The sequence below is a fragment of the Triticum urartu genome, chromosome 1 (genome assembly GCF_003073215.2).
Source record: "Triticum urartu cultivar G1812 chromosome 1, Tu2.1, whole genome shotgun sequence".
In the NCBI taxonomy this organism is placed as follows: domain Eukaryota; kingdom Viridiplantae; phylum Streptophyta; class Magnoliopsida; order Poales; family Poaceae; genus Triticum; species Triticum urartu.
The window spans coordinates 130,588,841-130,660,929 of record NC_053022.1 but is presented as its reverse complement, the minus strand read 5'-3'; positions in this window follow the sequence as shown (position 1 = coordinate 130,660,929).

Genomic DNA, 72,089 nt, shown 5'->3' with positions numbered 1-72,089 from the left:
ACGTCAAGTGACTAGTTCCGATTATGCCAGGATGAAGAAGCCCTGTCTATATTCTCATGACAAGGAGCAGTTGAAGGATGGTTACATTACTCCCCACAAGACCAACCTAACTTCAGCTCAGAAGGACTGACAATTCTCCATTTTCTTGGTGTGATGCGTGAGTACAATGTTTTTCTAGGATTCTTTCCGGTGAGTTCCATTTTTCTAAAAGTGTGCTCTACATGGATCATGTAGGTGCCTGTTTAAACTGTCAATTCATAGTACAGTTCGCTTTATACTAATCACTTTTTTGTATTTCTGCAAACAGGGGTGCTCAGCTTGATTTCAATGGGAACTGCACAAAATGTTCATGAATACATTGAATCATTCATTTCCACCACAAGAAAGGAGGTGCCAATAATTTCAAGGCGTTGCAACATATAAGGGCAAAATCATACAAGCTACGCGCGAATTTGGTTGATTTTGGTGGAACTGCACAAAAAGAACAGCTGGTTTATTTAGCACGAGGTGCCATGTCAATGTCCGAACTGATGGCAAACCCTGCCCATTCCACAATCGTAGGCATTTGATATTTTGGAATGGGACAACCTTGTCAAATTTTGCTCATTGATTTTAGCAAGAAGACATGCGTTTGATATTTTCGAATGGGACGCCCTTTGCTGTCAGCAGCGTCGATCCATTTTTTCTTTATTCTTTAGTTGTGAAGTAAATATTGGCTAAAAAGCTGCTCAAACTCTTTGTACTCATTCTGTTCCTTTTTACTTCGCACATTGTGAAAGTGCATAAATTTTTCTATAAGATTGGTCAAAGTACAGATACTTTGACTGCAGACAAAACTTGTATGCAAACTAGAAAGGACCGGAGGGAGCACATGTGAAACTGCTGCAAACGAGGTGATCACCCTGGGAATAATGCCAATACGTATTGTTTTGCATGTTCATCCAATGCCAGTGATACAAGATTTCGAACTAATCGAAATAAATTCATTCATACACGGTCGGATTTCATATAAACATGTCGGATTTCATTACATTTCATACATTCTTCAACTAAAAAGGCGTCCTTCTCCAACATAGCTCTCTGACTCCACGTCGCCGCCAAGAAGCTAACCGACCGTCAGTGGTCAACACGCCTAGCTTGCCTTCAACCGGAGGGTAGCAACGGTGGCCTTACTTGGACCCGAGCGGCGGCGACCTACCGTGTTCTACTCTTCCTCGTTTTCTGTGTGGCGCGGCCCCGTTGGCAGTGGGCAGGGCCTCGGCGGAGCCAGCGATGTCCTCTGTCTCGTTGCCGGCCGGCGGCACCTCGGCAGAGCGGGGGAAATCCTACCCCTCGTTTCCGGAAGGTTGGGGCTTCGGCGGAGCCGGCGATGTCCTCTACCTCGTCCTCGGTCTCGCCAAACAGCACCTCTCCCACTTCATCGCCCTCTTCGTAGGTGGCCGCAGCCTCCGCCACCCGCATGCGGTACCACCAGCGCTCGAGGCAGCCCTCAAGGGCGGAGCGGTACAAATCGAGTAGCGCCTCCTGCTCCGCCCGCTCCGTGGCGATCTGCTCCTCCGCCTGCAGGTGCTCCTAGAGGAGATGGTGGTTGTAGGCGGCATCGGCCCGCGCCTCCCGGAACTGCTCCTCACACTTCTGCCTCACTATGTCCATATATTGGGCACGGGCCTCGTTGATTGTCATGGTGCAATGCACCAGTGAGGATGGCGCGGAGGAGGGGGTTGCCGCCGGATCGTCGACTACCATGTTCTCCATTGGGACGTCATCGTCCTCCGGCTGCCTGCCGGCCAGCCAGTCAGCAGCAATGGCTTCCATCTCCTTGTGGTATGTCATACGCCCACCCCGAAGAGCGCGAGGAAGCCATGGTGGGAAGTAGTGGTGTGGACAGGTGAAAGGGTACGTATGCGGATGACTGCGGCTATGGCCGGTGCAGCAGTTTATATAGCAATGGTGGGTGGTGGAGGGACGGACGTGTGCCACCGGAGTAGCCGCCTCAGCAACCGCGTATCATTAATGTGGGGCGCAGAAGGACGGACGGACGACACTTGTGTCGTTTGAAGGCGGAGCAATCACCTGCACCGGGAAGCAGGGCGGGCGGCGCTGACCGTTTCCGGCGGAAAGCGCGCGGGGGCGAGGTAGGCGGTCTAGGTGGGCCAGGGCAGTCAGACTCGTGCTTGGCAGTGGGTCGTTCAAGTAGCCGGACATGCTGGCTCGCCAGCTAGCTTGCCGAGCTGAGCGACGACAATCAGACGATGGACGTAGCTTCCGACCAGGAGCCGGCGCCACTGTCCAAGCCGGTTCATGCCATGTTCACCATATAGCAGGTGCGGCCGCACTTCGACGCCCTAATGGAGGAAGAGCTACCGGCGCAGGAGGACCTGTGCTGCAACCTCCGTCTCCTCAACGAGCACCGGTGAACAAACGAACGACAATGCCGTCGCGGACATGTGGCCCTATGACCCTGGCTTCCCAAATGAGCAGTGGGCACTGTATCAGACCATCCGTAGGGCCCGCGAGGCCCTCTCCGTCGTCCTTCGAGTTGTTGCGCTCACCGTGGCGCCTCCGTCTCGAGTTGTCAACATGGTCAACGGACATGAGGATGAGGAGATGACTTTACTTGGAGAGGATGACAGTGGGGACCCACCAGGGCCATAGCCGCACGTATGCAGGTGCCTCCTTATTAGTATATAAAACTATAATTTTTTTTGCTTCCTCATGGTTTCCTGACATCACGGTCCCACCCCATTGTCAACCAATGTAGTCAATAAATGAGAGAATTGCACAAGAAGCGGCCGACAGCTGGGACCAACCAGCTCGAGTAGTATTTGTGTTTTTGAGGTGTGAGCACTGCAGAGTTTTTCTTGAGCGATATTTAGCCCAGATATTAATTTTTCTCCTTTGAACAACAACGAAAACATCACTGCAGGTATTAACTGGGCGGGTTGTGGCCCTTCTAGCCCGGGCCAGATATCCAGCCCAGATATTAATTTATTTCAAGCTGAAAATGGCTAGCCCAGCTATACTTTTTTTTAGGAATACCCAGGCAAGGTCAAGTTGTTATCCTCCACCCCGCTGGGCTGCAAATCTTTCCTAGGAGGGATGCATTAGGCTTAACAAGAAAATGGGCTTCAAGAAATAATAAATGGGATGTAATTATAAAAACTGGGCAGTAACTATAAAAAAATGCACCAAACACGTAATTAATTTATAAATATTATTTTTGGATATTGAAAATTTTAATTTCATTAATTGTTGCAAGCGCAATGTTTCGTTGGATTTTTACGTAATACAAATTTATATTGAAATTGTATTTAATATGACTAGAAATTTCGGGATAAAAATATTTCGGATCTCGTCAAAATATGGGAAATTCTATTGAATTTTGTTTTGAACGGTTGGTTGAAATGGGCTGTACTTTTAACAAACTGTAAATGGGCTGTAGTAAATTCCATTAGAATTCAAAAATTGGTTGCACATTTTTACAAATCTCAAATGGGCTATAAGTTCTCTGCCACACACTTGTGGCCTTACTAAGTTGACGCGTCGCCTAAAAAAAAGAGTTGACGCGTATGCAAGGCTTTGTTAACTTATAGTCAACACACAGTTCAAGCAACAGTGGCCGTTGGATGTCCATCCAACGGATGCCGTGCTTCTTCTTCAATCTCGGTTATTCTAGCTTCACCCGCCCAAAAAATGATTCCTCCCCCTAACATCTGGGGCGCACCGTTTCAGAAGCTGGCCTGTGGGCCTACTAAGTTGACGCGTACCAAGGGCTTTGTCAACTTAGTCAATATGCACGATTCTAGCTGCAGGGACCGTACGATGAACATCCAACGGCCGTCGTGCTTCTTCAACTTCTGGTCTTCTTGCTCCAGCCGCCCAAAGCAGCGCCGGTCATGCTGCCTGCTCCTGCCTCTCGTGGTCGGCTGTGCTGTCACGGAGGCCTCACCGCCCCGTACTACTCCCACCGCTGGCCAGGCCATCCCTCCACTCACCCACACCCCATGTTATTCTGCGGCGACGACAGCCTCACACCGCAGCCGAACCAGTGAACCCTCGTACTCCTCTCCGCGTGGGCATCCACTACCACGTCTTCCAGGGCTCTGCGTCGTCCCCTTCCTAGGCCTCGCCGACGTCCACCGCCCTGGTGCTCTCGGTGCAGCGAGGTCAACGTGGTCAAGGAATGGCTTCCATCGGACATGGACTGTACGTGGAGAGGCCGACATCTGGGTCCATGGTCGCAGCAAGGAAGTGCCTCCTTATTATGTGCAAAATAATTATTCCTCCACCTAACAGCGGGGACCCACCGGATGGGCCACCGTATTTTGCGAAAAAAATGTTCCCCCCTGACTGCTGGGACCCACCAGTTACATCTTCGCATGCAAGGAAGTCCGTCTGGGCAAAAAAACCATTCGCCCCCCTGACTGCTAGGACCCACCAGCTAGATCTTCGCACGCAAGGAAGTGCCTGACAGTCGGGACCCACCTGGTCGAAGCGTACGTCGCGTTGTCATTCTGGTCGCGAATATGTACGTACATACTGGTCGATGTAGAGGCGCGCACGTGTCATAGTAGAGGCGCGCACGTAGCATGTACACGTACAGTGGCCAGTGTGCAAGAAAGAAAATACGGCCATGTACGTACATACGGGTGGGGTCTCGAACGCCTACTCGCGCATACGTACGGCCAGGGCTCGTGTACATGGCTGGGTCAGAATGGAGAAACTACGCCATCATCGTGTTCATGGGGAGCCAACCAGCTGGGTCGGAACAGAATGCGTCGTCGTGTTCATCGAGAGGGCTTGGATGGAACAGACGATGGAAATGAGGCCTGGTGTACCGCAGAACGAAGGAAACAGCCTTGTGTTCGACCGGTCACATTCGTAACGGCATCCTGTTCATCGAGAGGGGTCTGGCGTACCGCAAAACGGAGGAAACGGACCTCCTACGGTCGAAATGGGGTCCTGTTGATCGAGAGGGGTGTGGCGTACCACAAAACGAAGGAAACAGACTTGTGTTGGAGCGCTACAGTCGAAACGGGGGTCCTCTTCATCGGGAGGGGTGTGGTGTACCGCAAAACGGGACTCCACGTGATACTGTTCATCTCCACAATCGACCCCCTCCAGCCTCCACAGGCTACTGTTCATCCACCGTCGACCTCCTCCAGCCTCCACCTGCGACCGTTCATCCACGGGCTCCTGTTCATCCAGCCTCCACCGCGTGCTACTCCATCGGCTACTGTTCAACCAGCCCTCTCCAGGGGCTCCTGTTCAACCACCCCTCCACGGGCTACTGTTCATCCAGCCCTCCACCTTCTACTGTTCATCCAGCCCTCCACCTTCTACTGTTCATCCAGCCCTCCACGGGGTCCTATTCATCCAGCCCCAACCGGCTCGATCGATCGGGGTCCTGTTCATCCAGAGGCAACACCACGGGGTCCTGTTCATCCACCCCCACCGGGAACTGTTCATCCAACCCCCCCAGCAACGCTCACTGTTCATCCAGAGGCAACATCGATCAGCTTCAGTTGGCATTAGTAGTGAAGGAATCGCTCGACCAGGTTCAGTTAACAGCCATCGATCGATCGCTTGGGTTCAGTAACGCGTAGCCTACAGTGCAATCGCTCGAGTTCAGTAGGCGAACGCCTCGCTCGGGTTCAGTTAGAGCCCAATGCCTCGCACCCATGCGCGTGCATGTACGAGAGAAATGCGCAAACCTCCATGCATCGCTCGTGCCCGACCACCCACCATAACCGGGAACACCCCGATATTTTCCTCGCCCTCGCTTCTACCATGATTTTTTCTGTCATGGACGGCCCAAAGAATGTCATGCAGCTGCATCTCCGGCCCTCCCAGGACGAAAAGCCCATTTTCTGTCATGATTTTTTGTCATAGAAGTAGGAGCCCACCACATCTATGATGATACCGGGTTTTGTCACAATTATCGTCATAGAAGTGTCATAAGTATGACAGAAAAAAATTCATTCGGCCCAAAATGTCATGAATGTGTCTTTTTTTTAGTGTTGACCACTTCCTTCTTGGTACTTGAAGCATTTCTGGCAGAACGTCTGGCTGCCTGCATGGTAGACTGCCGAGTAGAAGGTGAAGCTTGGACGGACTGCTTAGCAGACGGTTTATCTATGCCGGACCGCTAATCTGGCGGTGTTGCTGTGACAGACTGCTGGGCTGTAGGAGCAGAGGCATCGGACTGCTGACCATGTCTTGAAGCTATGTCGGGTTTCTACGAAGGTGGTGCCAACTTGTCGGTGTGCTGAGGAGGCTGTACCAACGCGTTGGTTTGCTGAGCACGAAGTGCTGACGCATTGGTATGCTGATCACGCGCCTGCAGACCGACAAACTGATGAGCAGTCGGTTCTGGACCTACAAACTTCTTAGCAGGCGGTTCCAAAGCATCAGACTGCTTAGCAGTCTGTTCCACCAGGTTGGTCTCCTGAGCATGTGCTGCAGCTGGGTCTCCCCCTGCACTGCTTCAGCGGACGGCATCTGAACCGGTGGTGCGTCATCAGCAGTTGTAGGCCTTGCCACAGGCTGCTTTGGGGCGGAGGATGACATGGCCTGTACGCCACATAGTCGGTCCGGCTGATCACAGGTTGATGCATCAGCCCGCGAGAGCTGCTCTGGCAAGGAGAGCGTCACCGGTTGAGGGGCGTGATAACCCACAAGTATAGGGGATCGCAACAGTTTTCAAGGGTAGAGTATTCAACCCAAATTTATTGATTCGACACAAGGGGAGCCAAAGAATATTCTCAAGTATTAACAGTTGAGTTGTCAATTCAACCGCACCTGAAAGACTTAATATCTGCAGCAAAGTATTTAGTAGCAAAGTAATATGATAGTAGCGGTAACGGTGGCCAATGTAACAGTAGCAGTTTTGTAGTGATTGTAACCGTGGCAACGGAAAAGTAACTAAGCAAAGATCAATATGTGAAAAGCTCGTAGGAAATGGATCAGTGATGGATAATTATGTCGGATGTGATTCCTAATGCAACAGTTATAACATCGGGTGACACAGAACTAGCTCCAGCTCATCAATGTAATGTAGGCATGTATTCCGAATATAGTCATACGTGCTTATGGAAAAGAACTTGCATGACATCTTTTGTCCTACCCTCCTGTGGCAGCGGGGTCCTATTGGAAACTAAGGGACATTAAGGCCTCCTTTTAATAGAGTACCAGACCAAAGCATTAACACTTAGTGAATACATGAACTCCTCAAACTATGGTCATCACCGGTAAGTATCCCGATTATTGTCACTTCGGGGTTAACGGATCATAACACATAATAGGTGACTATAGACTTGCAAGATATGATAAAGAACTCACATATATTCATGGAAACATAATGTGTTCAGATATGAAATCATGGCACTCGGGCCCTAGTGACAAGCATTAAGCATAGCAAAGCCATAACAACATCAATCTCAGAACATAATGGATACTAGGGATCAAACCCTAACAAATCTAACTCGATTCCATGATAAATCTCATCCAACCCATCACCGTCTAGCAAGGCTGCGATGGAATTACTCATGCACGGCAGTGAGCATCATGAAATTGGTGATGGAGGAAGGTTGATGATGACGATGGCGACGGATTCCCCTCTCCGGAGCCCCGAATGGACTCCAGATCGTCCCTCCCGAGAGAGATTAGGGCTTGGTGGCGGCTCCGTATCATAAAACACGATGAATCCTTCTCTCTGATTTTTTTCTCCCCGAACGTGAATATATAGAGTTGGAGTTGAGGTCGGTGGAGCACCAGGGGGGCCACGAGGCAGGGGGCGCGCCCAGGGGGGTAGGCGCGCCCCCACCCTCATGGACAGGGTGTGGGCCCCTTGGCCTATATTCTTTCGTCAGTATTTTTTATATATTCCAAAAATATTCTCCATTGATTTTCAGGTCATTCCGAGAACTTTTATTTCTGCACAAAAATAACACCATGGCAATTCTGCTGAAAACAACGTTAGTCCGGGTTAGTTCCGTTCAAATCATGCAAGTTAGAGTCCAAAACAAGGGCAAAAGTGTTTGGAAAAGTAGATACGATGGAGACGTATCAACTCCCCCAAGCTTATACCTTTGCTTGTCCTCAAGCAATTCAGTTGATAAACTGAAAGTGATAAAGAAGAACTTTTACAAACTCTGTTTGCTCTTGTTGTTGTAAATATGTAAAGCCAGCATTCAAGTTTTTAGCAAAGATTATGAACTAACCATATTCACAATAACATTTAGGTCTCATGTTTACTCATATCAATGACATAATCAACTAGCGAGCAATAATAATAAATCTCGGATGACAACACTTTCTCAAAACAATCATAATATGATATAACAAGATGGTATCATGCTAGCCCTTTCTAAGACCGCAAAACATAAATGCAGAGCACCTCTGAAGATCAAGGGCTGACTAGAAATTGTAATTCATGATAAAAGAGATCCAGTCGTACTCAATGTAAACTAATAATAATACATGCAAATGGCAGCGGTGCTCTTTGAGGGATGTGTATCAACAAGAGACAGTAAAAAAGGTTTATGAAGGGTCTTAATCTAAAAAGAATCCTTGGAGCGGGTCCCTGCTGCACGTCTGCGCTTGTGTCTCCGTTGTGCCGTATCCTGGACGGGTGTAGCATGATGATCATCTGTAAAAGAGGGGAACTTAGGTGAAAAAGTTGTCGTGCAAAAAGATAGTTTTTAAAGAAACCATGTATAACTAAAAATGAGTAGAAATTGCCACTTGTTTGCGCGCGTTGAGCCCCTTGTATTTGTAATAGGGGTGTGGCCATCAATCCGATACAAATTACATATAGCAGTGCCGGACTCGTCTAACCGTGTTCGTGGTCTTGACGACCTATCAAATGCTTTAGTTGGTGAGGCCGCTTTTAGTGTGCGGCTGCCAAGGCAGTCGCATTCTCTTCGGCGCGCAAAGATCGCTTAATATTTCCGTTCACTTTAATGATGCCACGTGGACCGGGCATCTTGAGCGTGAGGGAAGCGTAATGCGGTATTGCATTAAAGCGAGCAAAAGCTTCACGTCCAAGTAGTGCTTGATAACCGCTTTGGAACGGAGCAATGTGGAAGGTTAAATGTTCGCTACGGGAGTTATCGGGGAAGCCGAATATAACCTTTAGTAGCAGGGAGCCCGTGCAGTGAGCCCCTGGGCCTGGCGTTACTCTTTTAAAGGTAGTGTTGCTATGGAAAATTTTCGTTGGGTGTATCCCCATTTCGCGGATTGTATCTTGGTATATCAGGTTTAAACTGCTGCCACCGTCCATCAGGACTCGTGTAAAGTGGTATCTGTCAATTATTGGGTCTAATACCAAGGCAGCCCATCCTGCACGCCAGATACTTGCTGAGTAATCCCGATGGTCAAAAGTGATTGGTTGAAACGACCAGTGGCAGGACTCCACAGTGACAGGCCCTTGGGCATATTTATCTAGGAGTGCCGCTTTGTTTCTCTCCTTTATCACGTGTAACACGTTTACTGTTTTGACTTCTGGTGGAAATTTCTTTTGTTCCCCAATGTCTTGCTCGAGAGGCTGATCCTCGTCTTCGCTTGGTGTATCCTCCCCCTTGTGTACGGCGTTGAGCTTGCCGGACTGCTTGAAGACCCAACATTCTCTATGGGTATGATTAGCAGGTTTACCGGGGGTGCTATGGATCTGACATACTTGGTCCAGAATTTTGTTTAGGCTGGACAGTTCGTCTCTGGCGCCTTTAGAGGGAGGCTTTTGCTGACTTGGCCGGGAGCTTTTGAATCTGGCGTTTACTGTCGTGCTCTTCGTGATGTCTTCTTTATTCCGGCATTTGTTATTGTTGTTGTGCCGTGATTTCCCGTTTCCATCTCTAACTTTGGATGTACTGGGGTCGCTGGTGCTGCATCTGGCTAGCCAGCTATCCTCACCCATGCAAAAGCGGGTCATGAGGCTTGTTAATGCTGCCATTGTTCTCGGCTTTTCTTGGCGGAGGTGTCTGGCAAGCCATTCGTCACGGACGCTATGCTTAAAAGCTGCCAAGGCTTCGGCATCCGGACAGTCGACTATTTGGTTCTTTTTAGTAAGAAACATGTTCCAAAGCTTTCGGGCTGACTCTCCGGGTTGTTGAGTTATATGACTCAAATTGTCCACGTCCGGAGGTCGGACATAAGTCCCTTGAAAATTTTCCCGAAAAGTGTCTTCAAGCTCTTCCCAGCTTCCAATGGAGTTTTCGGGGAGGCTTTTAAGCCAGTGCCGAGCTGGCCCTTTGAGTTTGAGGGGTAAGTATTTAATGGCGTGGAGATCGTCTCCTCGAGCCATATGGATGTGGTGGATATAGTCCTCAATCCAGACCCCAGGGTCTATTGTTCCGTCGTATGCCTCTATGTTTACGGGTTTGAGTCCCTCTAGAAATTCATGGTCCAGTACCTCATCGGTGAAACATAGGGGGTGTGCGGCACCCCTGTATCTGGGCGTATCGTGGTGTTCGGATGTTTGGTGTGTTGCATCGTGTGCTGGAGTGCGCTTGCGCGGTCCATAGATGGATCTAGTTGCTCCGTCCTTTTGATGCGAGCACTTGCGTGGATCGCGTATTGGCTTCTGTGCGGCATTGCTTGCCGCTCCATGTTGGCCGTGAGGTCGTCTATCCGGCCGGGTGGCCAGTTTAATTTTTGGTTTCGGGGGATCTAAGGCCTCCTCATCGAATTCAGGCGGCAACTTCCGCTTCGGGTAGCTCTTGGTGAGGCGATTACCGCCATACTTCGCTGCTGTGTTGAGTACTTTACTCCATCTGATTTGGAGTGTGTCTTGCGCCGCCTTGAGCCTTTTCTTCTGCCTTTTTAGACTCCTCGTGGTGGCAACAAGCCTTTGATGGGCATTTTGTTGCTCCGGGCGTCTGTCCGGTGTTATGTCCTCCGGACTATTATCCTTGACAGAGTTGGTTTGTTTGGTTTGATTCTCCACGTTGCCATGGTCCGGTAGTGGTTTGCCCTGCTCTAATGCTGGGTCTATATGATCGTTATTTCTGTCAAGGAGGGATTTGGGGCGGCGCTTACGCCGCCGCTTTGACTGCTTCTCAAGGAGACAGTCCTTCGTTGCGTCCTTCTGTTCCTCGTCGTCGTTTTCCTTTGGTGTGTCCACCATGTATACGTCATGTGATGAGGTGGACGTCCAGTACCCTATGGGCAGTGGTTCCTCTTTGTCTCTCGCATCGTCGTCCATACCGTCGATGTTTTCAGAGTCGAAGTCGAGCATGTCAGTTAAGTCATCGACAGTGGCTACTAAGTGGGTGGTGGGTGGGTCGCGAATTTCTTCATCGTCCGCATCCCAGTCCTGCCGGACATAGTTCGGACAGGATCCTCCTAATAAGGAGAGAGACCTTAAGGAGTTCAGTATGTCGCCAAAGGGTGAGTGCTGAAAAATATCCACAGAGGTAAATTCCATGATGGCGCCCAATCAGATTCGATAGGAACGGGCGCAGGCGGTTCGGAGTCCGTGGCCGGAGAAGGATCCGGCAGTTTAACAACACGACTCTCGTGCAAGGTAAGGTCGATGTTTGGCTTGATCGCCGCTGAGGGTAAGGCCTCCGTGGCGGGGTCCATCCACCCATCCGAGGAAGGCACAACTGGCTCCGAATTGAGGGTCGGAGCGGCTGCCGGTGCGATCTCCTTAACACTGTCCAATGGGAGAGCTAAGTCATACTCATCGTGACCGCATGGCGCACGAGGCAGAGGCTCGAATCCGTTGAAGATCAAGTCTCCACGGATATCGGCCGTGTAGTTTAAGCTTCCAAACCTGACCTGATGGCCAGGGGCGTAACTTTCAATCTGCTCCAGATGGCCAAGCGAATTGGCCCGCAGTGCAAAGCCGCCGAACACGAAGATCTGTCCGGGGAGAAAAGTCTCACCCTGGACTGCATCGCCATCGATGATAGTAGGAGCCATCAAGCCTAATGGCGACGACACAGAGGAACTCTCAATGAAAGCACCAATGTCGGTGTCAAAACCGGCGGATCTCGGGTAGGGGGTCCCGAACTGTGCGTCTAGGCTGGATGGTAACAGGAGGCAGGGGACACAATGTTTTACCCAGGTTCGGGCCCTCTTGATGGAGGTAAAACCCTACGTCCTGCTTGATTAATATTGATGATATGGGTAGTACAAGATTAGATCTACCACGAGATCAGAGAGGCTAAACCCTAGAAGCTAGCCTATGGTATGATTGTATGTTGTAGTTGTTGTGTCCTACGGACTAAAACTCTCCGGTTTATATAGACACTGGAGAGGGTTAGGGTTACACAAGGTCGGTTACAAAGGAGGAGATATCCATATCCGTATTGCCTAGCTTGCCTTCCACGCCAAGTAGAGTCCCATCCGGACACGAGACGAAGTCTTCAATCTTGTATCTTCATAGTCTAACAGTCTGGCCAATGGAGATAGTCCGGCTGTCCGGAGACCAACTAATCCAGGACTCCCTCACCCGGGGTAGTCAAAATATTGGCGACCCTTTTGTCCATCGGTGCCTTTGCCACCGATGAACGAGGAATGGCTCGGGTGCTCATGCTATCATGCATCCTCCAGTGCGCACGCTGGGGATGAGCTCGCACGAGCTGTGTTTTTTTGTCCCACAACGCCGCTCGAGCCACCCGCAGACCGGCCGGCAACCTGCAAATTACACCATCCAACTGTAGCCGCACACATTATGACAGCAACTCAACCAACCGGACGAAATTCAAGCAAACACGTAGACAAACTGATATTTCATATAAACAACGATGGAAATCATATAAAATACCGGATTTTCATACAAACATGACGGATTTCATTACATTCAAATGAACTACGCGGTGCTAGTTCTGGGCAACACAGGTATATAATACCTGGCCTAAATGGTCGCCCGTCGATCGATTTGTGTTCCTCATGTCCGGCAGTACGATCACCGGACTGTCAGGAGCCCCGGAGGTATATGCTTCAGCGCAAAGGATGGCTCGCTTCCCCATTGCCCAACTGACATCATTGGCTGTTGCCGAAGATGATGGTGGCCGGCACCGGTTCAAGTTCATCACCGGCCACTACTTCGCTATGGCTGGCACCCGCTCGAGTTCATCCTAACATTCCCCTCTTCCATGGAGCCCATGCGGGGTCGACGAAGGTCCTCGCAACAAAAGGATCCGGCAAGACACCTGCTGTGTACGCCGGCGTCGCCTCCGCGGTTGCCTTCATGGGTCCCAAGCGGCAGTGGCCTCTCGTGTTCTACTTCTCCTCGATGATGGCGGTGGACGCGGAGGCGCTGGCCACCGACTCGTCGCTCTCCGCGCACCCGGCTTCTGTCGCTGCTTGCATGGCGCGGCCGCCGGCATGGGAGTCCCGGCCACAGAAACGAGAGACGCGGTACGAGGCGGCGGCGTGGACGGCAGCAACGACGCCCGTGCGCCGCTCCTCGTCGAGCTGGCCTGGAGCGGCGAGTTGCTGAACCACGCACCGGCTTGGGGCGGCAACTAGCTCCGTCGGGCGAGCGGAGGGAGGTGGATCAGCGAGCTGCATAGCTCGTATCCAATGGGCTACCCAGCCGTCTTGGATGCGGAATAACTACTCTTCGTAAGCCATTGTAAGAGTGGACAAAATGGTGGAGGAGATAGGGGAGCGGCGGAGGTGTGCGATTCTTGGCCGGCATTTGGCCTCGTTTAAATAGGAGATTAAATAGACGGCGGACGCGAGGAGCTCGGCTGGCGTTGCGTTTAACGCCGGCCCGATCATGAACGGACGTGTGACCGGAGTGGGTTTCTCGGCTTCCACACGGGCGGGTTTCATGGAGGCATTTGAATGCGGCACGGAGGCGTGTTCAGCCGCACGTGCCGCGAGTGGCGCCCTCGACTCTAACCTAGGACACCCCGCCATTCTTCCACTGACGTGTGGGCTCTTTGGGTGCATGGCCTGCATGTCAGTGACCCAACGCAGGCAGCGCACAGCAGAGGAACCTTTGGTGGGCCAGGGCGGTCAGAAGCGGGCATTTCATAAACCGATGATTGTTCATTGAGTGTGACGTCATCTTTTTCATGTAGATAAGCCTACTATGTTGATAGCCCGTTTGATACATTGTGATTCATAAAGACCGTTGCAAACATCAATGTTCTACTTATCACAGATAAGATTGATTAATACCCGTAACAATCCATGTCCTTAACAAAGGGTGCATGCACATATAGGTTGAGCGTGTGTCTTGCGTCGTGTGCTGTGTGCATGCAGGCGTGCGAGTGTTGCGTGCGTGCAAGGGTACGTTTCAGTGTTGCATGCATGGGTGCGTACGTGCGTGTGTTCGTGAGTGCATGTGTACGTGTCAGTGTTGCACGCCAGCATGCGTGCGTGTGTATGTGTCAGTGTTGCACGCCTACATGCGTGCGTGTCTTGCGTGCGTGCATTTGTACGTGCGGGGTGAGGCTACACGTCAGTCGACTGACTTTTTCATCTCTGGTCATTAGATTTTCCAGCCGTTGGATATGAAATCAAGGGCCTCCAGTTTATCATCAAACTCCACCCCACTGAGCCGCCAGCCACCACCGGCCGAACCGCCATCCCCCGCCGCCCGCGGCCGTCGCGCCCTCCCCGAAACCACTCCCCACCGCCGGTCCGCCGCCGCACCGGCCCATCCCTCTACCCCCCCCCCCCCCCCCCCCCCCCCCCCCGCCGAGCTTTTTCTCCGGGGATCCCCACCCCACCGCCCAATGAATGCCCCCCAACCGCCGGTGACTGCCAACCAGAGGTCTCACGACTTCGAATACCCACCGACCACTAATTTATTACCATTTTTGTCCTTCATATACGCGCTGACGGGTGGGCCCTATGGTAATGTGCGCTGCTGAATGTGGACCGTTTGACTGGTCAATTGATCGTGTTATCAACAAATTACGGAGCTGTATGGTGAGCCAGTGACCGTATGATCACCCTAAAATGTACTCCTATTTTATTAACACAGTACAGACTCAAACTACCATTTCTTTGTTTCATATACAGGCTGACAGGTGGGCCCCATGGTTACGTGCCCCGATGGTGCAACACTAGTTGCGCCGCGTGGAATGTTTGACTCGTCAATTGATTGTGTCATCAACAAAATACAGAGTTGTACGGGTGAACTAGTGACCGTATAATCATGATATGTATTTGTTTAACACGGTACAGACGCAAGGGCTCATATATACGCGCAAGCACTCACCGCTATAAGCGCACACACGCGAACCCTATCCCTATGAGCACCTTCAAGAGAGTGGGCCAGCATATATGATCTTGAGATTTTACGAAGTCACCATAGGTGCCTCGTAGTCGAGTGGAACGTTTCCTCCCACTGAACGTACATCGCCGGAAAATACTGAAATTAACACAAGATAAATGCGAGCACCGGGACTTTAACCTTGGTGGGCTCGAGAAACCACTGTCCTCTAACCATCCAACCACATGTTGGTTAGCACGACAAAATGTATGTGGTGACTGTGATGAGCTTATTCTGAAGTCCAGTGACCATATCGTGCTTTCTCTTCAAATACAATGACCGTAAGTGTCGTCAACAAAATACGGAGCACACGTCAAATGCAAAGTCCGTCAGTGTCATCAACAAAATATGGAGACGTATCATGAGCTAGATACCGTTGTACTATTGTATATGCTTATTTTCTTAGTGGCCGATTGCGTGTGTGGTGTGGTGGGCACATCATTTCTAGTTGTGGTGGGTCAACATGAAGACTCATGGGTCGGTTCCATCCTGCGCCACATATAGGTTGGATCGAGACGTGTTATACGAAGACCCATGTGGAGGACTCGGCGTACAACATGAAGCTACCAGAGTCGCGGAGGACTCTATCCCCACTGGTGATAAGCCGACGATATATGATTTGTAACCCTAGGCCCTTAGTATGTTATACAAGCTTGGGGGCTAGTTCGTCGATAGTATACACACACGGACAATGCCTGGTATTCACGTGTACTTTGTACACACCCCTATCACTAATATACAGTACCAGGAGTAGGCTCTTTCTTCAACTCCAAGGGTCCGATCCGAACTAGGGTAAAACTTTGCCTCGTATTACCATCTAGCCTACCAGCCAGGGATATCCTACCGAATGATATGATGAAATCATATCTACCAACTACTAAGAGAGAGGTGTGTCGCGGGGCAATGTGTGCGAGAGAGGCCTAAAGATAATGTGCGTGCGGGAGACACGTAGGCACATATATGTACGTATAGAGGGCTAGTAGAGACCGTGCATGTGTATATATGCATGTGAGAGAAATAGTGTTTTCCAACTGAGATTAGTGAAAAGAGTGGTACATAGTAGTCAGAGAGAGAGAGAGAAACAGAGAGAGCATGTGCGTGAGACACCCCGACACCCTGAGAGAGATTGTGAGCATGTGTGAAAGAGAAATGCCTATGCATATAAAGTGTGTGCACTTATGCGTTAGATAGAGAGATATATAACACGTTTGTGAGAACGGGGCGAGGCATAGTGCATCTACGTGTAAAAGGCGGTTCTACGCATTAAATTAAAATATAAATGGCATTATTATTTTTGGATGAGATCATGAATTTTGCAAATTGCGTATGGACAAAAATTGGTCTATCAGACACCCATACTCTATTGAATTCTAGCATGTGCATGTGTTTATTTCATATTATCGATCCATAGAGTGAGAGCAGTTTGAAATACAGGCAATGGATGCTTTTGCAATTCATATATAAACATTAATTAGTGCACTCCATGTTGTTAGTGTGAAACACTTTATACATTTATCACTTGCATGGATACATTCCAAATTGCTAGCTATGAAATAGAATACATGTTGAATTCAACATAAAGGGGGTTTCGAAGATTCGAATTCATAGGAAGTGCATTCATCTATTTGAACCCGAGATAATGGCATTTGTAAATCAGATGTAAAAGGGGGCATCAATCTTTGTTGTGAGTTTGAACATGCTATATATATTCATATGCATATCTAACTTTTTTTTGCCACCAAGGAGATTATATCTGAAACCATGCATGAACTGAGGTAACTTGCATATTTTTTAATATATACTCGTGTACAATGTATATTCAAATGTACCCCCTCCATTCCAAAATAATCGTAGCTTTAGGATTTTCAAGAGTTAAGATTTGTGAAGTTTGACAAATCCTGAAAGTTCAATTCAAGAGAACCGAAAATGTTAATGCTTCTGCTCCCAAATATTGAACGAAGCGCCAAATAGGCCTCTGGTCACCCGAAACCGCGCAAGACTAATGTTTTGGTGGTAGGAAATTACTGTCCTAACTCTGGCCCGTGTAGCTTATCGGCCCGATGTCCAAAGGTCTAAACCGGGGTAGGTTTGTAACTTCACCAAGATGCCAGTATCAACCGCCTCCGAGAAGCATTCATACGCCGTGGGCGAAAACCCATGCGCTCGGCCGAAATCTATCCCGCCCACATTTGGGACACCTGACATGACTGTCCTACCCCCAACCCGCAATATGTCCGAAATTTTAGATGGGGGCAAAGTTTGTAACTTTCCCCAAATTTCAAACAAGCATGTCTCAAACCAAAACATTGTTCCCCCTTAGTTCCCCGCCTCCCTCCGTTTCCCCATTCATACTCCGTGGGCGCGAAAACGCCCTCTCCACCAGCCGCGAAACCCCAGCCTCCTCCGTCCTCCACCCCATAGCGGCCAATACACAGCCGCCCTCCTCCATCACGCCGGAGCCGGTACCCCGACGTCATCGTCCAACACAACCGCAACCGCAACGCCCTCAAGGACTTAGCGGCTGAAGCCGAGGCAGAGCTGCCTCCACGACGCCGACGCCGACGTGCACCGTAATAGAACCATTCCGACCACGCCATCCTGCGCCTCACTGTTGCGGCTCCACTGTCGCAACCGTCCACCGCACCAGAGCTGTTCCCGCTACGCCGTCGTTCACCGCCTCGGATCTGCTTCCCCGCTGCCGACAGACGGCCACCGCACCACACTCAACAACTTGGCCATGGGTTCATCCAAGGCTGCACCATCCTCCACAACTTCTGGTTTCCGGCGAACAACAAGAAGATCGTCGGAAAAACAGAAGGAGGACACAGCACTGCCAGCAGAAAGAGGTACTCATCTTCCCTTATTCGTGCAAATCTTACGTCTCCGCTCACACCGTATTCATCCCACGAAAGAAACTAGTTGAGCGCTTCTTAATGCATCTTCTTCGTGATACTAAATGCACAAGGTTTCCTCGCTTTTACTATTTCACCTTTGCTAGAGGTCAGTAGCCCACCTGGATTTCAATATTGGGTCAGTCGAACCACAATTAAAATAAGCAGCACCCGCTTAGGCACGCGGAGCACCTAGTCCACCTGTTCCCCGGGGAAGCGGCGCATCGGTGTCTATCATAGGGGTGTGGGGCGCAGGAGCTGCTTGCGCCCGATCTGGAGGTCGGCGGGGCTTGAATGGATGGCCGGGGGGCGGTGCCAAGCATGGCGGTGCGGTGAGGTCGAGGGGAGGGCGCAGGCAGGGGTGGAATACTGGGCCGGTGGTCGCTGGCGTTTCGAGGAAGATCGTCAACACTGACTGGCTGGAGGTAGATGAAGGCGATCTGCCCGTTCTTCGTACATCGGACGGTGCAGAAAAAATGGACTGACCTATTTGCTTTCAGTCGACTATTATTTTCATAGAATCCTATAGTAATTTAGTGTGCCATGCATGTTGTAGAGCTATCATATGTCTCCCGTCATTTATTTCTCACCAACCTGCTATCTGCTACCTTTACACTATACTAATTGTGCACACACTTCACCCATACTCACACTATTGTTTTTTATGCATGGGTATTTCAGACTCTGACGCAGTGTTGATGAATGCAGAAAAGAAAAGATAGAAGTCGTTCTAGTGTAATTCAAAGATAAGCACTAAGCGTTCCAGCGCTCTAATGGGTGCAGTGTCAGCAGTTGGAGACAGTAAATGTAGCTCTGCAGTTGATGATCTCAATTGCCACACACAACCATCCCAGGTGCTTGCTTTTTTACTTCGCGCTGTCAAATGTGGTTGCATGTTGCATATGGTGTCTAGCTTGTATTGCTTCCAATTTGGTTAAATTGCATCTGCTTACTTTACACATTATACCTTTGATAATGACATGCCTTCCTGTTTTTGATACATACTACATATGTCTATTAACCATGTTCGTACATCAAACTAATGCTCTTTTGTATCCCTCGTCAATCACTTATGATGAGACAGTCACCCGAGTGGGTTACTGTGAGACGCCCTACTCATTTAAAGAGTGTAGTGTCATCCTCCCCACATGATTCTCAAGAAACAGCAAGGCTAAATGAAGATAGTCAACGTAGCTCTCTAGTTGATCACAGCAATTCCCCCACACCACCATCGCAGGTGCTTGCTCTTACTTGGCAGTGTGATATGTGGTTGCATGTTGCATATGGTGTCTACCTTGTAATACTTCTAATTAGGGTAAATTGCATCTGCTTAGTTAACACATTATACCTGTGAATATGACATGCCTTCTTGTTTTTGGTACATACTACGTCTTTCTATTAACCATGTTCTTACATCAAACTACTTTTCTTGTGTATCCCTCATCAATGCTCCTAGTTTGTTAAATTGTGTCTCCTTAGCTTACACATCATACATGTGAATATGACACGCCTTCCTGTTTTTGGTACATACTACATCTGCCTATCACACCATGTTCTTACATCAAACTACTGTTCTTGTGTATCCTGCGTCTATCGCTTATGATGAGACAGTCACGCGCGTGGGTTAATATGAGACGCAATACTCTTATAAAGAATGCAATTTCATCCTCTCCACATGATTCTCAAGAAATAGCAAGCCTAAATGAAGATATTGAACGTAGCTCTGTACCTGAAGACCGCACTTCCCCTACACCACCATCACAAGTGCTTGCTCTAACTTCGCAGTGTGATATGTGGTTGCATGTTGCATACGGTGTCTAGCTTGTAATGCTTCTAATTAGGGTATATTGCATCTGCTTAGTTTACACACTATACCTGTGAATATGACATGCCTTCCTATTTTTGGTACACACTACATCTATGTGTTAACCTTGTTCTTACATGAAACTGCCTCTCTTCTATATCCTACATCAATCACTTACGATGAGTCACCTTTATTCGTTGCATATTGCATATTATTTCTAGCATGTTGCCATGTATTGCTTCTAATTTGGTCAAATACATTTGTTAGGGCACCCTTTTAATTTGGCAGAGTGATATTGGTTTCATCTTTCATATGGTTTCTAGCTTGCATCGATTCTAACAAGTTCAAGCACCTTGTGCTTAGTTTACAATTTATACATCATACATGTCAATATGTCACGCCGTCCTATTTTTCATACATATTCCATCCTCCTATCATGCGGCTGCCTTACATGAGAGTAGTGTTCGTCAGTATCATGCATCAATGAGTTCTGAAGAGCAAATTTTATTCCTTTTTCTTGTGGGTTTGACTTGACAAGGCAAAATCAAGAAAGAGGAAGGAAAAGAGTAAGGAAGGCAATGATGGTGGTCCTCTGCAGCAACGTAAATGGAGCATCTGTACTGATTCTCCTTGTACTGATAGTGCATTACAAGGTCCAAGTCTCCGCTCCTCTACTCCACCATCCAAGGTGCTTGCTCTAACTTGGCAGTGTGATATCTGGTTGCATGTTGCATATGGTGTCTAGCTCGTATTGCTCCTAATTAGTGTAAACTGCATCTGCTTATCTTACACATGATACATGTGAATATGACACGCTTTCTTGTTTTTTGGTACATACTATATCTGTCTATCACACCATGTTCTTACATGAAACTACTCTTCTTGTGTATCCTGCATCAGTCACTTATGATGGGACACCTTTAAGTTGGCAGTGTGATATTGGTTTGCGTCTTGAATATGATTTCTAGCATGTATTGCTTCTAGTTTGATGAACGCCACCTATGACGAGACAGTTTTAACTTGGCAGAGTGATATTGATTGCACCTTCCATATGGTGTCTTGCAGTGTTTCTAATTTGTTGAAGTGCCTTCTGCTTAGTTACCACATCATAGGTGTGAATATGTCAAGCCGTCCATTTTTTCGTACATATTCCATCCTCGTATCATGACTTTGCCTTTCATCAGAGTAGTGTTCGTCAGTATCATGCATGAATGAGTTCTGAAGAGCGAATGATATTCCTTTTCCTTGTTGGTATGACCTCACAATGCAAAATCAATAAAACTGAAGGAAATTGGCAAGGCATTGGATGATGGTGGTCCTTCCGAGCAACTGAAATGGAGGTTCTCTGCAGATTCTACTCCGCCATCCTCCCAACAAGATTCGCAAGACAACGCAAGGCTAGACAGTCAATGTAGCTGTGTAGATGATGAGCACATCTCCCCTACTCCACCATCATAGGTGCTTGCTCTAACTTGGCACTATTATATGTGGTTGCATGTTGCATATGATGTCTAGCTTGTATTGCTTCTAACTTTGTTCAATTGCAACTGCTTACTTTACACATAATGCCTGTGAATATGACATGTGTTCCTGTTTCTACATCAGACTACTATGCTTGCATATCCCGCATCAGTCACTTATGATAAGGCACCTTTAATTCGCCACTGTGATATTGGTTGTGTCTTGCATATGACTAGCATGTACTGCTTCTAATTTTTTGAAACGCCATACAGTTTGAACTTGGCAGAGTGATATTGGTTGCATCTTTCATATGGTGTCTAGCTTGCAGTGCTTCTAATTTGTTGAAGTGCCTTCTGCTTAGTTACCACATCATAGGTGTGAATATATCACAGCATCCTGCTTTTCATACATATTCCATCCTCGCATCATGTGTTTGCCTTTCATCCGAGTAGTGTTCGTCAGTATCATGCATGAATGAGTTCTGAAGAGCGAATTTTATTCCTTTTTCTTATCGGTTTGACTTCACAATGCAAAATCATTACAGCTGAAGGAAATTAGTCCGGCAGTGGATGATGGTGGTCCTTCGGAGCAACTCAAACAGGGGGTCTCTACAGATTCTACTCCGCCATCCTCCCAACAAGATTCGCAAGACAACACAAGGCTGGACAGTCAACGTAGCTGTGTAGATGATGAGCACATCTCCCCTACTCCACCATCACAGGTGCTTGCTCTAACTTGACACTATTATATGTGGTTGCATGTTGCGTATGATGTCTAGCTTGTATTGCTTCTAACTTGAATTGCATCTGCTTACTTTACACATAATGCATGTGAATATGACACGCGTTCCTGTTTCTAGAACATGCGTGTACATGATGAGCACATCTCCCCTACTCCACAATCACAGGTGCTTGCTCTTACTTGGAACTATTATACGTGGTTGCGTTTTTCATATGATGTCTAGTTTGTATTGCTTCTGATTATGTTGAATTGCATCTGCGTAGCTTACAACTTATACCTGCAACGATCACTTACCCATAAGACACATTTAACTTGGGACTGTGATGTAGGTTGCATCTTGCATTGTCTTCTAGCTTGTACTGCTTCTAATTTCTTGAAATGGCACTTACGATGAGACACTTTTTACCTGATAGAGTGATATTGGTTGCATGTTCATATGGTGCCTAGCTTTCATTTATTCTAATTTTGTTGAAATGCCTTCCGCTTACTGTTTTTTCATACATATTCCATCCTCCTATCGTACGTGTGAATATGAAACGCTGTCTTTTTTGTATATATTCCATCCTCCTATCATGCGCTTGCCTTACATCAAAGTGGTGTTCGTCTGTATCATGCATCAACCAGTTATGCAGAGCTAATTTTATTCATCTTCTTGTGGTTTTGACTTCATAAGGCAATATCAGAAAATAGGAAGGAAAAGAGTAAGTTAGGGGATGTTGGTGGTCCTCCGCACCAACACAAACAGAGACTCTCTAGATTTGCCATTGCTACTGCTAATGAAGTTGAAGTCCCAAGTCTACATGATATGTTCATCTCCCATACTCCACCATCGCAGGTGCTTGCTCTAAGTTGACAGTGTGATAATTGGTTTCATGTTGCATATGTTGTCTAGCCTGTATTTCTTCTATTTTGATTAAATTGCACCTGTTGAGTTTATACGTTATACCTGTGCATATGACATGGCTTTCTGTGTCTAGAATACACTGCATCTATCTATCATACCATGTTCTTACATCAAAGTACTGCTGTTGTGTATCCCGCATCAGTCACTCATGATTGGACGCTTTTAACATGGCAGTTTGATAGTGGTAGCATCTTGCATTGATTTCTACGTTGTACTACTTCTAATTTTTTGAATTGCCACTTATGACAAGACACTTTTAACTTGGCAGAGTAATATTGGTTGCATCTTTCATTGTAACATCCCAAATTTTCAATTCGGAATGTTATACACTAGATCATCATTGCATATCATATTTTATTTGCATTTTGGTTGATCCTAGAAAATTCTACGCAACTCAAGGACACTTGGAGAGAGTTGGGGATTTCGTTATTTTCATATTTGAGTTTTCTCAAATTTTGAAAATAGGATCATTTGATTTTATTTATTTTATCTTCAATTATTTCTATTACAAAAATATGAGAGAGGGAATAAAATGACTTTCCCAAAATAAAGAAATATTGAGGATTTAATAAAAAATCAAATAAGATTTTATTTTGGTTTTATTTGCTATTTTATTTGAATTAGGGAAAATGCACGTTTTTCAAAATTGCATTTAGGCCCGAAATAAACGTTCATCCTGTGGGGCTTGATTTTAGAAGCCGGGGAAATTTATTTCGGGATTTTTGGAGTCCGTTTAGTATTCCTTTTGTTTTTTTCTGAGCGTAATTATTTAAAAAAAAAGAGTCTGGACCGACCTTGGGCCGTAACCGGCCAGGACTCCGCCTGGCCGGGCCTTCAAATAGCGCCGCCGAGGCCCGAGCCCAGCCCAGCCGTGCCCCGCCCCCGAAACCCTAACCCTAGGCCGCCGCCGCGCCGCCTCGCCGGACCGCCGGAGGTAGTTTTTTCGCCGCCGGTTTTTTTTAGAAAACCGATCGTTTTTCCGTCGGTTTTGTTCGGTTTTTTTAGTTTCGGTTTTCTTTTAATAGATCTGTTTTTACGGTTTATTTAATTAGCGAGTGTTCGCCCGTTCGTTCGTTTTTACGAACGTTCGTCGTCTTTCTTTTTCTCGGATTAAATCCGCGATTTATCTGATCGCGATTCCTGATCCGATTTTCATTTTAGTCTAACTTTTTGCTCGTTTATCGGAATCAGGCGATTCAAGCGCCTCGAGTTTCGTCTCGAAACCCTCTTTATGTTTAACCAACTCAAACAAGTTTTTGCCACTGTAAAAATTGCCCTAGATCCAGAATAGTAAACGAAGCCTGTTTCTTTTGTCGTTTGTCTTTCGTTGCTTCGTTCGATTTGATTCTATTTGCCAACCGGAGTTCTTAAGTTGAACTTTCTGGTTAGATCTTTTATTCGAGTTTTACCTGTGCATTAGTTGAGTACTTATTGTATGCTTGTTTGTTTGCGATAGAGTACCCAGAGTGCGCCGCTTGCTACTTTGAATCGCTTGGTTTTGCAGATCATCAGCAAGGCAAGTAACACTTTGATCATACTTCCAATTACCCAATTTTATTGCATTAGATCAATCCTCACACATTGCATGATTAGGATCTAATTAAATTGTGGGCTTGGGAAGTAGTTGAGGTAGTACCTATTACCTGTTATTATGAAACCGTTGGGAGTTACTTCTACGTTTGCTTATTGTGCCATGCTATGCTAGTAGACGTGGATTGGGTGAGTGTATCCATGACAGATGTGAGATTGTTAAATTAATGGTTTATCTAAGGTGGAAACTTAAATACACATCTGGGTGGATTAAGGCACCTAGGTATTCCAGCGATTGCCTGTTTTTTTATGGACCGCCACCCAGACTCAAAGGGATCATGAGATTATTCATGCTAGAAAATTCCGTGTGCAGCCACAAGCTACTATGGACTCTAGCATAGTTGAATAAGTTGTGCGAACTCTTACAGTGGTAGACTAGCAGATGTAGGGGAAAGTAGGTGTAACGGTCTACCCGATCGTAAGGTGCTAGCGCTTCTGAAAGACTATGTATCGGTCATCCGTTTCTCAAACACCATGTAGTGCGAGAAATCAAACGGAGGCGATCGAGTCTTGTGGGGAAAAGTGCGCAAACCTCTGCAGAGTGTATAAACTAATCATGGTTAGCCGTGTCCCGGGTTATGGACATCTTGAGTATCTAGTACTTGGATTATCATGTGAATCTCATCATGTTACTCTAAAATTAATTTTGTTGGGTTTTGTTTAATGATGATGCTTAATTGGGATTGAGAATGTTGTCAACCATTCTCAATGTTTAACAACTACCATGATAGTTAAATAAAATTTATTCCTTTGCAGTAGGGAAAAATTGGCTTTACGCAAAACTGTAACCATAGAGCTTTCCACCAGCCAAATATGCATATAGAATAGCCTATTTCAGTCCATTATTCTCTATGTGTTACTTTGCCAGCATATTCCATGTGCTGACCCATTTTGGGTTGCAACGTTAATGTTGCAGACTTTTCAGACGATGATTAAGGTGCTTTTAGGTCGTGGTTCTATACTCAGTGATGCCGTTGGAGTTTATGGACTCACTTATCTTCCAAGCCTTCCGTTGTTATCGTTATTAGATGGCCTTAAGCCATATTTATTGTAATAAGTTCTCTTTTGAGACACTCGATGTAATAAGTGTGTGATTGATACTCTGTTATAAATCCTTCGACTATTGTGTGGTGTCGGCATTACTGATCCAGGGATGACACCTGAGCACAGAGATTGGACCGTTTGAGGTCTGGTCGCTACGTTCATATGGTGTCTAGCTTGCATTACTTCTATTTTCTTGAAAATCCTTCTGCTTAGTTTGCACATCGTAGCTGCGAATATGTCATGTCGTCCTGTTGTTCTTACATATTCCATCCTCATACGGTTGTCTTACATCAAATTATTGCTTGTCTGTATCATGCATCAATGAGTTCTGAAGCGTGATTTTATTATTTTGTGTTGTGGGTACGACTTGACATGGCAAAGTAAAAAAAGAGCAAGGAAAATAATATAGTAGGGAGTGCTGTTACTCGTCGGGTGAAACGGAAAAGGTTCTGTCGTCGAGATTCTGCTGGTACTTATAGTGCAGTAGAAGGTCCAAGTCCACTGGCTAAATCTACAAACACAGTATCACCTTCTCCAACAGCTGCAGCATCTGCTTCAACTGTACCAGCATATCAACCAGTTACTCGTTTGTTTGCTCCGGAACTGGCCAGTTCCCAAGCTGCCTTCACACCTAACACTACTTCCGAAGCACTGCTGACACAACAGGACTTGGCAAGATCAGATGAACCTCATGAGCATCAACACCAAGACGGTACCTGACCGAGTCAAGTTACAGTTGCATGCTCCTTTATATGTACTCTCACAGTTTGATGTACACTAACACTTTCCATATTCGTTGTTGAACTAGCACCACGGCGCAAGCGGAAACAGACATCAGGGATAATGCTTGATAGATTAACAAAATCTAAAGGAGGAAGAATGGAGATCCATTTTGAGGCAGGTTTAAGAAGGCCACGTGATGCTACAGAGTCAGCCAAGTTAGTATCAGAGGCAGCCGTTGTCGTTAGGTGTCATGCATGTATCCTCCCAACGTGGATCTAGTACAGGAATGAGAAAGACAATACCCAGTTTAACACCTTCCTTGACCATTTATCCGTAAGTAATGTTATTCATCGCAATTAGTAATATTGTCTTGCTCTGTCCCATACTTTCTAGCTTCCTCCTAATAAGACTCACATTCTTTTTTCAACAGATGAGGTTCAAGTTGGATCCGAAAGATGATGCAACTAAACAAGCATGCACTCATGTTTTTTAGTCTGCTCTGTGATAGTATCGGTACCACCTTAGAAAATCTCACTTTGAAGGCAAGGCTAACAATGGAATCGCCCAAACATCTCCAGTGGAATATATTACAGATGAAGACTGGACAGCCCTCATTAAACACTGGTCTGGTCCAAAGTATCAGGTAGGCTATATGTATTTGATCAGACCACATATTGAACTTGTATTTATGTATGTGCCTTACAAGTGTATCTTCTTCTAGGATAACTGTTTGAAGAACAAAACCAACTGTTCTAAAGTGAAATTCCAACAGACAACAGGATCTCGTAGCTATATTGCACACTGCGAGGCTCTTGTAAATAGCTGCTACTTCCTTCTTTTTTTGTGCCATATTATCGTATCTATATTGACTTGTTCCAAATACAGAGGAAAGCCCATGTGGACCAAAAAGAACCTGAGCTGAATGCAGTGCAAATCTTCAAGGATTGCCACACCAGCAAGATGAAGGGCATGAGCACACCAGTTCAAGCCGCTGTTGTAAGTCCTTACTCCTCCTGCCTTGAACTGATTGATACTGTGATGTGTTCATTTAACTACTTGGTTTGCAGCCAATGTCAGTTACTCTGTTCACTTTTATTCACAGTTGTCTTAACGTATCATTTCACCTTACATGGTTTAAAAGAGATGAAGTATATTCTTTTGGTCTTGATCTGTAATCTAGTTGTTATGTTCATGTGCGCACACAATGATAAAATAGCCTGTTTGTTTTATATCTGTTTGCCCATGATATGAATGATGTCATACTATGTTCATCCTACTTTAAACCATGTCTCTTTATCCTTAGATGTCAACGAATGTGAGGAAATAGACAATACAGTAGGCATGCTACATGGACATATGTTCCGAAAGTGATTTTATTATGTAGTTGGCACTACAATACATGCTAATGTATTACAGTAGTTCACCAAAATAAGTTATGTATAAACGTTTAACCTACTTTGTTTGTTTTTGTCTCATTAGTAACTTATCTGGTACACTAATCTACAAGTTCAAATTTCAGGAAGCTATGGAACAAATGATTGAACAGCCACAACCACCTGAAGGTGACGAGGCTACTACAGGCACAATGTCACCTCTTGCTGAAGTGCGTCGGTATCTCTCCACTAACAGTGCAAAAAGCACCTTCCTGCGTAATTCTGGGTTGGTTGTCAAGGTAACCTCGTCCAAATCGCCTACTGAACAAAATCTTCCTGCTAGACAGAGTGATATATCTGTGCTCCAGACACAAGTCCAATCCCTAATGGACGTTGTTTCATAAACAAGAATAGTGGTTGAGAAATGTCGTCAAGATATGAATGGTTTTGAAACCAGACTATCAGACATTCGCTTCGTTGTTCAAGAGCAATGGCGGAAAAAAGGTGGAGATCATGCTGCTCCATCAGATTCTACAGCCTGAAACATTAGCACTTATGTCATATGATCTGTGCTTCTATACATCTGATGGTGCTTTTATCTGGAAGGATTGTAAACTTTATGCCAACATGCCTTTTGTTGTATGGTTGGAATTTATTTTGTTGTGATACAACATTTATGATGCTGCCTCAGGCTGCAGTAATTACGACGCTATTTTTGTATAGTGTAGGTTTATCTTAGTAATGTATTCGGCCGAAAGCTTCGTAGGAGCCCAACATGCCAACAATCATCGGGCCCATTTCAATTGGGCTAAAACCGATTACGGGCCGAAATTGGCATGTAGCCCACTAAAAATATCTAGTCCTAAATCAGCATAAGCTTTCATATTTTTCTGGTAGGCCTGTGCCCATAGTGGGCCTTTAATAGGCCTTTGGGCCCTCAGTAAAAATAGGCCGTTTACAGGTGTAAATATCTCGGGCCCATAAAAAAACATGGGCCTTTAATAGACCGAAAGTGAGATTGGGCCCTGATTGTGCCAAATAACCCACTGGACTTAGCAGGCCGAAATGGTGGCCCATTTACGATGCGGATCTTTGACAGGCCGAAATTCGGACGGGCCGTAAATGCGCCGACCTAATACACGGGCCTTTAACAGGCCGGAACTTCGGTCGGGCTAGATTATCGTCATTTTTATATGGGCCGTTAATGGGCCCGATATGACGATGGGCCACATATGGCCCATGGTTTACGTCCAGCGTTAACAGGCCGAAAATGACAACAGGCTGAAAGTGGCCCAAAGCTATAGTGGGCCTCTAACAGGCCGAATGTCAAACATGGTTGAATATGACCCAAATCCTTCACGGTCGTTTATGGGCCGAAAGTTTTGATGGCCTGTAAATGGGCCCAAATGAAGCCGGACCTTTAACAGGCCGGAAATACACCGGGCCGTAATTCGGCCCAATTACTTAGTGGACTGTTAACGGGCCAGAAGTGACTGTGGGCCGCGTTGATGACAAGTTTAGGACAGGCTGTTGACAGGCCGATTTGACAGAGAATGTTGGGCCTTTAGCTGGGCCGGCCCATTATGGTCTGCAGAATCTTGTGGGCCTTTAGCTGGGCCGGCCCATTGTGGTCCGCAAAATCTTGTGGGCCTTTGGCTGGGCCGGCCCATTATGGTCTGCAAATCGTGTGGGCCTTTAGCTGGGCTGGCCCATTATGGTCCGCTAAATTTTGTGGGCCTTTAGCCGGGCTGTCCCATTATGGTCCGCTAAATCTTATGGGCCTTCGGTTGGGCCGGCCCATTTAAACTTTGTGGGCCACTTTTGGGCCGGTCCACGTGTCAACATATCATAGGCCCATCTCGAACGTTTGATGAGTGACACATGTGCCAACGCGGAGCTGACGCGTGGATCCGTCAGCCAATGAGAATTTTACACGTGGAAAATCGGCATTGGTCGTGGCTGTTAACAGGTTATCGGATCCAAAATCCGAACCGATAGCTTAATGGCATTCCGTTACGGTGGATGCCACGTGTCGTCACCCTTGACGAAAGAACTTCTATGACGCGCGATTTATCGTCATGGAAGTGGACACTTCCATGATGATAATTTTGGCAATGTCATGGAACACTTCTACGACAGCACAGGTATGACTATCTTAATTCTGTCATAAATTTGTCATGGATGTACACGCATGATAGAAAACGTGACCTACTGTGACAAACACGTATCATCACGGAAGTGTATTTTTTTTGTAGTGAGAGGAAGGCATTGGGAAGTAATAAGCAGATGATGGGTTGCTAGAGTGATATAAGCTTAAACCCTAGTTTATGAGTTGCTTCGTAAGGGGCTGATTTGGATCCATATGTTTCATGCTATGGTTATGTTTACCTTAATAATTTTGTTGTAGTTGTGGATGCTTGCAATAGAGGTTAATCATAAGTGGGATGCTTGTCCAAGTAAGGACATCACCCAAGCACTGGTCCACCCACATATCAAATTATCAAAGTACCAAACACGAATCATATGAACGTGATGGAAACTAGCTTGACGATATTCCCATGTGTCCTCGGGAGCACTTTTCTCTATATAAGAGTTTGTCCAGGCTTGTCCTTTGCTACAAAAAGGTTTGGGCCACCTTTTTGCACTTTATTTACTTTTGTTACTTGTTGCTCGTTACAAATTATCCTATCACAAAACTATCTGTTACCACTTGTTTCAGTACTTGTAGAGAATACCTTACTGGAAACCGCTTATCATTTCCTTCTGCTCCTCGTTGGGTTCGACACTCTTACTTATTGAAAGGACTATGATAGACCCCCTATACTTGTGGGTCATCACTTCTCCTAAAGTAATTTCCATAAAAGTACCTCCTGCGGCCGAATCTAAAAGATTTCTAGAAGCAAAATTCAATCCGACATAATTTTTTTGCATAATCATCCACAAATTCAAACCATGAGTAGGGCAATTTTGTATCATCAATTTGATCCTCTCCGATCAAGTTGTTCATGATCAAGTTGCTTAAAATTCATAATATCGTTCCTAAGGGAGATGATATTAGCGGGAGGAAAATACTTGGAAATAAAAGCATCTTTACACTTATTCCATGAATCAATACTATTTTTAGGCGAAGATGAAAACCAAGTTTTAACACAATCTCGAAGTGAGAATGGAAATAACTTCAATTTAACAATATCATTATCCACATCTTTTTTCTTTTGCATATCACACAAATGAACGAAATTGTTTAGATGGGAAGCGGCATCTTCACTAGGAAGGCCAGAAAATTGATCTTTCATAACAAGATTTAGCAAAGCGGCATTAATTTCACACGATTCTGCATTAGTAGTGGGAGCAATCGGAGTACTAATAAAATCATTATTTTTGGTGTTGGAAAAATAACACAATTTGGTATTCTGTTGAGCCATCGTGACAAAGCAAGAAATCCAACACGCGAGCACACAAAAAGCAAACTAAGAAGACGAATGGAAGAGGGGCGAAGAAAAGGCAAATCTTTTCAAAAATCATTTTAGAAGTGGGGGAGAGGAAAACGAGAGGCGAATGGCTAATAATGCAATGCAAGAGATGAGAGTTTATGATGGGTACTTGGCATGTCTTGACTTGGCGTAGATCTCCCCGGCAATGATGCCAGAAATTCTTCCTGATACTTCTTGAGCTTGTGTTGGTTTTTCCCTTGAAGAGGAAAGGATGATGCAGCAAAGTAGAGATAGGTGTTTCCCTCAGTTTTGAGAACCAAGGTATCAATCCAGTAGGAAACAACACACAAATCACTGAATACCTGCACAAACAATCAAACAACTCGCACCCAATGCGATAAAGGGGTTGTCAATCCCTTCACAGTTACTTGCAAAAGTGAGATCTGATAGAGATAGATAAACTGTAAAGTAAATATTTTGGGTTTATAGATCGGAAAGTAAAAGATTGCAAAATAGTAGATCGGAAACTAATATGATGGAAAATAGAAACTTATATGATGGAAAATAGACCCGGGGCCCATAGGTTTCACTAGAGGCTTCACTCGAGATATCAAATAATACGGTGGGTGAACAAATTACTGTCGAGCAATTAATAGAAAAGCGCAAAGTTATGACGATATCTAAGGCAATGATCATGAATATAGGCATCATGTCCGTGTCAAGTAGTCCGAAACGATTCTGCATCTACTACTATTACTCCACACATCGACCAACTCCTGCCTGCATCTAGAGTATTAAGTTCATGAAGAACAAAGTAACGCATTAAGTAAGATGACATGATGTAGAGGAATTAACTAAAGCAATATGATGAAAACCCAATCTTTTTATCCTCGATGGCAACAATATGTGCCTTAATGCCCCTACTGTCACTGGGAAGGACACCGCAAGATTGAACCCAAAGCTAAGCACTTGTCCCATTGCAAGAAACACCAATCTAGTTGGCCAAACCAAACCAATAGTTCAAAGAGAATTACAAAGATATCAAATCATGCATAAAATAATTCAGAGGAGATTCAAATAATATTCATAGATAAATTGATCATAAATCCACAATTCATTGGATCTCGACAAACACACCGCAAAAAAGTATTACATCGAATAGATCTCCAAGAACATCAAGGAAAACATGGTATTGAGAATCAAAGAGAGAGAAGAAGCCATCTAGCTACTAGCTATGGACCCGTAGGTTTGTGGTAAACTATTCACGCTTCATTGGAAGGGCGATAGAGTTGATGTAGAAGCTCTCCGTGATCGAATCCCCCTCCGGCAGGGTACCAGAAAAGGTCCCTAGATGGGATCTCACGAGTACAGAAGGTTGCGGCGGTGGAAAAGTGTTTTCGTGGATGCCTCTGTTGGTTTGGGGATATATGGGAATATATAGGCGAAAGAATTAGGCCAGGAGGTGCATGAGGGGCCTGCAAGGGTGGGGGCCCGCCCTACCCCCCTGTGCGCGCCCTCCCTTGTGGCTGCCTCGTGGCTCCTCCGACTTCATCTCCAAGTCTCCTAGTTGTCTTCTGGTCCAAGAAAAATCATCACGAAGGTTTTATTCCGTTTGGACTCCGTTTGGTATTCCTTTTCTGGGAAACTCAAAAACAGGGAAAAACAGGAACTCGCACTGGGCTATAGGTTAATAGGTCAGTCCCAAAAATAATATAAAATATCATATTAATGCATATAAATGAAGGAAATATGTCCTAGAGGCAATAATAAAGTTGTTATTTATATTTCTTTATATCATGATAAATGTTTATTATTCATGCTAGAATTGTATTAACCGGAAACTTAGTACATGTGTGAATAAATAGACAAACAAAGTGTCCCTAGTATGCCTCTACTTGACTAGCTCGTTAATCAAAGATGGTTAAGTTTCCTGACCATAGAAATGTGTTGTCATTTGATGAATGGGATCACATGATTAGAGAACGATGTGATGGACAAGACCCATCCGTTAGCTTAACACGATGATCGTTTAGTTTTATTGCTATTGCTTTCTTCATGACTTATACATATTCCTCTGACTATGAGATTATGCAACTCCCGAATACCGGAGGAACACTTTGTGTGCTGTCAAACTTCATAACGTAACTGGGTGATTATAAAGATTCTCTACAGGTGTCTCCAATGGTGTTCATTAAGTCGGCATAGATCGAGATTAGGATTTGTCACTCCGAGTATCGGAGAGGTATCTTTGGGCCCTCTCGGTAATGCACATCACTATAAGCCTTGCAAGCAATGTAACTAATGAGTTAGTTGCGGGATGATGCATTACGGAACGAGTAAAGAGACTTGCCAGTAACGAGATTGAACTAGGGTCTAGGTATGATGATACCGACGATCGAATCTCGGGCAAGTAACATGTCGATGACAAAGGGAATGACGTATGTTGTTATGCGGTTTGACCGATAAAGATCTTCATAGAATATGTAGGATCCAATATGAGCATCCAGGTTCCGCTATTGGTTATTGACCGGAGATGTGTCTCAGTCATGTCTACATAGTTCTCGAACCCGTAGGGTCCGCACGCTTAACGTTCAATGACGATTTGTATTATGAGTTATGTGTTTTGGTGACCGAAGTTTGTTCGGAGTCCTGGATGAGATCATGGACATGACGAGGAGTCTTGAAATGGTCGAGAGGTAAAGAATGATATATTGGAAGGTTATATACGGACACTGGATTGGTTCCGATAAGGTTCGGGGATTTTTTAGAGTACCGGGAGGCTACCGGAACCCCCCGGGAAAGTTAATGGGCCTATTGGGCTATAGTGGAGAGAGGGCAGCTGCCACATGAGGTGGCGCCCCCCAAGCCCAAACCGAATTGTACTAGGGGAGGGGGCATGGCCCCCCTTTCCTTCTTTCTCTTCCCCCTTTCCCCTCTCCATTGGATGGAAGGGGGGCGAATCCTACTTGGACTAGGAGTCCAAGTAGGACCCCCCCCCCCCTTGGCGCGCCCCCCTTGGGCCGGCCACCTCCTCCTCCCCCTTTATATACGGGGGAGGGGGCACCCCAAAGGCACATCAATTGTCCCTTAGTCGTGTGCGGTGCCCCCCCCTCCATAGTTTACCACCTCGATCATATTGTCGTAGTGCTTAGGCAAAGCCCTCCGCGGATCACATCACCAACACCGTTGCCATGTCATCATGCTGATGGAACTCTCCCTCGACCCTCTATTGGATCAAGAGCTCGAGGGATGTCATCATGATGAACGTGTGCTGAACACGGAGGTGCCGTACGTTCGGTACTTGGATCAGTTGGCTCATGAAGACGTTCGACTACATCAACCGCGTTAACATAACGCTTCCGCTTTTGGTCTACGAGAGTACGTGGACACACTCTCCCCTCTCGTTGCTATGCATCTCCTAGATAGATCTTGCGTGATCGTAAGATTTTTTTTTGAATTACTACGTTCCCCAACAATAAAACATCCAAAACATATAATATAATAGCATGGAACAATCAAAAATTATAGATACGTTGGGGACGTATCAGGGAGACCCTCTCCCCCTATCTCTCGATGGCTCCAGAGTGCCACCGGGGGAACCATCACCGTGGTGATCGTCTTCATCAACATCACCATCTTCATCACCTTCCTCATCTCTATTACGCGGTCCACTCTCCCGCACCCCGTTGTAATACCCTGCTTGAACATGGTGCTTTATGCCACATATTATGATCCAATGATGTGTTGCCATCCTATGATGTTTTGAGTAATTTCTTTTGTCTTTGGGTTGATTGATGATCTAGATTGGTTTGAGTTGTGTGTTTTATTTTGGTGTTGTCCTATGGTGCCTTCCGTACCGCGCACATGTGAAGGATTCCCACTGTAGGGTGTTGCAATACGTTCATGATTCAGTTATAGTGGGTTGCTAGAGTGACAGAAGCTTAAACCCGAGTAAGCGGGTTGTTGCGTATGGGATAAAGGGGACTTGATACTTTAATGCTATGGTTGGATTTTACCTTAATGATCTTTAGTAGTTTCAGATGCTTGCTAGAGTTCCAATCATAAGTCCATATGATCCAAGTAGAGAAAGTATGTTAGCTTATGCCTCTCCCTCATATAAAATTGCAATAACGACCACCGATCTTGTTAACAATTGCCTAGGATAATTCCGCACACCGATCCATCATTATTCCACACTCTCTATTTATAATATATAGTAATATATTCTAACTTTATGTTAACAACACCTATTTTTATATTTTAGCTCTTTGATATTATGCAAAGTTATCCTCTTCGTACCCACAACGTAGTTTTATTTCCCGTTTCTAGATGGAAGCAAATGTTTGGTGTACGTAGAGTCGTATCAGTGGCAGATAGGACTTGAGAGAATATTGATCTTACCTTTAGCTCCTTGTGAGTTTGGCAATCCATACTTATCACTTCCACCTTTGGAAAATTGTGACGATGATTCCTTGAACTTGGGGATTTTATCAGTGGGTATAGGAAGTTGTGCTTTCTAAATTCATCCATCTCATGCCCATCAAAAGGAATCCATTAACAAGGTTGATCAAGTCTTATTAACAAACTTCTTCTGAATGACATGAAACCAGAGAATTTTCGGATAACACTAGGTTACCTCAACGGGGATATGCATGTCCCCAATAGTAAGAATATCATATTTATTTTTGACAGTAGGAAGAGGAAATTCAAAACCTCCAATAGGAATAGTTGAAAGTTTTCCAATAGAATTGATGTTATTATCTTGAGGTTGTTTCTTAGGAAAGTGTACCGTATGCTCATTACCATTAACATGAAAAGTGACATTACCCTTGTTGCAATCAATAACAGCCCTTGCAGTATTCAAAAAGGGTCTACCAAGGATGATCGACATAATGTCGTCCTCGGGAATATCAACAATAACAAAGTCTGTTAAGATACTAATGCTTGCAACCACAACATGCACATCCTCACAAATACCGATGCGTATAGTAGTTGATTTATCAGCCATTTGCAAAGAGATTTCAGTAGGTGTCAACTTATTCAAATCAAGTCTATGAGACAAAGAGAAAGGCATAACACTAACACCAGCTCCTAACTCACATAATGTAGTTTTAACATAGTTTCTTTTAATTGAGCATGGTATAGTTGGTATTCCTGGATCTCCTAGTTTATCTGGTATTCCACCCTTAAAAGTATAATTAGCAAGCATGATGGAAATTTTGGATTCCGTTATCTTTCTCTTATTTTTAGGAATTTCTTTCATATACTTAGCATAAGGAGACATTTTCAAATTATCAGTCAAACGCATATGCAAAAAGACAGGTCTAAGCATTTCAACAAAGCGCTCAAAATCTTCATCCTCCTTTTTCTTGGATGGTTTAGGAGGAGGGTTTATGAACCCATGGTTCTCTTTCTTTACCATGTTTCCTAGCGATGAAATCACTCTTATCATAACATTTGTTCTTAGATTGTGGGTTATCAAGATCAACAGCAGGTTCAATCTCCACATCATTATCATTACTAGGTTGAACATCATCATTAACATTATCACTAGGTTCATGTTCATTACCAGATTGCGTCTCGGCATCAGAAATAGAAATATCATTTGGGTTCCCAGGTGTGTCTATAACAGGTTCACCAGAAGCATGCGGAGTCCTATCAATTTTCATTTTCTTTTTATTAGAAGGACTAGGTGCATCAACATTAATTCTCTGAAAATCTTTCCCAATTCTCTTAGAATGGCCCTTAGGATACAAAGGTTCCTGAGTCATTTTACCACCTCTAGTCATAACCCTAACATCATTATCATTGGTCTTACTATTCATCTCATTGAGAAAATCATTTTGTGCCTTAAGTACTTGTTCTACTTGAGTTTTTACCATAGAAGCATGTTTACTCATAAGCTTAAGATCATTAACAGTTCTACACATATAATCACCCAAGCATTCAAGCATATAAGCATTATGTTTCAATTGTCTACTAACATAAGCATTGAAGTTTTCTTGTTTAACAATAAAGTTATCAAATTCATCCAAGCATTGCCTAGCAGACTTATTATGAGGAATATCACCTTCATAAAATCTATAGAGAGAATTTACCTCTACTACTTGTGTCGGGTTATCAAGACCATGTATTTCTTCAATAGGCGGTAAATTCTTAACATCTTCAGCTTTAATACCTTTTTGTTTCATAGATTTCTTTTCCTCTTGCATATCTTCAGGACTGAGAAATAGAATACCCCATTTCTTTGGAGTTGGCTTAGGATGTGGTTCAGGAAGAGTCCAATCATTATCATTGCTCAATATATCATTCAATAGTTTTTCAGCTTGTTCAATAGTTCGTTCCCTGAAAACACAACCAACACAACTATCTAGGTGGTCCCTAGAAGCATCGGTTGGTCCATTATAAAAGATATCAAGTATTTAATTTTTCTTGAGAGGGTGATTGGGCAAAGCATTAAGTAATTGGAGAAGCCTCCCCAAGCTTGTGGGAGACTCTCTTCTTCAATTTGCACGAAGTTAAATATTTCCTATAGAGCAGCTTGTTTCTTATGAGTAGGAAAATATTTTTCAGAGAATGAAGTAGTAAATCATATCCTGGGGACTACGCACACAACCAGGAGCAAGAGAATTAAACCATATCTTAGCATCAACCTTTAATGAGAAAGTGTAAGTGCATCTAGTGCCACCCCTAGTTGGTTTTGGAGTATTGACGACAAACCTAGTTGAGGGACTAATGTGTTTGTGAGAATTGCAGGATAACACAGGTAGAAGTCCCTCATTGATTCGGTTTTCCTACCAGAGATGGCCCCTAAAAATGTATGAAGACATCGATGGCAAAGGTGGTATATGAAGATATTCACATTCAAGACTATGACAAGAGAAGACGTGACATGAAGCATATGGAGCTCGAAGACTTAGATCTTTCGTAGTTCTGTTTCTTCTTTATTGAGTCATAGGAACCACCGTACTATTAAGTGGGGTCCAGGAGAACCAGTCAGAATGACTGAAGTGATGCTTAACCAAAACCTATGTCTTCGAGTGAAGACTATGAGAGCGAATCTTGTCCGGAGTCGGACAAGTCAGCTTTGCTTGTAGCCCAAGTAAAGTTGCCGTGTGAGTTTGAAATCTGACCGTTGGAACACGTGTCAGTTCCTTAGTGACCCAGGGTCATTTCGAACAAATCAGGTCGGGTTGCCTAGTGGCTATAAATAGCCCACCCCCTACAACCATAAACGGTTGGCTGCTCAGAGTTAGAGTATGGCTTCTGTCATTTGAGAGCAACCCACCTCGGAGCCTTTGAGAGAGAATTCCTTGCAAGGATAAAGCCCTAACCACCCAGAGCCAAAGAGAATTAGGCATCACTTAAGTCTTCTTGTAAGAAACCTGGCCACTTCATCTCTGAGTGTCCACAGTGGGACAATGAGAACAAAAAGAAGAAGAAGAGCAAGGAATATGACTCTGACGACAAGAAGAAGAAGAAATACTCAAAGTCTTCGTCCAAGTCTTCCTCAAAGTCTTCATCACACAAGAAGAGCTCATCTGGCAAGGCACGTGCGTTTGTTGGCAAGGAAATGGATTCAGAGGAGGAGTCCGCTTCTGAGGAGGCGGAGGTGGAGTCAGAGGAGGAGTCCGATTCTAGCGTTGCAAGTCTGGCTACAGCATACGTTGCCAAGTCCATCTTCAACACTGAAGACAATGACTTCATCACCGACACCAATGCAAATAATAAGGACTACTCCGCTCCTACCTACTGCTTCATGGCACGCGGTGCCAAGGTAAACACACGCACTACTCACTATCAAACATCTAGTGAAGATGACTCTGATTGTGGTTCCAAGACCCAGCAACAAAACACTTGCTAAAATTGCAACTGAACAACAGAAAGCTATGGAACATATTCAAAAACTGTTAGACAAAAGCGATGATCTGTTAGGCGCTGAAATGACTCGATCTGAGTCCTTAATTGAAGACAAAAAAAATCTTCACGTTAAGTATGAGGAACTTGAAAGTCGTCATGAAACGCTCTCAACAACTCATGAAAAGCTTTCCTATGATTATCTTCAAAGGAAGCATGATCTTGAGAAATTGAGAGCGGCTCATGAAGATCTTCAAAAGGAAAACAAGTCACTTTGCACCGAACAGATCAGTTCCGCTTAGGAAGGATTTGAACCACCATGTCTTAAATGCATTGAGCGCGATAATGCTACTTCTGTTGCTGAATGTTCTACTGCTGCTACTATTGCAATATCTTCAACTGTTGATGTGGTAACTAACCCCTCTGCTGAGGATACCACTGCTATTGCTGATGAGAATGCTAGGTTGAAGACATTGCTTGAAACAGGGATGTACAAAAGTCTTAAAGGGCATCAGACACTATGTGATGTCCTCAAAAGGCAGATTCTGAACCGAAACCCGAGGAAAGATGGTGTTGGGTTCGTAAGGAAAATGAATGTTGATGGCTCTTACTGGAAACCTGAGCAGTACCCCAAAACCACCTAGGTTGCTGCAAAGGAACCTTCAGCAGATCCATCCAATCTATCTGGCTTCACTTGTACTAACCCCATTGTCATTGATGAATCCTTTGATGCAAACTATAAACTGTTTAAGAATCAGAATGGTGAAGTGTTTGCCAGGTATATTGCTACTAACTGCAGGAATGGGCCGCCTATGAAGAAGATCTGGGTGCCGAAAAAGTGTTTGGAAAATCTTCCTGTGAATGTCATCATGACACCACAGGTGAAGAACACAAACCCCATACCACAGGCTTCATACGGTCCAAAGGCTTCATACAGACAGAGGACTCACCTGAGTCGCACTAATGCAAATGTTTTGCAGGGAAATCATACTCAGGCCTATGAATATGAGCGCGGTTCATCAAACCGCCATGTTCATAAGACCAAGAACTATTCTGCTTATTCTTATGAGTACTATTGTCCGCCTGCAAGACTTTTTGCTAGGGCTCCAAAGCCAAAGTTCTCAGACGCTGCACTTAGACTTATCGCTTCTAAGCCACCCTTGAAGATGTGGGTGGCTAAGAAAGCTTAACTCTCTTTTGCAGGGAAAGGTCTCCAGCAGAAAACCAAAATCGCCTGACGCTATTGCTGGGGACCTTAAACATCTTGTAGGGCGCAAGATCAAATGCCCGAATGGTCTTACTATGTACTTCGTTCCTGAATTGCTTGCTACTCTCCCTATCAGTCCTAATCTGGATCTAAGCTTTCATAACCCACTGGTTCGTCAAATGTTTTTGCTTCACAATTCTCTTCGTGAAGCCTATCCCCCTAACTGCACTGTAGGGTACGACACTAGCGTCTTCAGAATGGATTATTGATAGTGGGTGTACCAACCACATGACTGGCAAAAGAAGCCTTCTTATGGACTCAACCTTACGTCCATCCGACAAGTGTCACATCACATTTGCTGACACTGGTAAAAGTAAGGTATTGGGTCTAGGTAGAGTTGCAATCTCAAAGGATCAACACATGGATAAAGTCATGCTTGTTGAATCCCTTGGCTTCAACTTAATGTCTGTCTCAATGCTTTGCGATTTGAACATGATCGTAATATTTGGAAAATATCGTTGCCTTGTTCTAATGGAATCTAACAAGTCTCTAGTGTTTGAAGGGTATTGGAAAGATGATTTGTACGTGGTAGATTTCTCAGCAGGACCACAGCTTGCCGTATGTCTTCTAGCAAAAGCTTCAGAATGCTGGCTCTGGCATCGGAGGCTTGGGCATGCTGGCATGAGGAACCTCCACACCCTTGCAAAGAAGAAGCATGTCATAGGCATCGAGGGCGTCAAGTTCAAGAAAGATCACTTGTGCGGTGCCTGTGAAGCAGGAAAGATGACGAGGGCCAAACATCCCTCGAAGACAATCATGACTACTACTCGACCCTTCGAACTACTCCACATGGATCTTTTCGGTCCCACTCATTACTCAACTCTTACTACTACTACTTGTCTCTATGGCTTTGTCATTGTTGATGATTATTCTAGATATACTTGGGTGCATGTAATCCTCTACAAGACTGAAGTGCAGGATGTCTTCAGACGCTTCGCCAATCGAGCAATGAACAACTATGGCGCCAAGATAAACCACATCAGAAGTGACAATGGCACTGAATTCAAGAACACTGGCCTTGATACATATCTTGATACCTTGGGCATCACACATGAATTCTCAGCCCCGTACACACCACAGCAGAATGGCGTCGTCGAACGCAAGAACAGAACACTCACTGAGATGGCCCGAACGATGCTTGATGAATACAAGACTCCAAGAAAATTCTGGCCTGAAGCCATTGATACTGCATGCCATACAATCAATCATGTTTATCTTCACAAGCTTCTGAACAAGACATCTTATGAGCTCCTTACTGGCAAGAAGCCAAATGTCAGTTACTTCAGAGTATTTGGCGCCAGGTGCTGGATCAAGGATCCACATCACACTTCAAAATTTGCACCAAAAGCACATGAGGGTTTTATGCTTGGATATGGAAAGGATTCGCACTCCTACAGAGTCTTCAATCTCTTTCATTATAAAGTGGTTGAAACAGTGGATGTGCGATTTGATGAGACTAACGGTTCACAAAGAGAACACCTGCCAGATGTGCTAGATGAAGTTCCATCCAGCGAATCAATTAATCTAATGGGAACTGGAGAAATCATACCTTCTGAAGCTCAACCTGAAGAGGAACTTATCATCTCCGCACCTGTTCAACCTGAAGACAATGCTTAGCCTGAAGACCATCCCTCTAACAACGACAATGATCAGCAAGAGCAAAATCTTCACCTTGTACATCCTCGTGTTGCCAATGAAGTGCAGATGGAGAGAATAATTGATAGCATCAATGCACCCGGTCCACTCACTCGTTCAAGGGCAACTCAGCTAGCAAATTTCTGTGGGCACTTCGCATTCGTCTCAATAACAGAACCCAAGAAAGTTGAAGAAGCCTTCATGGAACCTGAATGGATTCAAGCTATGCAAGAAGAGCTTCAACAGTTTGAGCTGAATAATGTATGGGAACTGGTTAAGCGTCCTGATCCTCGGAAGCACAACATAATAGGCACCAAATGGATATACCGCAACAAGCAAGATGAGCATGGTTAAGTTGTCAGAAACAAAGCTCATCTCGTTGCTCAAGGATATACTCAAGTGGAAGGCATTGACTTCGATGAAACATTTGCTCCTGTGGCTAGACTTGAAGCCATACGCATACTGGTGGCCTATGCAAATCATCATAACATACTTCTATATCAAATGGATGTGAAGAGCGCCTTTCTCAATGGCAAGATTGAAGAAGAAGTGTATGTTGCACAACCGCCTGGCTTTGAAGATCCAAAACATCCTGACATGGTATACAAGCTCAACAAGGCACTGTATGGCCTCAAACAAGCCCCTCGGGCCTGGTATGACACACTCAAATACTTCCTGAAGAGCAAAGGCTTCATACCTGGTTCCCTCGACCCCACTCTCTTCACGAAGACATATGATGGTGAACTGTTTGTGTGCCAAATATATGTGGATGACATTATCTTCGGCTGCACCAATCAGAAGTACAGTGAAGAGTTTGGATATATGATGCAAGAGCAATATCAGATGTCCATGATGGGAGAGCTGAAGTTCTTCCTCGGTCTTCAAATACGACAGCAATGCAATAGCATCTTCATATCTCAAGAGAAGTATCTCAAAGATTGCCTGAAGAAGTTCGGTATGCAAGACTGCAAGGGCTCCACGACGCCAATGCCAGCCAAGCATCATCTGGGTCCTGACGACAATGGTAAAGAGTTCGATCAAAAGGTATACCGCTCCATGATTGGTTCTTTGCTTTATCTATGTGCATCTAGGCCAGATATTATGCTTAGTGTTTGCATGTGTGCTTGATTTCAAGCGGCACCAAAGGAGTCGCATCACTTACCTGTGAAGAGAATTCGCCCTATAGTGAGTCGTATTACAATTCACTGGCCGTCGTTTTACAACGTCGTGACTGGGAAAACCCTGGCGTTACCCAACTTAATCGCCTTGCAGCACATCCCCCTTTCGCCAGTGACAAAGTGGATCGCAAGTCTACATCAGGCACATGTCATTTTCTGGGACGATCACTTGTATGTTGGTCTTCAAAGAAGCAGAACTGTGTATCTCTCTCCACTGCTGAATCTGAATACATTGCTGCTGGATCTTGCTGCGCTCAGCTTCTGTGGATGAAGCAAACATTCAAGGACTATGGCATTCATCTGAAGCAAGTGCCACTCTACCGCGACAACGAAAGCGCCATCAAGATTGCCAACAACCCAGTTCAGCACTCGAAGACAAAGCACATTGAAATTCGTCATCACTTTCTCAAAGATCATGTTGTGAAGGAAGATATTGATATCATACACGTCAACACTGAAGAGCAATTGGCAGATATCTTCACCAAGCCCTTGGATGAGAAGAGATTTTGCAAGTTACGGTGTGAGCTAAATATCTTGGAATCCTCAAATGTCCTATGATCAGGCACACATCCTAACACTTATGCATATTGATGAATTAGATGTGCAACACACGAAGTAAAGTATTCTTCAATCAATGAAGACATACATTCTAAGTGTGAATACATTAATGTGGAATTTGACTTCGGAGCGCCATGATAATTGTGCGCCGTGTCTGGGTCTAATACTTCCTATACGGTGGGTAACGCCACCACCAAATTTTCTGTTTGAAGTGTTTCACTCATGGCGTTACATTTGCTATGTCTTCACATTTGGTTTGGCTTCAATCTCAACATGTCTTCATGATTATCTTCACTATGTTGATTATATATATATACTAGTGTTCTGTCCTCTACAGCATTCACTTATAGCTATGTCTTCTTGTTGAATCTTTTGAACTAAGTGAATGTGATCGGACCCTAACCTCTCTATGCTTTCTATCTCAAACTCTATCTCTCCAAATCATATGCATTCTATTGAAACTGTCGAATGTCTTCTCTGCATCCTTGTCAGCAGAAGATATAGAGACAAACATTAAGTCCGTTTTCAATGCTCATTCCTTCACCTGAAACCCAGAGAAGTGGGAACGACCACCCGACAATCCAGGCGTGCGTGGGATGTGGAACAACCCCCGATATGCTGCATGATGGCCACGTGTTCCTCAAATATGAATCGCCAGGGGCACCTGTGTAATGACACTGAGCTGCCCCTGTCCCTATAAATACACGCCTCACCACAGTCATTATCTCTTCTTCCACTCTCGCACGAACCCTAGCGCCACCGCTAGCCCTCGACGATGCCGGCGATGAAGCGCTTCGCTGCCGCAACCTCTCCGACGCTGTCTTCACGCCGACCGCGGACATCGTCCTCTCCGCCGTCACCGTAGGTGTCCTCCGTCGCCAAGTTAGGGCACGGAAGATCAAACTGCTCGGCCTCCTCTTCCACTCCGTCTAGCAGTTCTTCGTGTGGTAAATAAAACTTCCTTTTTACGGCCCCTTTGATCCTTTAGCTTTATCACTTTCTACCACAAGCAGTTTCTATTCACACAAGTTGGATCTCTTTCATACTGCATCTCATAACATGCCTAGTATATTCACTTATGCTTCAAAAAGTAGTTAGATTCCTCACTTGTACTGATCCGTGGATTCGTACAAATCTGGAACCAACTCCTTATCTATGAGTGAATGTCTTCGCACGATGAGGTCAATGTCTTCTAAACTGATTTATCTTCAAAATCTTCTGAGAATGCATATGACCTCTTCCCCTTCCCTCGCACCTTAATGCTGTCACAGGTACATGTCCATGGGAGAATCCCTTGGTTCTCATAGTCTGCATTCATTTGCAGAATTCTTACAGTATCACATAAATTCTCCCGAAGCCAGTTCCTGTCTTTCCAGCAAGCAAAAGCCTTTGAAGCCTTTGAACGTATTGAAGCCTTTCAGTTTAAAGTTCATGGCTTCAGAGAAATCAGCAAGGAAGGGTGGCAGAAAGCGTCATGGAGAAACATCAAGAGATCTGCCCGATGACCTCTTAGAGCTGTACAAGACAGATCCTGAAGAGGATTACAATCAGCGCAAGACACGAATCCAATGGATTCGATGCTATTGGGCAAAACAGTGGTTCAAGTACAGATTTGTGACAAAGGAATATGCTGAAAAGAATGCCATCAAGCGACCATGGGGAGACATCCTCTACAAAAATCTTCAACCCAGGACCAGAGATGAAGCCATTGGACAAGGCTTCTATCCCTGCATGGTCCGTGGACCACAGCCTGCGGATGCTGACCCATCGTCACTGCTATGGTGTCATGACGACAATCTGTTTAAGCGCAACTTTCAGTTTGCCCAGAACTCAGCGAAGCAGAACAAGAAGACATTGGGACTACACTTCAACCCTGGTCCTTCTGCTCCAAGGGTTGATGGCACGCGAGATGCAGAACCCAATGTCGTCGGTCCTTTCTACAACCTTGAAGGTCTCATCACCCATATCTTGGTTCAAGGGACAGCCGTGAATGAGCCTGCAGATGACGCTGAATCAGATGAAGCGCCTGCAGCACCGAAGCCAAAGAAGCAGCCTAAAGCTTCAAAGCCTGCCTCTGCTCCAAAAAATCTCACGGGCGAAGCCATTGGCAACTGCATCTCCTGAAGACAGTGTGTAGTCTGAAGATTTGTCACGCATCTCCAAGCCCCAGAAGGCCAAGATGCCTCTGCCACACACCGGCCAAGAACTGACAGCTGCTGCTGTTCTGCGTAATGATGCCATTGATCTGTCCAGTGATGAAGATCCTGCAGATGACGCTCTTGAGGAACTGATCAAGAGCAAAGAAGAAGCAGAAATCTTCAATAATCTGCCTCTCTTTGACGTGGCAATCATCCACAACTTCATTGATGAATGGTTTGACACGCCCAACATCAGCTTCGACGATTTGCAACTTCCCATTGGCCTCAGTGTCGCCTTCCATGGCGCCATTGCTTCAGAGTTAGCTATCGCCCAGCGCATTGTTGAACTGAAGCAGAAGATTGACTTTGAGAAATCTCAGTTCAAGAAGCATATGGCCAAGCTCAGCGTGCAAGAGGTGAAGAACTTCAAGATTATGTTGCACGAGCTCAAGGAAGCCTTTCTCAAGAAACGTGCAGAAACTCAGGGTTCTCGTGAGCGCATGAAGGTCCTGGCTGACAGGTGTGTGCAAGCCTACAATGAGGCTGAGAAGCGCAAGGCCCTTGGGCGTCCTGGCATCGACCCCAGGATGGCTGCAAAGAAGAAGAAGAAGCCCGCTATGGCTGAACCCGACGCACCAAGGCAGGAAGCAGTTCCCATTGTCTTCCCAACTAGCATGACTGGCTCGAAGCTAAAAGCTAGGTCTACTGCTTCAGAACTGAAGAAGACGAGGACTGCTGAGGCTGAAGCAAGGAAGAGGAAACATCCTGAAGCCTCTGCCACTGCCCCCTCCAAGAAGAAGAAAAAGACCAAGAAGGAACGGGCTGCTCCCACAGAGCCCTTGATTGTTGAACCCATCTCCATGGTTCACCCTGACGCTGAACCTCAAGAGCGCCAACTGACTGTCCATGAGCCTGCTTTCACAGGGGCTCATGAAGCTGAAGACATTGGTCATCATGACCATGTTGAAGATGATGCAGTTCTTCCTCAGCTCGAGCACCAACAGGTATCATCGCATGTGCTAACGCATAGCGAACTCATCAGCATTGGTCGTCCTCTGACGCCAATTGCTCAGGATGCATCATGGGTTGATCGCCCACAAGCACAAGAGGAAGAAGACTTTGAGGCCCAGCCAACTCCAACTCCCCAGGCGTCGCCAGCGTTACACAGGCTTCGCAAAGGACGAAGGCCTCCAGTCTCTGAGTCTGAAGCTAAAGCTGCTGAAGACATTCCGGCTGCATCAGCCGATGAAGAAGAAACACCAAGCGTTGTTACACCCCCGTCTCACCAAGAAGCTGTTCTTGAGGAGAACGTGACTGTGACCGACCCTCCAGCTCATCAAGTGGAGGTTGAGAATCTCGAGGCTGCCACCACTAACACCAATGAAGCCAATGACGTTGTCATGGCTGAAGCTAGTGTGGCGCCTTCACCAACCCAAGCACCAGAAGTCAGCGAAGCCACTGATCCCACTGCTTCTGTTCCTGCGCCTGCTGCTGGTCCTCAGTTCGACTATCATGTTGAGCACGGGCCTCAGGTCCAGAAGCCAATCCCAAGATTGCCCAGGTTTCCCGGTCCTGCATCAGCACCTGGATCCTTCAATATCAATGGCTTCAAAGCAGACAACACTTTCTTCAATAGCTCCAGGAACCCCTACTCAAGGGAAAGAATATCATCTGATCGGTTCTGGAGCTATCCGCAGCGAAGCTATTACTCCTGCATTCTATACAATCAAGGTCGCATCTTCCCACATAAGCGTCTTGACATTGAAGCAATAGTTGGTCTGCCCTGTCTGGAAGAAGCTCTGGATTGCTTCAAAGAGGTTGGATTGCTGCCGTTCGTCACCGACCAAGAGCATTGGAATGAAGAGTTGCTACTCCAATTCTATGCCACACTTCACATATGTGGGTACAACAGAGATCTGAAGACTTGGGTCTTGGAGTGGATGACAGGAAATGTTCATCACGAAGCCAAAGCCTTTGACATCATTGAGCTCACCAGTCTACCCACTCCTGGCGATCTCTACGAACATGGTTGTCAGCTTCACAGTGAAGCTGTGGAGAGCATCTTTCAGAAGCCTGAACCTAACATGAGTCAGATGCTCAGTATGTTGAAGCCATTGCCCCAAGATGCTGCATATCCCACGGAGTTCTTTGTTGAAGACCTTGAGTATCTGCCAAGGACTATCTATCACATCATAAGGCGAACTCTCTGGCCCATCAAAGGACATTCTCCACATGCCAAGCTGGAAGGTGCAATGAAGACTTTGGTCTTCTATATTCTTCATGGCAAATGCTTCAATGCACAGGACTTCTTCATCCGCCAACTTGCTGCATCAGGCTCTGATCTTTTTGGCTTGAAGTTCTACGCTCCATGGATAATGCGGCTGATCAAACTCCACTCCGCCATCTCATATCAGCCATTTGCTCGCAATCATCGGATCTTTCTGCCTGATGTGGATATGTCTGTTGAAGCAATTTATCCTGAGCCGGCCAAGGAACCTCTAAGTCTTCAGAATGCGGAGCATCAAAGTTTTTCTCAGAACATTGAAGGAGTTGAAGCAGTCACTCGTGTGTATCCTTTGGCTGGAACTACACGTGCACCGCATCCTTCTCTCACTGAAGCCACTGATAGCACAATTGCCCAACGACCCAAGAAGTGCACTCATGTTCTCAATGATCGAGATCTTCTTGTGGCTCTTCATCAGAAATAGGATAGGCATCATGACTGGCTGAAGCGTCAACTGCAAAGCCTCTTGGTGGATGTTAATCGCATTCGCAATCTTGCCACCAAGAATGCTTTTGTTGCACAAGAAACCTCTCGACGCACCTGGAAAGGGCTGACGCTAATGTGCTCTGAAGATGATCTTCAAGAGGATGGCTTCTCTGAACGCTTTAAGTTTGACTCCACACCTCCTCGAAGGGCAGTGCTGCGACGAACTCCATCTCTTGAAGACACTGAGTTCTCTTCCTCTGCTGCAACTGTGAATGCCAGAGTGATCGAGGATGAAGACGATGCTACTTCACTGCCACCTCCTTGAGCACGCTTCGACACTGCTCCAAGTTCTTCTGCACCGCCGAACACCACTGACGACCCTGCTGCTTCACCGACTCTTCATGGGAACGAGTAGATGCTCTTTGTCTTCGAACCTTTTTGGTCCTTACTGACAAAAGGGGGAGAAGCATATGAGTTTGATAGTCTTCAAGCGGGTCCATATGGGCGGGTGCTTTATATTTTGCTTCGTGTTTACAACTCTCGTTTTGAAACATTTGGTTCTTTGAGTTGTAACACTTAAACTCGATGGTCGTCTGCTACTTATTTGCCACCTTGTGATGCGATGATAAATTCCGCATGTGCGACGATAAATTCCGCACTTAGATCATTTTGCAGACGTCCATTTTCCATTATGCATGTCATTATCTTCACATACCTTCACATGCATAGTGGATTGTCATCATAAGTTGAAGAGGATGTCCACAAGCACAACCTGCCATGTGCATTTGCATTCCAAAAGCAAATTACTTATATGCACATCTTTAGGGGGAGCCCTTGCAACTTATGAAGACAACCTTATCCTTTACAATTTCACATATTATATTCCCCGTTGAAAACTTCAACTAGTTTGTCATCAATCACCAAAAAGGGGGAGATTGTAAGTGCATCTAGTGCCACCCCTAGTTGGTTTTGGAGTATTGACGATAAACCTAGTTGAGGGACTAATGTGTTTGTGAGAATTGCAGGATAACACAGGTAGAAGTCCCTCATTGATTCGGTTTTCCTACCAGAGATGGCCCCTAAAAATGTATGAAGACATCGATGGCAAAGGTGGTATATGAAGATATTCACATTGAAGACTATGACAAGAGAAGACGTGACATGAAGCATATGGAGCTCGAAAACTTAGATCTTTCGTAGTTCTGTTTCTTCTTTATTGAGTCATAGGAACCACCGTACTGTTAAGTGGGGTCCAAGAGAACCAGTCAGAATGACTGAAGTGATGCTTAACCAAAACCTATGTCTTCGAGTGAATACTATGAGAGCGAATCTTGTCCAGAGTCGGACAAGTCAGCTTTGCTTGTAGCCCAAGTAAAGTTGCCGTGTGAGTTTGAAATCTGACCGTTGGAACACGTGTCAGTTCCTTAGTGACCTAGGGTCATTTCGGACAAATCAGGTCGGGTTTCCTAGTGGCTATAAATAGCCCACCCCCTACAACCATAAACGGTTGGCTGCTCAGAGTTAGAGTACGGCTTTTGTCGTTTGAGAGCAACCCACCTCGAAGCCTTTGAGAGAGAATTCCTTGCGAGGATAAAGCCCTAACCACCCAGAGCCAGAGAGAATTGGGCATCACTTAAGTCTTCTTGTCTGTGTGATCTGAAGACTTATTACACTTGAGGACTGTGCATCCTCCAGCCAGTTAGGCGTCGCGTTCTGAGCATCCAAGAGACATTGTAGATTGCCGGTGAACAAAGTCTGTGAAGGTTTGGGAGTCTACCTTGAAGACTTACCAGAGTGATTGGGCGAGGTCTGTGTGACCTTAGCTCAAGGGGATTACAGTGAGGACTGGGTGTCCTGAGCTGCGTGTTCAGGACTGGGTGTCCGGGACTGTGTGTCCTAAGGTTTAAATACCTAGCTGCCCCAACCAGACGTACAGTTGTCACAGCAACTGGAACTGGTCCAACAAATCATTGTCTTCAACGAGTCACTGGTTTCATCTTCCCTTCCCTTTACTTACTGTTGCTCCTTGTGAAGTCATTGTATGTTTGCACTATCTTTTGTCTTCACTCAGTGACTGCATGTTCTGTATGGCTTCATAATATCTTCCTACCTGATCCTTACTACACTGCTGCTATTAAGTCATTGTTCTTTCACTTTATTGAATACTTGACTATGGCTTGCCTAGTGTAGTATACCTTCCGCTGCATGGTAATAGGTTTATTTCTATCGTTTGTCTTCATAACTTCCACGTTTTGAAGACTTTCATAAAAATCGCCTATTCACCCCCCCTCTAGTCGATATAACGCACTTTCAGCCCATAACCGCGGGCACGGCTTTCGAAAGTTCAAATCCCTGCAGGGGAGTCCCAACTTAGCCCATGACAAGCTCTCACGGTCAACGAAGGAATAGACCTCCTCCCGAGACGTTCCGATCAGACTCGGTACCTCGGTTCTTCAAGACACTTCGACGGGTTAAAACAAATCCAGCAACACCGCTCGGATGTGCCGAAAAATCCCGATAGGAGCTGCACATATCTCGTTCTCAGGGCACACTCAGATAGGTCAAGCTACGAGTAAAACCAACCCTCGAGTTTCCCCGAAGTGGCCCCGCAGGCTGCCTGGTTCGGACCAACACTCAGAGGAGCACTGGCCCGGGGGGGTTTAAAATAAGATGACCCTCGGGCTCCGGAACCCAAGGGAAAAAGAGGCTAGGTGGCAAATGGTAAAACCAAGGTTGGGCATTGCTGGAAAAGCTTTAATCAAGGCGAACTATCAAGGGGTTCCCATTATAACCCAACCGCGTAAGGAACGCAAAATCCGGGAACATAACACCGATATGACGGAAACTAGGGCGGCAAGAGTGGAACAAAACACTAGGCGAGAGGCCGAGCCTTCCACCCTTTACCAAGTATATAGATGCATTAAGATAACATGGCAACATAATTATATCCCAACAAGAAAATAATGTTCCAACAAGGAACGGTCTCCAATCTTCACCTGCAACTAGCAACGCTATAAGAGGGGCTGAGCAAAGCGGTAACATAGCCAATCAACGGTTTGCTAGGACATGGTGGGTTAGAGGTTTGACATGGCAATTTGGGAGGCTTGAAAGCAAGTGGTAGGCATCGTAGCATTGGCATAGCAAAAGAGCGAGCAATCTAGCATAGCAAAGATAGTAGTGATTTCGAGGGTATGATCATCTTGCCTGCAAAGTTGTCAGAGTTGACTGGATCCTCGAAAGCAAACTCAATGGGCTCCTCGTTAGCGAACTCGTCTCCCGGCTCTACCCAAACAAGACAAACAAGCAACAAGGACACAATAACCACGTGCAAAGCTCAAACAATATGATGCAAGGATGGTATGCTATGCGGGATGCGATGCGGGATGCATATGCAAGATTTGACAAGGGATGCATGAACCTGGCCTCAACTTGGAAATCCAAGTGTGCCACTGGAAAGATGAGATGAAATCGCTTGAAAAATATAAAGAACGCCGGAATCGGAGTTACGGTTTGGAAATGGCAAGCGATTCAAATATGACACCGGTCTGCGATTTACAGCAAGTAGCCATCTAAATGCAACAAGATGAACATGCTACAGCACCAAACATGACAACAAAATACATGGCAGGGATGCATTCAAGATGCTTAACAAAAGTCTAGCACTGAGCTACGGCCAAATCATCCATTAACAGGTTCAAACAAGCATGGCAAAAATGCATATGGTAAACAGAATCTCAGACTTAGTGAAATTAACACTTGTCTGGAATTTCAGATCAGATAGCACTCTTCGGAGCAACAACACTACATGCTACAGGACCTGAACATGGCAAAGTAAAGCATGGCATGGAGCTACTTAAAGATCATAACAAAAGTCCCTTAGTGACCTTGAGCCAAAAGGGATCAGAAAATACAATTGCAAGCATGTGAACATGGCAAAAACATAATCAGTTCTCAGACTTTGTGAAAACTGGAGCATGCTGAAAATAGATATCAAATAGGCATGTTTACGAGCTCGATGCACTCACTACGGAGCAAGTCACGATAATCTAAGCATACACCCATCAAGAATACACAAAATGCAAGCTAGAAATGGCAAGAACAATAACATAGCATGCACAGAGCAACTACAACATCATCGGCAAAATCGCTAACAAGTAGACAATCTGCCCAGATTCACGAAGTAGAAAAAGTAGAGCTCCATTGACTCAAGCTAGGGTGATCCATAATTGCAACCAAAGACATGGATGGATAGAGCACTACAAGATTAACAAAACATCCTTACTGATCATCCTCAAAAGAGGCACGGATCACTAGGAAACAACATGAGCATATGGCCATATGAGATAAACATGTCAAGGACTTAGTGGAAATGCTAAGTCCCTGAAATCAGCATTACCAAGTGCCTCACTTGGCAAGCTTGTACTAGTCACCACACACATCACAAAAATACATGGTTTGCACCTCTGGAAAGATGTCAAAACCCTTAACAAAACATATGTAGAGCTCCAGGTCATATCATGCACACAATAATCATGGCAAAAATGACAAATATCTAAATGGAGCAGCAGATCTGGCAATTATCTCAAGTAGCCCTCCTCTAACAGCATTTCGGGCATCAAAATGAACTCAAATGAAAATTATGCAATGGAATGAAATGATGTGCTCTCTGAGACAAACATTTTGATATGCTATATGCCCAAAACGGAGTTACGGATGCAAAGTTACGATGTGATGAACAGGAGCATATGAACTAGGATTTCGGGAGAAAGTCAACCACGTCTGGATCTGGATCTGGGATCACTGTAGCATCACGCGAACCGAGGATTGCCGGAAATGGCGATGGGGCCGCCGGAGTTGACGAGGAGGCGGCGGGGAGGCGCTCCCGGGCCAGATCTCGCCGGATCCGGCCGCCGGGGAGCCGGAGTGGCGGCGGGACGGCGCCCCGCGGCGAGGTGAGGCGGCGAGGGGGCTCCGGCCGGCGCGGGCGCGGCGCGGCTGAGGAGTTTCGGGCGGCGGCCGGCAATGGCGCCGCGGCGGCCGGGCGCGGCGAACGGCGTCGGGCGCGGGGGCAGCGAACGGTGGAAGGAGGCGGCGGAGGCCGGGCCGGGAGGGCCCCGCACGGGCCTCGGGGGCCCGCGGGGTCGGCGGCGAACTGGGGACCGGCCCAGGGACACGTGGCGCGGTGCGATTCGTCCGGCGGAGCCGGGCGGACACGTCCGACGCGCGGATTTTTGTCCGGCGGCGGCGGGAGGAGGTTTTCTAGGGTTAGGGGGAGAGGAGACCCGGGATTTTCAAGAGGGGATCTATATATAGGCATAGAGGGAGCTAGGAGAGTCCAAATGAGGTGCGGTTTTCGGCCACGCGATCGTGATCGAACGCTCTAGATGATGGAGAGGGTTTTGGTGGGTTTTGGGCCAAATTGGAGGGCTGTTGTGCTGCAACACACACGAGGCCTTTTCGGTCCCTCGGATAACCGTTGGAGCATCAAACGAAGTCCAAATGGTACGAAACTTGACAGGCGGTCTACCGGTAGTAAACCAAGGCCGCTTGGCAAGTCTCGGTCCAATCCGGAAATGTTTAATCCCCACACACGAAAGAAAGGTAGAAATGACCACCGGAGGAGAACGAAGCGCCGGAATGCAAAACGGACAACGGGGAAAAAGCTTGAATGCATGAGATGAACACGTATGCAAATGCAATGCACATGATGACATGATATGAGATGCATGACAACGACAACAACACACGGAGACAAAAACCCGAACCCGAGAAAATAAAATAACTTAAAGCCGGAAACGTCAAGAGTTGGAGTACAAATTGGGTAAGTTACATCCGGGGTGTTACAACACTCCACCACTACGAAAGGATCTCGTCCCGAGATCTAGGACTGAAAGAACGCCGGGTATTCAGAACGGCGGTGATCCTCGCGTTCCCAGGTAGCTTCACGGTCGGAATGGTGTGACCACTTGACTTTGAGGAATTGGATTGACTTGTTGCGAGTCTTGCGTTCAGTCTCTTTGAGAATAGCAACGGGGTGCTCACGATAGGAGAGATCTTCTTGGAGCTCAATGTCCTCGAAGTTGATGGTGCGGTCAGGAGTCTTGAAGCACTTTCAGAGCTGAGAGACATGGAACACATCATGAACATTTGCAAAGTTTGAAGGAAGCTTGAGTTGATAGGCGAGATCGCCTCTCTTGCTGACAATCTTGAAAGGTCCCACGTATCTGGGGGCAAGCTTCCCTTTGATACCGAAGCGACAAGTACCTTTCATAGGAGAGACGCGGAGGTAAACATGATCTCCGGTCTCGAAAGCCAAATCACGGTGCTTACTGTCATAGTAGCTCTTCTGGCGGGATTGGGCTGCTTTGAGGTTATCTCGAATGACTTTGCACATTTCCTCTGCCTCTGTGATTAACTCATTACCCAAAAGCTGACGTTCACCGGTTTCGGACCAGTTGAGAGGGGTACGGCACTTCCTGCCATACAGAATTTCAAATGGGGCCTTGCCCGAACTTGCTTGAAAACTGTTGTTGTAGGAGAATTCAGCATAAGGAAGACAATCCTCCCACTTCATGCCGAAGGAGATCACACAAGCCCTGAGCATATCTTCAAGAATCTGGTTGACACGCTCGACTTGACCGCTAGTTTGAGGATGGAAAGCTGTGCTGAAGCGGATGTTGGTGCCCATGGCCTTCTGAAAAGAATCCCAAAACTTGGAGGTAAAGATGCTGCCATGGTCTGAAGAGATCACCTGTGGAATACCGTGCAGAGAGACAATTCAAGAGGTATAGAGTTCCGCCAATTGAGTGAAGTGATTGACTCTTTGATAGGCAGAAAATGAGCCACTTTAGTGAGTTTGTCGATGACAACGAATATAGCATCATTGCCATGCTTGGACTTTGGAAACCCAGTCACGAAGTCCATTTCAATGTGGTCAAACTTCCATTCTGGAATGGCAAGAGGTTGGAGGAGACCAGCTGGCCTTTGGTGTTCTGCCTTCACTCTTCTACAGACATCACATTCATTCACGAACTGAGCAATCTCGCGCTTCATTCGAGTCCACCAATAAGCCTGCTTGAGGTCCTGATACATCTTCGTGCTCCCAGGGTGGATGGAGAGGAGAGAATTGTGAGCCTCGTTCATGATCACTTTACGGAGGTCACCTTTGGGTACAACAACACGATCCTTGAAGAAGAGAGTGTCCTTGTCGTCAAGGCGGTAGCACTTGTACTTGGGTTGACTCTTGGCAATCCCAATCTTCACCTTTTTCACCATAGCATCAAGAAGCTGAGCTTGGCGAATCTGGTCTTCCAAGGTAGGAGAGACTTGAAGGTTGGCGAGGAAACCTTAAGGAACAACTTGCAGATTAAGTTTGCAGAAAGCTTCACAAAGCTCGGGTTGATAAGGCTTGAGAATAAGACTGTTGCAATAAGCCTTTCTGCTCAATGCGTCAGCAATCACATTGGCCTTGCCTGGAGTATACTCGATACTCGGATTATACTCTTGAATCATTTCGACCCATCGAGTTTGCCTGAGGTTGAGATTAGGCTGAGTGAAGATGTACTTGAGACTCTTGTGGTCAGTGAAGATGTCCACTTTTCTTCCCAATAAGAGATGTCTCCAAGTCAAAAGAGCATGCACAACTGCCGCCAACTCGAGATCATGAGTGGGGTAGTTCTTCTCATTAGGCTTCAACTGGCGAGAGGTATAAGCAACAACTTTCTTCTCTTGCATCAATACTGCGCCAAGACCTTGGAGAGAGGCATCACAAAAGACCTCGTACGGCTTGGATTCATCAGGCGGAGTCAGAACTGGAGCAGTGATCAACTTCTCTTTCAAAGTGTTGAAAGCAATGTCACACTCCGGAGACCAAACGTACTTGACGTGCTTCTGGAGAAGATTTGAGAGAGGCTTCGCGATCTTAGAAAAGTTTGCAACGAATCTTCAGCAATAGCTTGCGAGACCGAGGAAGCTACGGAGTTGCTTCATGTTCTGAGGAGGTTCCCAATTCACAATTGCAGACACCTTCTCAGGATTCACCGCAATGCCCTTGGCAGAGATGATATGACCAAGATAAAGAACCTCATCGAGCCAAAATTCGCACTTGGAGAACTTGGCGTAGAACTTGTGTTCCCTCAACTTATCGAATACCAAACGCAAGTGCTTGGCATGATCTTCCTTGTTCTTCGAGAAAACCAGAATGTCGTCGAGATAGACCAAAACGAAGTCATTGGTGTAGGCGTTGAAGATGAAGTTCATCATGCGAGAGAACGTCGGAGGAGCGTTGACAAGGCCAAAAGACATGACAGTGTATTCATATGAACCATAGCTTGTTCTGAAAGCCGTCTTGGGAATATCTTGCTCACGGATTCGAATCTGATGATAACCCATACGGAGATCAAGCTTGGAGAATACTTGGGCACCTTTGAGTTGTTCGAACAGCTCATTGATGTTGGGAAGTGGGTATTTGTTCTTTATGGTCTTCTTGTTCAATGGACGGTAATCAACACAAAGTCGGTCCGTTCCATCCTTCTTCTTCACAAAAAGAACACCACAACCCCACGGAGAAGAACTAAGCCGGATGAGACCCATTCTCTCTTGAATATCGAGTTGCTTCTTTAGCTCCTTCAACTCTTCAGGTCCGAGCTTGTAAGGACGCTTGCACGCTGGTTCCGTGCCAGGCTCAAGATCAATGACGAATTCAACTGGCCGGTGTGGAGGCATTCCTGGAAGCTCTTCTGGAAAGACGTCTTGATATTCGCAAACGACTGGAATTTGCGAGATAGCATCGAGTTCACCCTTCTCATTGAGAGAAAACAGACGGATGGTATCATCACGAGCGGCAAAGACAATTACATCCTCAGACGAATGAGTCAATTGAATATGCCTGGCTGCACAGTCAATATGTGCCTTGTGCTTAGAAAGCCAATCCATTCCGAGAATAAGATCAATATCTGAGTTGCCAAGAACCATTGGGGAAGAAAGAAACTTGTAGTCGCCCAAGGTGATAGTAACATCTGGCACCTCCAGACTTGCACTCAAACGTTTTCCAAGAGAAACGATATCCATTTGTTTACCCAAATAAGACGAAACGAACTCATGCTTGGTAAAAAATGGCTTTGACATGAAACAATGCGATGCACCAGTGTCAAAAAGAACTCTTGCAGGAATATTGTTAACAGGAAGGTTACCCATGATGACATCTGACGAGTCCTCTGCCTGAGCTGCATTCATCAAGTTGACCTTGGCGTGCTTGGGGTTATGCTTGACCACAGCTGTACTTGCCAATCTGACAGGAGGAGGAGGAGGAAGACGCCTCTGGTTGAGACACTTGTTGGCATAGTGACCCTTCTGTTGGCACTTGTTGCACGTGACCTCTGAAAGCGGACGGTGGTACGGAGCACTCGATCTTGGAGCTTGAGACGAAGTCTTGTTCTGAAAGCCAGGGTTGGGTGGGTGGGAAGATCCACTGCCACCTTTGCTCTTCTGCTGATACGGCTGAAGGAACGGAGGAGGAGTAAGCCAATACTTCTGGTGCTTGGCCACTTGAGTAGAGGAAGAAGGAGTAACATCTCTGACTCGCTTCTTGGAAGCATCACACCTCAATTGAGCAGCCTCTTGCTTCAACGCCATGTTGTAGAACTCATCGTACCTCAAGGGATCAAAGAGAACAAGAGCTAGCTGAATTTCTTCTCTGAGACCACCCCTGAACTGGTATATCATGCTCTTCTCATCAGGCACGTCCTTCTTGGCAAAGCGGGCGAGCTTCTGAAACAACTTGTTGTAGTCATAGACAGACAAAGAGCCTTGCTTCAGGTTGCGGAATTCCTCACGCTTGCTTTCAACCATGCTCTGAGGGATATGGTGAGCTCTGAAATCTTGACGGAATTCATCCCAGGTAATCACACGTCCACCTCTGGAATCCTTGTACTGCTGGAACCATTCTGCAGCTTGATCTTTTAGTTGGAAGGAAGCGAACTTGACGAAGTCCTCAGGCCTGACGTTACTGCACTCGAAATGCTTGCACAGATCCACGAGCCAATCGTCAGCATCAATTGCCTCAACACAATTGCTGAAAGTCTTTGGCCCGTTAGCAAGGAACTGGTTGAGTGTAGCAAAGTGATTCTGATTGTTGCCTTGGTTCCCTTGGTTGCCTTGATTGCGCTCTTGGAGAATCTGCATGATCAACTGTGTGTTTGCATTGGTTGCGGCCATCACAGCTTGCCATGCCTCCGGAGGAGGTGGAGGTGGTGGCGGATCAGGATTCGGAGTCGTGCGCGTTGGAGGAGCCATCCTGAAGAGGTTGACATCCATTAGCACATTGATAGACAAATATTGAAGCTGAATCCAACGGAATGAAAATTGCAACATATAGTCTTCACATCCAAACAAAATGAACGAATGCATTCCTCTTGAAATGGTCACATATTCATAAATTGAGAAGCCACGTAGAATTTAGGTAGAGAAATAAATCAACAAGGTACGGATCAAGAACGAATAATCGGTAAGAAATCCCAATCTCAAACCAAATATCCGTGGAAGAAGAACTAGAGCTACGAGAATTCCCACCTATGAAACTCCCGAACCTTTCCGGTTATGCAATCAGGTGTTGGGGATACATGGGAAGCATAATATCTCACCCAAATCTAGCAAAACCTACATCCAGCTGTATCCATCCTTCAACACATAACCGAGAAAACTTCGGAAACCATCTACCTCAACCTTCGAAAAGCATCCGTTATACAAGTTATGGCGATACTCCCGAACTCCTGCCCCAGTACTGGGTGGCGTCGAGGTTATCTCACCAACGAACTGCATAAAAGAGATTTTCGATGTCGGCGTACTAGACTCAGGTATTCCAGAACTGCAACGATAAAATTATGACGACAACACCTCAGAGCTCAACTCCCCGGGACACTTCCACAAAACCCCTGACAGGAGGCACCAAGACAATGTTCTCGTCATAAAACCATCGGAACGATTCCAAGATACCCGCGTGATCCTAAAAAAAATTTAGTGAAATTTGAGAAGAGAAGAGTCAAAACTCTACGTCAAGATGCCTTACCAGAGCTATGAGGAGACTGGGAAGTAAAAAGAATTCCTAAACTCTCCGATATATAATTCCTAAATGACTCAAAAACATTTTTATAGGCACAACTCGGCTGCTAAAAACGATCAAGCAATGGGGCTCCTAAGGTCGGGGAAGGCTCTGATTACCAACTTGTAACACCCTCGATGCGACTATATCTCCCACGTGTCGAGGCACAACTTAGAGGCATAATCGCATTGAAGGCATATGTCGCAAGTTGGACAATCTTCACAACATCCCATGTAATATAGATAATAAAAGGGGAGATAACATAGTTGGCTTACACTCGCCATGTCAATCAAGTACATAAATAACATTACATCATCCAAACACTCATGGCCCGACTACGGCGCCAAAATAAAAGATAACCCAACATGCGACACGGTCCCGATCACCCCCAACTGGGCACCACTACTGATCATCAGGAAAGGAAACATAGTATCGTTGAGAGTCCTCGTCGAACTCCCACTTGAGCTTGAGCGCGTCACCTGGAGCAGAATCGCCAGGCCCTGCATCTGGTGTAATAGTAATCTGTGAGCCACAGGGACTCAGCAATCTCGCACCCTCGCGATCAAGACTATTTAAGCTTAATAGGTATGGCAAGGTAAATATATGTGGAGCTGCAGCAAGCAACTAGCATATGTGGTGGCTATCCTGTTCGCAAAAGAGAGCGGGAAGAGGAGGCAAAGCGCGAGCGAGAAACTAGAGAGCAACCTGCGCAAGCATTACTCCAACACCGTGTTCACTTCCCGGACTCCGCCGAGAAGAGACCATCACGGTAACTCACACTGTTGATTCATTTTAATTAAGTTAAGGTTCAAGTTATCTACAACCGAACATTAACAAATTCCCATCAGCCCATAACCACGGGCACGGCTTTCGAAAGTTCAAAGCCCTGCAGGGGAGTCCCAACTTAGCCCATGACAAGCTCTCACGGTCAACGAAGGAATAGACCTCCCCCCGAGACGTTCCGATCAGACTCGGTACCTTGGTTCTTCAAGACACTTCGACAGGTTAAAACAAATCCAGCAACACTGCCCGAATGTGCCGACAAATCTCGATAGGAGCTGCACATATCTCGTTCTCAGGGCACACTCAGATAGGTCAAGCTACGAGTAAAACCAACCCTCGAGTTTCCCCGAGGTGGCCCCGCAGGCTGCCTGGTTCGGACCAACACTCAGAGGAGCACTGACCCGGGGGGGTTAAAATAAGATGACCCTCGGGCTCCGGAAACCCAAAGGAAAAAGAGGCTAGGTGGCAAATGGTAAAACCAAGGTTGGGCATTGCTGGAAAAGCTTTAATCAAGGCGAACTATCAAGGGGGGTTCCCATTAATAACCCAAAACCGCGTTAAGAACGCAAATCCGGGAACATAACACCGATATGACGAAACTAGCGGCGAAGAGTGGAACAAACACTAGGCGAGAGGCCGAGCCTTCCACCCCTTTACCAAGTGTATAGATGCATTAACGATAACATGGCAATTAAATGATATCCAACAAGTAAATAATGTTCCAACAAGAACGGCCTCCAATCTTCACCTGCAACTTAGCAACGCTATAAGAGGGCTGAGCAAAGGGTAAACATAGCCAATCAACGGTTTGCTAGACATGGTGGGTTAGAGGTTTGACATGGCAATTTGGGAGGCTTGAAAGCAAGTGGTAGGCATCGTAGCATTGGCATAGCAAAAGAGCGAGCAATCTAGCATAGCAAAGATAGTAGTGATTTCGAGGGTATGATCATCTTGCCTGCAAAGTTGTCAGAGTTGACTGGATCCTCGAAAGCAAACTCAACGGGCTCCTCGTTAGCGAACTCGTCTCCCGGCTCTACCCAAACAAGACAAACAAGCAACAAGGACACAATCAACCACGTGCAAGGATCAAACAATATGATGCAAGGATGGTATGCTATGCGGGATGCGATGCGGGATGCATATGCAAGATTTGACAAGGATGCATGAACCTGGCCTCAACTTGGAAATCCAAGTGTGCCACTGGAAAGATGAGATGAAATCGCTTGAAAACGATATAAAGAACGCCGGAATCGGAGTTACGGTTTGGAAATGGCAAGCGATTCTTCAAATATGACACCGGTCTGTGATTTACAGCAAGTAGCCATCTAAATGCAACAAGATGAACATGCTACAGCACCCAAACATGACAACAAAATACATGGCAGGGATGCATTCAAGATGCTTAACAAAAGTCTAGCACTGAGCTATAGACAAATCATCCATTAACAGGTTCAAACAAGCATGGCAAAAATGCATATGGTAAACAGATCTCAGACTTAGTGAAATTAACACTTGTCTGGAATTTCAGATCAGATAGCACTCTTCGGAGCAACAACACTACATGCTACAGGACCTGAACATGGCAAAGTAAAGCATGGCATGGAGCTACTCAAAGATCTTAACAAAAGTCCCTTAGTGACCTTGAGCCAAAAGGGATCAGAAAATACAATTGCAAGCATGTGAACATGGCAAAAACATAATCAGTTCTCAGACTTTGTGAAAACTGGAGCATGCTGAAAACAGATATCAAATAGGCATGTTTACGAGCTCGATGCACTCACTACGGAGAAAGTCACGATAATCTAAGCATACACCATCAAGAATACACAAAATGCAAGCTAGAAATGGCAAGAACAATAACATAGCATGCACGGAGCAACTACAACATCATCGGCGAAATCGCTAACAAGTAGACAATCTGCCCAGATTCACGAAGTAGAAAAAGTAGAGCTCGATTGACTCAAGCTAGGGTGCTCCATAATTGCAACCAAAGACATGGATGGATAGAGCACTACAAGATTAACAAAACATCCTTACTGATCATCCTCAAAAGAGGCACGGATCACTAGGAAACAACATGAGCATATGGCCATATGAGATAAACATGTCAAGGACTTAGTGGAAATGCTAAGTCCCTGAAATCAGCATTACCAAGTGCCTCACTTGGCAAGCTTGTACTAGTCACCACACACATCACAAAAATACATGGTTTGCACCTCTGGAAAGATGTCAAAACCCTTAACAAAACATATGTAGAGCTCCAGGTCATATCATGCACACAATAATCATGGCAAAAATGACAAATATCTAAATGGAGCAGCAGATCTGGCAATTATCTCAAGTAGCCCTCCTCTAACAGAATTTCGGGCATCAAAATGAACTCAAATGAAAATTATGCAATGGAATGAAATGATGTGCTCTCTGAGACAAACATTTTGATATGCTATATGCCCAAAACGGAGTTACGGATGCAAAGTTACGATGTGATGAACAGGAGCATATGAACTAGGGTTTCGGGAGAAAGTCAACCACGTCTGGATCTGGATCTGGGATCACTGTAGCATCACGCGAACCGAGGATCGCCGGAAATGGCGATGGGGCTGCCGGAGTTGATGTGGAGGCGGCGGGGAGGCGCTCCCGGGCCGGATCTCGCCGGATCCGGCCGCCGGGGAGCCGGAGTGGCGGCGGGGCAACGCTCCATGGCGAGGTGAGGCGGCAAGGGGGCTCCGGCCGGCGCGGGCGCGGGCGCGGCGCGGCTGAGGAGTTTCGGGCGGCAGCCGGCAATGGCGCCGCGACGAACGGCGCCGGGTGAGGGGGCGGCGAACGGTGGAAGGAGGCGGCGGAGGCCGGGCCGGGAGGGCCCCGCACGGGCCTCGCGGGCCCGCGGGGTCGGCGGCGAACTCGGGACCGGCCCAGGGACACGTGGCGCGGCGCGATTCGTCCGGCGGAGCCGGGCGGACACGTCCGACGCGCGGATTTTTGTCTGGCGGCGGCGGGAGGAGTTTTTCTAGGGTTAGGGGGAGAGGAGACCCGGGATTTTCGAGAGGGGATCTATATATAGGCATAGAGGGAGCTAGGAGAGTCCAAATGAGGTGTGGTTTTCGGCCACACGATCGTGATCGAACGCTCTAGATGATGGAGAGGGTTTTGGTGGGTTTTGGGCCAAATTGGAGGGGTGTTGGGCTGCAACACACACGAGGCCTTTTCGGTCGCTCGGTTAACCGTTGGAGCATCAAACAAAGTCCAAATGGTACGAAACTTGACAGGCGGTCTACCGGTAGTAAACCAAGGCCGCTTGGCAAGTCTCGGTCCAATCCGGAAATGTTTAATCCCCACACACGAAACAAAGGTAGAAATGACCACCGGAGGAGAACGAAGCGCCGGAATGCAAAACGGACAACGGGGAAAAAGCTCGAATGCATGAGATGAAAACGTATGCAAATGCAATGCACATGATGACATGATATGAGATGCATGACAACAACAACAACACACGGAGACAAAAACCCGAACCCGAGAAAATAAAATAACTTAAAGCCGGAAACGGCAAGAGTTGGAGTACAAATTGGGTAAGTTACATCCGGGGTGTTACACTCAGGTACCTTAGGCAATTCATATCTAGGGGGAGAATCGTAATCTTTAGTTTCAGTAAAGCACTGTTCGGAGTCCCTCAACTCCGCTGCTCCGCTCCGGGAGCAGGGCGGAGCTGCAGTCCCTTCACTCCCCAGCTCCTCGTATTTTTAGGAGCTAGTGGGTTGCCGAACACTGCCTAATTTTGTTCTCTCTAACCCTAGAAAGTTGTTCATCAACAAATTCACCTAGTGGCACAGTATTATCAAGCAAAGCAGTAGTATCATCATAAGCATCATTCATAGTAGAAGTAGCATCATCAATAAATTCCCCCAGGCTTGTGGCCAATGGGTGGACCCCCTCTGGTTGATTCTTTTGCCAGTATTTTTTATATATTCCAAAAAAATTCTCCGTAAATTTTCAGGTCATTCCGAGAACTTTTATTTATGCACAATAATAATACCAAGGCAATTATACTAAAAAACAACTTTAGTCCGGGTTAGTTCCATTCAAATCATGCAAATTAGAGTCCAAAACAAGGGCAAAAGAGTTTGGAAAAGTAGATGATGGAGACGTATCAGACATTTGGGTCCGTTGTTAGTATCTAGATGGCTTCCTCTCCCTCTTTTGATTCTCAATACAATGGTCTCTTTGAGATCTATTTGATGTAACTCTTTTTGCGGTGCGTCTGTTGGGATCCGGTGAACTTCGAGTTTATGATCAGATCTATTTTATCCATGAAAGTTATTTGAGTTTTGATCTCTTATATGCATGATTGCTTATAGCCTCATATTTCTTCTTCAAATATTTGGTTTAGTTAGGCCAACTAGATCGATTTTTCTTGTCATGGGAAGAGGTGCTTTGTGATGGGTTCGATCTTACAGTGCTCAATCCTAGTGACAGAAGGGGCATGACACGTATGTATCGTTGCTATTAAGGATAACAAGATGGGGTCTATTCCTACATGATTAGATCGTGTCTACATCATGTCATAGTTCTTATTGCATTACTCCATTTCTCCATAAACTTAATACACTAGATGCATATTGGGTCAATGTGTGGAGTAATAGTAGTAGATGCAGGCAGGAGTCGGCCTACTAATCTTGGACGTGATGCCTATATAATGATCATTGCCTGGATATTGTCATAATTATTTGAAGTTATATCAATTGCCCAACAGTAATTTATTTACCCGTCGTATGCTATTTTTCTCAAGAGAAGCCACGAGTGAAATCTACGGCCCTCGGGTCTACTCTTTATCATATTTTCCTTCGAGATTTATTTTTATTCGCTTTTATTTTTAGATCTATTAATCCAAAAACCCAAAAATACCTTGCTGCATTTTTTTGTTATTTATTTTATTTCGTGTTTCTGCGAGGTCTATTTATCCAATCTACTACAAATTTCTCTATCTTTTTACCCGGGAGGGATTGACAACCCCTCTTACACATCGAGTTGCAAGTATTTGTTTTTTGTGTGCAGGTACCATTTACATAGTGTTGCGTGGTTCTCCTACTGGTTCGATAACCTTGGTCTCATCACTAAGGGAAATACCTACCGTAGTTGTGCTGCATCATCCCTTCCTCTTTGGGGAAATACCGATGTAGTTCAAGCCGCATCAAAAGGAATTTCTGGCATCGTTGTCGAGGAGACATCATCAACATCTATCAGGTTCCTAATCACAAATCTCATCTCCTTGAAATTTACATTATTTGCCATTTGCCTCTCGTTTTCATCTCCCCCACTTCACAAAAAATTGCCATTTTATTCGCCCTCTTTTTTGTTTGCCTTTTTCTCGTCGACCTTATGTTTGGTTGTGTTTCCATGTGCCTTTTATTTTGCTTGCATCTTTGCTTGCTAAAAAACTATTGCTATGGATCCAATCGAAGTTTTCTAGTCGGATCATCTTTGATCCATATGTGCTCGTGCTGAAACCCCAACTAGTTTAGTTGAGGGAAAATCATTAGATGAGCATGCTCATTGTGCGCGTCATCCTTTGTCTAAAAAGGGGAAGCTCTTGGAATCAAATAAATCTTTTGTTGTGCTATGCTTGGAATCTTTGTGAAATTTGTGATTTTACTTGTTGCTCTAAGAACCCCCAGAACACCTCCCCTATCTATGTGAGTTTAATGACAATGAAATCTTATCTTCTTATGCCAAGGAGGTTTATAGTTACTATGATATCGAACAAATTGAAGAATTTTTTGCTTTTAAGGGTGCTTATGAAGTTGCTTCTTTGATTTAAAAGTATGATATTACTCTATGTAAATCTAAAATTTTTGACATACTTAAATATTGCTATGAAAACTATGCTCATAATGCCTATGTTAAAGAATTTATTGAGAGAATGTCTGCTGCTTTGGAAGAAAATAATGATATGCATGTAGCTATGGATAATTATGATTCCGTTCATTTGACTGAATTATCCCAACATGATGCTTGCTATTCTTGTGGCCATGATGCCAATATTAATCATGCTTATGGAGATGAACTTGCTATAGTTCCTTATGTTAAACATGAAATTATTGCTATTGCACCCACACTTGATAGCTCCTTGAATGAAAAGCATGATTGCAATGGTGTTATTATAAATTATATTAATGTCAATTGTGCTAGTGACATGCAAAACCCGAAGCTTGGGGATGCTTGTTTTGTTATGTCCACTACTTATTGCAATGATCATGATTGGTGTGATAATGATTCTTATGATCTTGAAAATTTATTTAAACCTCATGATGAGTATGCTTGTGATAATATTAAAAGTGGGTTTGGAAGAGCGTCAACTTTAGGTAAAAATAATCCCACATATTTGGAGAGTGTTCAATCTTACGATTTTTTGATAAAAGTGGGTTTGGAGAGGTCATGACTTTAGTTGATGTTAATCCCACTATCTTGGAAGATTATAAAACCTTTATGCATGTGGATCCTGAAGAGAAAATTTTATGTGATATATATATATATTGTTGAATTTGATTATGATCTTACATGTAATTATTATGAGAGAGGAAAATATGGTTGTAGAAATTATTATGTTACTAAATTACCTCTCGTCATGTTGAGATTGCTATTGTTTCTTTCTTCTTCCTCGCATATGCTAGATATTTCTTATCTTGATAATTTTTTGCCTACAAAATGCCTATGCATAGGAAGTATGTTAGACTTAAATGTGTTTTCACATGTACTATGATGCTATCTTTGTGTTTCAATTTTTATCTTTCATGTGAGCATCATTGAAATATTTATGCCTACTAGGGGCATAAAACGATAGCGCTTGTTTGGAGGCAACCCAATGAATAAAATTTATTTTTGTATTTTTCTTTATGTTCTTGAGTCTTTGCACAATTATGCTACTGTTATGCTACTGTTATGATTGTGTTTTTTATGTTTTAATTAATGTTTGTGCCAAGCAAAGCCTTTGGGATCATGTTGGGTGATAGTTGATTTGATCTTGTTGAAAAACAGAAATTTTTTCACCCAGTAAAACAATTTTATTTATTAACTTAAGTGCGATAAAATCCTGATTTTTGTACAAAATATTGATATACAAATTTCCCACGCTGTCCTACTTTTCTAGAATTTTTTGAGTTACATAAGTATTCAAAGTTTTTAGATTGCTACAGGTTGTTCTGTTTTTGTCAGATTCTGTTTTCTTTGCGTTGTGTGCTTATTTTGATGAATCATGGTTTGTATTGGAGGGTATCGATAACCCACAAGTATAGGGGGTCGCAACAAATTTCGAGGGTAGAGTATTCAACCCAAATTTATAGATTCGACACAAGGGGAGCCAAAGAATATTTGAAGGTATTAGTAGTTGAGTTGTTAATTCAACCACACCTGGAGATTAATTATCTGTAGCAAAGTGATTAGTAGCAAAGTAGTTTGATAGTTTTGATAATAGTGACAGTAGCAACGGTAACAGTAATAGTGATAGCAGTAATTTGTAGCAAGTGTAACAGTGATGATAGCAATAGTAACACAACAAGATCAATAAGGATAAATTCATAGGCATTGGATCAGTGACTTGTTGGATGATATTCATCATGAGACAGTTATAACCTAGGGCGATACGACACTACCTCCAGTTCATCGATATAATGTAGGCATGTATTTCGTAAATAGTCATACGTGCTTTATTAAAAGAACTTGCATGACATCTTTTGTCCTACCCTCCCGTGGTAGCGGGGTCTATATGGAAACTAAGGGATATTAGGGCCTCCTTTTAATAGAGAACCGGAACAAAGCATTAACACATATTGAATACATGAACTCCTCAAACTACGGTCATCACCGAGAGTGGGCCCGGTTGTTGTCACTCCGGGGTTGTCGGATCATAACCGTAGTAGGTGACTATAATTTACAAGATCGGGTCTAGAATATAATAATGAATTCATAAACGGTTCAGATCTGAAATCATGGCACCTGGGCCCAAAGTGACAAGCATTAAGCATAGCAAAGTCATAGCAACATCAATCTAACAACATAGTGGATACTAGGGATCAGGCCCTAACAAAACTAACTCGAGTACATGATGAATCTCATCCAACTCCTCACCGACCAGCGAGCCTACGAAGAGATTACTCACTCCCGGTGGGGAGCGTCATGGAATTGTCAATGGACAAGGGTTGGTGATGAGGAAGAACGAAGATCCCCCTCTCCGGAGCCCCAAACGGACTCCAGATCTGCCCTCCCAAGGAAGAACAGGGCTTGGTGGTGGCTCCGTCTCATGGATTATGATAATTCTTTCTCCCTGATTTTTTGGACATATGTGATTTTGTAGTATCAGGGGGGTCGTCTGTGGGGCCACCAGGTGGGTACAACCCACCTGGGTGCGCTAGGAGATGGGGGCGCACCCTGGTGGGTTGTGCCCACCCACGGGCCCCCCTCTGGTGGGTCTTGGCTCCAGAAATTCTTATTATTGATATAAAAAATCCTCGCAAAGTTTCGTTCCATTTCGAGAACTTTTATTTTTGCACAAAAACAACACCATGGTAGTTCTGCTGAAAACAGCGCCAGTCCGGGGTTAGTTTCATTCAAATCATGCAAATTAGAGTCCAAAAAAGAGGAAAAGCATGAGAAAAATTAGATACGTTGGAGACGTATCAACTCCCCCAAGCTTAAGCCTGCTTGTCCTCAAGCAAATCAGTTGATAAACTGAAAGTGAGAAAGAAAAACTTTTACGAACTCTTTTGCTCTTGTTTGCATAAATAAACTTAAACAACACCCAGGTTTTCAGCCAACATTATAACTAACCATGTTAACAATAACTCTTAAAGATTATAATGACTCAAATCAATGACATAATCAGCTAGCGAGCAATAATAAGATATCTCAAACGGCAACACATTGTCAAAACAACCATGATATAATATGACAATAGTGGTATCTCGCTAGCCCTTTCTGAGACCGCAAAACATAAATGCAGAGCACCTCCAAAGTTCAAGCAACGACTAAACATTGTAATTCATGGTAGAAAAGATCCAGTCATGATGCACCCAACATTAGCTACACACAATGCATAAATCATGACAGTTGTGCTCTTCTTAGTTTCTGGCGCTTGTTTTTTAGAAGGTGATGACACAACATAAAAGTAAAATAGAAAGTCCCTTCGTAGAGGGAAGCGGTGATTTGCAGAGGTGCCAGAGCTCAATTTTTGAAACAGAGATAAATGATATTTTGAGACATGCACCTTTCTTATTCACTTCACGACCATCAGTTATCAACATCTTCCATGCTAAGCACGCTAGTGGCGGTTCCCAAGCGGTAAAAGTAAAGGTTTTGACTCCATTGGGAGTTTTTGTTTAATTATTTCAGAGATGAACTCTTTTTCATGTTTGTAGTTTGGGACTAGGCATCCCTGTTACCGCCCATTTTCTCGTGTGATGGCGAGTGAATAAACACTCGACCTGAGAATAACCCGCTTAGCATGGAAGATATCAACCACCTCCTGTCGTTCCATGAACGATCCAGGCACACAAAACGGATAATTTTAGAAGTTTTTAGAGGTGGCACATGCAAATTTACTTAGGATGGCAGGGTAATACCGCATATAGGTAGGTATGGTGGACTCATCTGGAATAACTTTGGGTTCAAGGTTTTTGATGTACAAGCAGAATCCCCACTTAGTACAGGCAAAGGCTAGCAATTTAGATTGAGAAGCGGACAGCTAGAGAGCAACAACGATCACAACCATGCATTATGCATAAGTAACATTGGACACTAGCATGAGTAGGATATGAACACCATGAACATAAATATCATAGAGGCTATGTTGGTTTTGATTCAACTACATGCATGAATATGTACCAAGTCAAGCCACTCGAACATTCAGAGGAGGATACCATATCATCATACTACATCACAATCATTTTAACGCTATGTTGATATCCAAGATAAATCATTATTAACTCCCAGCTACTTATTCATGGCATGAGAAACTATAATCGCTAATTGTCATTGCAAACATGTTTAATCATAACGGGCTGAATCATGGACTCTAGGTTAAACATATTTACACAGGCAGGACAAGTCGAGTTCATACCAGTTTCTCTTTGCCACGGCCAGTTCATCGAATGTCGTCATTATTGCCTTTCACTTGCACGACCAAATGATATGAAAATAATAATAGTGCATGAGTGCCATGGACTGAGCTGAAATCTACAAACATTTTATTCAATAGGAGAAGACAAGGTAAAATGGGCTCTTTATTAGTTCAACAATTATTCATATGAGAGCCACTCAACATTTTCATCGCGGTCTTCTCCTCGGTACAACTCGAATAAAAGAAAAGAAGTTCATAGAAACACACTGAAATATTTTTGGAATTTTTGGTTTTATTTCGCAAGCAAATAAGGAAAAAGCAAAAACAAGAAAAACTATTTACACAGGAAAGCTCCCAACAAGCAAAGGAAGAACAAGGAAATCTTTTTGGATTTTCTTTTTAGTACTACTACTAAGCATGCATAGAAAGTAAATTAACTACAACTAATTTGTTTGGTTTTTCTAAAGTTTTTCAAACACACAAGAAGAAAGCAAGAAAATAAATCTAAGCATGGATGATACAATGAAAAAGTGTGAACACCGACAAATAGAATAAGTGGACATGAATGTAATGTCGGTGAGAGACACATACTCCCCCAAGCTTAGGCTTTTGGCCTAACTTGGTAGTCGATCAGTAGCTTCGGGGGTAGTAGTCAGCGTGGTAGCTCACAGAGGCTCTCGGTGCGGATGCCTCAGCATGCCGTGCCGCCACCACTGCTGCGTTATGAGCTCAGGCCTCGCTCTCAAGAACAAAATATCTTCTCTTGATGCTATAATAAAAAAGAGTAGGCGCAGGCAAATATGTGTCCATAATAGATTTTTGGTTGTAATAGATTTTTGGTTAAACATTAGATTGTAAGTGAAGTTATCAACCCTTCCCTTGAGAATCTTATGATCTTTTAAAGTGTCGAAATCTAAATATCGCGTGGGTAGGATAGGATCAAAGGGCAAAGGTGAAACACCCAGTCCTCGTGCTAAATGTGTGGCATAAATTCCACCATAGAACCAACCATTTGTTAGCATTGTGCTGAAGTCTACGTGCAACAATCGCTCCAAGGTTATAATTCCTTTCACCAGTGAGAGCGGTGTGAAGGAGGCTCAAGTCTGGTGCACATAGTATGCTACAGTCTTGCTTGCCTACTATGCATTTCCCGTTAAATAATGCAAAATACTGAATTGCGATAAAGTGAATGCTCTTTATTCTTCCTTGCCTCACTCCACTATTTTCACCATAGCACATGCTAGTTAAGAAAGAATCATACTCAACTGTTGGTGGCTCATCAAGCGAACCCCAAAATGGAAGTTTGCAATGGTAAGCAAAATTCTCCAGTGGGATAGTATAAGGATTATCATAAAGCATAAACGACACCCTAGACTCACGTTGAAAATATTTAAATCCTTTGACAAATGATTCAGTGAGAAGGTGGTGGTGTACACACTTATCTGATAGGTAGGGACCGAGGCCAGCATTGTGAACATATTTCTCAAATTCGTCCTTAATGCCCACACACACCATATATTCATCGCTAGGCCATAAACATGTCTTGGTGGT